Here is a 71,894-nt window from a genome sequence, read left to right as displayed (position 1 = left end):
TGAAGGGGATCTAGTGAACTACTGAGTTTAACTTAGGTCTGCATTTTGAGGTCACTTCCTTTTCTTATGTAAAGATTGTAGCACATCTGATATTTTGGTGTACTGAAGCTAGATTTTAATCCCACAATAATGTTTGTGGATCGATATGATGGTGTTTCTGTTTTCTTCTGTAGATGCTGTGTAAAATACAAATTTATTTAATGATGGGGATAGAAGAAATGAAGGCGATCAGGAAGTTAATGAAGATGGGAATTGTATTTTGTCACTATGTTAATGTATTTGATCACTTTTTATAATCTGGTGTTCGGATGTGTGGAGGGCGTTCAAATTTCTCTTTTTCACAATCATATAATCCTAAAGTCTTTGATGATTGGCAGCTACATTTTGGAATTTCAACCTCATGACTTCATCTTTTTCGATAAGTTCTGGAAAGCTTATATGCAGTATCTATTTTTTTTTTAAGAAGAAATGTGCTTTTTCATTGTGGGGAAGACTCTGCTTGTTTTGGGCAAGAGTTCAATAGTCAACAGTTCAATAGTCTTGAGGGAAGGGATTCTGCCCCTCTGCTCCACTCTGGTGAGACTCCACCTGGAACACTGCGTCCAGCTTTGGAGCCCTCAGTGCAGGAAAGACATGGACCTGTTGGAGCAGATCCAGAGGAGGGCACAAGAGGCCTAGAGCACGTCTTTTATGAGCACAGGCTGAGAGAGTTGGGGCTGTCCAGCCTGGAGAAGAGAAGGCTCCAGGGAGACCTTATTGTGGCCTTCCAGTACGTAAAGGGGGCCTACAGGAGAGATAGGGAGGGACTCTTCATCAGGGAATGTAATGATAGGACAAGGCGTAACGGTTTGAAACTGAAAGAAGGTAGATTTAGATTAGATATTAGGAAGAAATTCTTTACTGTGAGAGAGGTGAGACACTGGACCAGGTTGCCCAGAGAGATGTTAAGTGCCCCATCCCTGGAAACATTCAAGGTCAGGTTGGATGGGGCTCTGATCAGCCTGATCTAGTTGAAGATGTCCCTGCTTATTGCAGGGAGTTAGACTAGATGACCTTTTAAGGTCTCTTCCTACCCAGACCATTTTATGATCGCTCTGTAGATTAGAATCCTCTGAAACAAAACAGCAGGGTGTATGTGTTTCCTTCCTTCTGTCATTTAACATGCTGCATATTCCCCAACTGCCCCTTGGCTCCAGTTTGAGGGAGCTGATAGCATGCTTTAGCTTTTAAGGAATATTGTTGTTGAGTTAGTTGAGATTTTCTGTTTGCATGCGTGCATCTGAGCACAGTTCTTTTTTTCATGTAAGGTCTTTAAAATTGTCATCATTAAAAGAAAACCATTTGGGGACATCCTATTATAACATGCTGTTTCTAAGTTAGTCCAGGAAAGTCTTCCTATTTACTTGCTTGAATATTTGTGTATTTTATTACAAGTGCACACAGAACTCGGTTGACCCCAATCTTTTGATTTCCTACTTTCAGTGTTCTTGTATAGTGTTTTTGTTTTAATCCAATCTAATAGGAGCAAATAATAACAAAGTTTGATTTAGTAGCTTATTATAAGAAATTACTGGACACTTAAATATTTATTTGAATTTTTCTGGCTTCTAACGCTGTTTTTGTTTTGATTTCAGAATGCTCTCTTTAGTTGTATTAACAGAAATGAAAGTAAGTATGAAATGAACAGTTTGTCTCTTGTTTTTTCTTTTATATCATTCTATCCTTTTTTCTCTAAAATGTAAGAAATTCTGTGGGTGTACATATGCACAAATCATGTGGATTCAGTTCCATAGAATAACAAGCCACCTGCATAAATTTTCTTGCTCAAGTAATAAGGGGATTGTGCTGTCCATATAATTTATATCAGTTTTTAATTTGTGTATTTTGATACACAAAGTTTGATAATTGCTTAGAAGCTCATTTTTTCCTTCTGTTTTGTTCATTTGAGTGTTAAGTAACAAAATTAAATGCATAGATGAAATCTTGCACCATGCGGGTGTTTTGTTGCCTGATATAAAATATATAAAATGAAGAGAAATCAATGTCTCAGAATTAATTCTAGTAGAAGTATTTCACAAGAACTGTAGATTTAATAACATTAAAAATGGGTGAATCATGACACCATCTGTCTGGTTTTTTGAATGAGTTTTACGATACTATTCTCATATTTATTTGTTTACTATTAATATTTGTCTAATAATTCAATTATAGGACAAGTTTGGTTACATTAAAAAAGAACAAAGCAGCTGAACGTAAAATTCAGCTGGCTTGCTGATGTCTTGAGTTTAAGGCCGCTTTAGGGACTTTTTTTCTCCAGCCAAACAAACAAATGTAATTTGGCTAGTTACAGATATTACCAGCCATTCCTTAGACAGAGATTAGTTTAACAGAACATAGAAGAATTTCTTCAATGTTTTTTTTTCCACAGTAATACCTTGAGCATCATTGTGTGTGGTACAGACATGCTCATTTCTTCATTTCTCTGTGTAGGAGCTCATTGATTTTTGTTTGTTTGTTTCCCCAGTGGGGTCAGTCTGTTGCAGTTATGCAGGTCATCATACAAACTGTCGGGAATATTGTCAAGCAATTTTTCGGACAGACTCTTCTCCTGGTCCTTCACAAATCAAAGCAGTTGAAAATTACTGTGCATCTATTAGCCCTCAGCTTATACACTGTGTGAACAACTATACACAGTCATATCCAATGAGAAATCCTACAGATAGTAAGTACAAAAAATCCTTCTTTACTGAAAGTTATAAAAAATACTGAAAATGTTTGAGGATTGTATGCATGAAAAAGTGCATTATTGTATAAGTTTATTGTATAAATGGTATTAATGTATTTCTGTATTGTAATTATATAAATTTATATAAGGATAACTTTTGTTTGTAGGTGCATTATTGATTTTTATTTATTTTTTTTAATTATACATATTGGTGGGGGTTTTCCAGAGTTGATTCTGTTTGCATTTAAAAGAAGCAATGTTATTTGAGATTATTTGTGGGGCTAAAAAGCCTCCTTATAGCCCTCAGAGAAAACACACTATTATATCATGCATCTTGATTGTTGTATGCTTGATCACTAAGTATTTTTAAATTTTTTAACAGGCTTATATTGCTGTGATAGAGCAGAAGACTATGCGTGTCAGACTGCTTGTAAAAGAATTCTAATGTCAATGAAAACAGAGCTTGAAATTGTTGATGGACTTATAGAAGGCTGTAAGACAATGCCTCTCCCTCAGGACCCGCTTTGGCAATGTTTTCTTGAGAGTTCAAGATCTGTTCACCCAGGAGTCACTGTGCACCCTCCACCTTCAACAGGCCTTGATGGAGCTAAGCTCCATTGCTGTTCTAAAGCAAATTCTTCCACATGTAGGTCAGTATCTCTCTACCCTCATCTCCAATTGTGAAAATGCTTCAGAAGTTGTCTCTTATCAGGCCTTTGCCTGAATCCTGCTATATACATCAAATAAAGAGTTCTGTAAACTCTTAGAAAAAAGGCAGATTTAGGTCGTCAGATGGGTCACGTTCTGTCCAGTACTTACTTTGTATCTCAAAAAATACTCTTCCATGTGAGGAATCACACTTTTCTCACTTTTAGCACTGGCATACTATAGCAGACACACTAAGTTAATGAAACGTATACTTTGCTTGTGGTCATAATAGCCAAAATTGCAAAACAAGATGAAGAGGCCTTAACCAGATGCTAAAGAGAGCCAGGGGCACAATGAACTGCACAAACTCTCAAGTGCCTGGTTGCTGCATGTAAAAACCTTAGCAGTATTCCTTACTAGATGCTATTCAGATTTTTGTCAATGAAAAATAAGTTAGGTCATTTAACAGTTAAATAATGGAACTAATTATTCCAACATTAAAAAAATATATATATTTTCAGCAGATAGTTGCACACTTGCAAACAACTGTAATTGTAGCATTTTTAGTTTAGGGTGTTTATCTGTCCACTTTAAAAATAGATCATTATTGCGTTTTAAATGCATCATTATGTCAAAATAAGTTGCAAACATTGATTTTTGAGTTGTTACTTCCTTTGATATTAAAGTTTCCAGTTACAAAACAACAGATCCTGAATGCAGCTGGATCTTACAATGTGAGTTTAGTAGTAGAACCCCTGAGTTATGTTATTTCTTAGAACGTTGAAGCACAGGGCAGCGGATGTATTATCTTTTAGTTGCTTGCTTTGACAATGAGTTCTAAAAATGGATCCTTCTCTCACATTTTCAGTATGCAGAAAACTTTAATAGTACAGTGAATTTCCGTACCTTCAGTTGGGATGGGAACGGTTGTAATTTGTAGGATATTGCTGTGAACAAAGTGGCGGGGGTATTGCTGACACCAGGAAACATCTCAAAAGCAAGCAATGGACACTACACCTGTTTCAAACATCAGGGCAAAACAAATGTATTCTGCTTGCCAGTCATTTCTGTAGGAGGAGAAGATGTGGTTTGAAGTTGAATGATTGGATTAGAAGTTCTTCATTATCACATCAACCTAGATTTGTTACAAGTAAAATCAGCTGGAATAGTTCTCACCTCAAAATCATTAGTTCAGGTTTCCAGCTATTGTATTTTTATTGGATATTGAAGTTTTATATTCTGAAGTCTTTCAGTCTTACTAGCTTAAAGATTTGCTAGCATTCTTAAACGAAACTGGAAAACTTGGAAAACAGTGAAGTGGGGTTATTTGCTTTGAGCACAACATTTAGATACTATTGCAGACTTTGTGGGCACTAACACAATCTTCTGCAGTGAGTGTAGGCTGTTGTGATCAGGAAAGAAATTATAGGCTTTGCTGTATCTTAATGACTGCTGTTCTTTCAATTTTGTTTTCTTAGTCTATTTTTTTTTTTTTCCAGAGAGCTCTGCACTAAACTTTATAGCACAAGCTGGGGCAATTCACAGAGCTGGCAAGAATTTGATCGCTTTTGTGAGTATAATGCAGTTGAAGTTTCCATGTTGACCTGTTTAGCAGATGTACGAGAACCTTGTCAACTGGGCTGTAGAAATCTTACTTACTGCACTAATTTTAATAACAGGTAGGAGAGAGACACTGAATATTTTATAAAGGAATTCCCGTGCTTTGATTTTAAAAAATAAAATGTTTTTCAGGCTTATTTTGAGATTGTATGTAGCTGTCTTTCTGCAAATATTTTTTTAGATAACTTAAAAATAAATAGCTTTTCTTTAGAATAAACTTTTGGAAATGTATTTAGCAACAGATGTAACAAAACTTTCAAGAATAAAAGCTAGCCCATGAACTTGTAGAAAGTTGTCATGTATTAGCAGCGTATTCCTCTGTCTTACTGTATAGACAAGTAAGCCATGACTACTGGAATGTTGTGTATTATAAATAAGGTAAAAATTCTTGTTAAAGTTTACATGTTACTTTTTCAAAATTCCTTTTCTTTCGGAGGTAATTCTGTAGGTTTATACTCTATAGGACAAAATGCATGATTTAAAGTGGTGTCTGAACTAGTAATTGCAAGGCTATAAACTAAATAGTTTCAGTTTCAAAAATGTTTAAAATTTTGTTAGCTATTAGAGGTCTCTGGCTTTTCTTTGAAATAGTGTACAGTGGCATGAATGTTATATTAGTAGAATCACATACGTGGTAGATGCAGGCTGGGCAAATATAGATGATAAATCAACTTGCATTAGTGATTCACCAGCAAACATTCGCACAGATATTCAGGATATCTAAAATATTTGCTTTTAAGTCAACTGTCTTCACATAAGAAAAATTGAAGTGATATTTCATCTAAGAGGTAGAGGTGAGAAGGGAGTTTCAGCCCTGAGTCTTAAAGAGCTCATTTTCCTTAAAGACAGAATTCAAATTGATTTTGAACTTGCTTAACTGTTGAAGGGATTAATGTCTTTTATGTCATGAAAAGCAAGCCATATGAAGGCTTTGGGATTCATATGGTAAAAGGTAAAATGCGTGGTGTTTTCTTTTTGTTGTATACATGCCATATCTTAACTTCTTCTTTTAAGACCAACAGAACTTTTTAGGAGCTGCAATACTCAGTCAGACCAGGGAGCCATGAATGACATGAAGCTATGGGAAAAAGGGAGTATTAAGATGCCATTTATAAATATTCCCGTGCTTGATATTAAAAAATGCCAACCAGAAATGTGGAAGGCAATTGCCTGCTCACTGCAGATTAAACCTTGCCACAGCAAATCTAGAGGAAGTATTATCTGCAAGTAAGTACTATGGGGGGGAAAAAACAGTTTAGAGTTTCTACTAAGGATTTTAATGAGAACTAAAAAGCTGCTGTAGGACTGTGTTTGACTTAAGATAGGAAAACGTGGCCACGCAAACACAGAAGAAATATGATTTTGCGTAGTTTCCATTGCTTGAATCTCCATCACTGTAAATGGAAGACGCTTGCCTGTTAAAGAGATGGATATATATGTGTCCATTGTAAAGTTGATTTATTGTTGGGGTGGTTTTTTTTTGCTTTCTGTGGTGTCTGTAAAACCTTTCCTGTTTTTTGGTTTTGGGAGCTACTGGTGATTGTCAGCTCACAGAAAGGTCTGAAAAAAATTAAGTTTGTTTTTAAAAAAAAAAATAAATTTTTGAAAGTAGGTGATTGGGTAAAAAAGAGACCAGGTAATAGTACAGGTAGTAAGATAGTGTTCAACCCATATTAGTCATCAGTAAAGCAAGGAAATGCTTGGTCTTGAAAGATGCATGTGTATGATGCCATAGAAAATAAAGATCACCAAGTCTAAAGTAGAGGAAGAGTAAGTAAGCAATAGTTCCTGTCTCTCTCCCCTGTACGTAAAATGTAGCATATATAGATATACATATATATATAGATAGATAGATACAGAGAGAGAGAGATAAAAACACTTTGTTGTGAGACAGAAGGGGAAAGTTGTGGATTTGAGTAAGGGAAGAATGTGGAAAGAAATCTTTTTCATACAAGACCTTTTTTCCCTAAGTATTGTTCATGTAGTTCTATTTCTTTACTTATCTGAAGATCAGATTGTGTGGAAATACTGAAGAAATGTGGAGATCATAATAAATTCCCTGAAGGCCACTCAGCTGAAAGTATCTGTGAGCTCTTGTCGCCAACAGATGACTTGGAGAACTGTATCCCTTTGGATACGTACCTGAGTAAGTATCAACATATGTATGCAACAAAATTAGAAACCAAGATGCTTTGAATGCTTATTGTTGCTTTTAAGAACTTTCATTATTTCTTTTGAAGAAAATTGTATTGAATTTGAAACATTGTATTAGCCTATTAGGGAAAACTGGATTTTTTCAAATTGCCATAGCTCATTACGTTTATTCGTTCTTGTGTTGGGTGTGTGTGACAAGATTGTTTTGGTAGCAGTGGAGGCTGCAGGGTGTGTATGGGTAGATGTCAGGGACTGCACTGTACCAGACACAGCCAGCTTGGCAATGGGCCCGCTATAGGCCAAAACTGAGCCACTTAACAAAGTTTGTGGTGCCTCTGTGAAAACATGTTTCAGAAAGGGCAAAAAGTCCCGGACAGGTGGAGGAGAAGGGAACAGGGAGAGGGAGAAACAACAGAGGTAACACCATGATCAGAGGAGCAGGAGGAGAGGAAGTGCTCCATGGCAGAGCAGATATCCACAAGGTAGCCTGTGGAAGACCCCATGCCACAGCAGGTGGGTATATCTGGAAGGAAGCTGCAGCCTGTGGAGAGCCCATGCTGGAGCAGAGGAAAGGTGTGACAAGGAGCGAGCAGCAGAGGAAAACTGCTGTGTACTGATCATAGTCACCATCATCCCCCACTTCCCAGTACCCACTGCATCACTTGGGGCAGGGCCAGAGGCACCTGGAGTGAAGGAGAGCCTGGGAAAAGGCTGAAGAAAGAAGTTGCTTTGATGTTTGTCTTTTGTTCCCATTACCTGAATCTGTAATTAGATATTTATTTTAATCAGCAATAGATTTAGTTAATTTTCCCCAAGTCAAGTCATTTTTGACGGCAATTCTTACACGATCTCCCTGTCTTTATCCTGACCCATGAGTTTTTCTGTTCCTGTTCTACTTATTTTCTACCCCCATCCTGTTTGGAGTGTGGGGACTGGTTGGGAGTTTTGGCTTTTGAGTGGTGCCCAGTGAGAGGACAAGGGGTCACGGGCAGAGACTTGAGCACAGGAAGTTTCATGTAAACATGAGGAGGAAGTTCTTTACTTTGAGGGTGTCAGAGCACTGGAAGAGGCTGCCCAGGGAGGTGGTGGAGCCTCCTTGTCTGGAGACACTCAAAACCCTCCTGGACGTGTTCCTGTGCAAGCTGCTCTAGTTGAACGTGCTTTGGCGGGGGGTTGGACTAGATGATCTCCAGAGGTCCCTTCCGACCCCTGCAATTCTGTGATTCTCTGAAATGTCACTTAAACAGTCTTGTGATTTAGAGCACAATTTCTTGATGTACAAAATTACACTTTTCCCTGATGCATAAACTCTATGCTTTAACTGTGCAATTAGAATAACCAAAACCCAAATTAATTACTGGGGCAATAGATCGTGAGTTTAGTAGGTATGTGGAAGAATGAAGGTTTTGTGATTCTGTTTTCTTCTAGCATGTCTTATTCCTCAGTGTGGAATACAATTGTATTAGTAAAATTTTGCCTTGGTTCTAGATTTCCTTTAAATGCATCTTTTTACATTATTTTCCAAATAATGGAAAATCTGCTCTACCCTGTTACTACTTCCTATTCCATATTTATGTCTCTAGGATTTAGACCTTTTTAGCTTTATAGGATTTATCTGTTTTAGATCTTCTTCCAAATTAAATTTGGAAAGAAATAATATTTCTTTCTCAGAATCCTAGGAACTTTGAAAATAGTAAAATTTTGGTTAGTAAAGCTGCAACTGAAAGCCTGCCTCAACAAATAAATTGTTCCCAGAGAGACAATGTATTAAAGCTTTGGGTGGTTCTTTCCATTTAGCTGATGCTTTTCCATGTTGCCTTCCCTTTCCTTAATCTTGTGACAAGAGAACGTTACTTGAGAGTTAAAGGGAAAACAGAAACAAAAGTTTATCAGTGATAGCAAGCTTGATTAATTGTCAAGTGTACTTTAAACCTCCAATTTATTAATCATTGACTGTGGGACTTCTCTTGATTACACTGTCATTGTAAGGTTTTTATTTTCATCATATAGAGAAAATTATTAGGGAAAGAAGATAGAGGAAATATATTTTGCTTTTGAAGAATCATCTGGGTCATTATTTCCACGATTGAGGACTAAACTTATTTCAAAAGTTAACTACGTTGTCATGTCAAGCTTCTACAAGTGTAGTTAAAGAAAAACAAAAAATATTTCACGGAATTGTCAAAAATGCGATCTTACTGAATGTAAGAAATGCCATGCTTTACTGAAGAAAAATAAACCATTTGAATCAATGTATATCCTGTATATTCTGTTTTCAGGCCCGAGTTCTTTAGGTAACATTGTAGAAGATGTTACACATCCATGTAATCCAAATCCATGTGCAGCTAATCAGTTATGTGAAGTAAATAGAAAAGGATGTCAATCTGGAGAACTCTGTCTTCCGTATTTATGTGTGCCAGGTAAGGGGTTTTGGACTTCTGTTTACCTGAATGTTGCTGATACACATATGTAAGTGGGATTTTGTTCAAAGTTTTAAAGTGAATTTTTGGTATCCCAGAAGAACTATTGTCACAATTATCTTCTGTTTTCAAAAGGTGTAGCCTGCCTTGTAGCTCTTTTCATTTCTTGATGTGTTTCTTTTTTCATTGTCCACTGAAACATAATGTCTTATTAGAAGATATATTATTTATTTTTCAGAAGAAATAGATGTCCATACATGATCTCTAAGCAGCCTGCCAGATATTTAAAATTACAAGCATACAATACTGCAGCTACAGTGCAGCTCACTGCTTCTGCAGACACGGTGACGTGTATTGCCGTGTATTTCCATATGTTATTAGCCATATCCACATTATTTTCCTTACTGGTGAAATAAATGCACATTATGTCTTGCCTTGAAGTTAATGAAAATCAGGCTGTCAGTCTTGGTAGGGCATTTTGAGAGCTCTGAGAATCTTAGCAAATGCAGGGTGCACTGGGACATACATTTGCAGTGGCAACAATTCCAATGTTATATTGAAGTTCAAGATGGTATCTTACATGGAATTGTCCCAAATCCTTCTTCGCAGGCCGGGTCAACTTCTTAAAATCTCTCTAGCAGCTCATGGGTAACTAGTTCTGATCCAAGTAAATTAATATCCAAACTTTTTCTTAAGAGCTTCAGTGTTGCTGCTTCACTGGATTCAGAGCGCCTAGGTTTAGGGCTTGGGAAGGAACTGGCACGGCACATAATTTATTTGCCTCTCCTTTCTTCTCTCTACTACTTGAGTTTACAGCACTGAGGCAGCATCTCTGCACTTCATCTTTAATGACGGACAGCGTGATGTGTTCGTTGACGCGAAAAAGGCAGAACTGCAAGGCAGATTAGCTCTATGTTTCCCAAATCTGTATGTAGACTTACAGTTTGGAAGAAAAAGACACTGACAATGGGAAACAACAAAAATATGAATAACGAATCTTGTGCTGCCTTGTCCTTCCATGAGAACGATGGTACCACTTCTCATTAAAGATGATGTCTGGAGATGCAGCAGTATGCAGCTCACTGCATTTCTGCTGCTGCTCCATTGAGTGATACTTTTAATGTAGGTGTATCTCACTAGAAAGGCATTCATGGTCATTTGGGAACTATTTTTTAGAGCACAGGTATTTTGTAACTTCTGCACCATGCATAAATGTGAGCTGACTGGGGAGAGAGCCTCATGTAGAATGAATTTCAGCTATCTAACTTTGAAATGGCAGGCCTGGATGGTGTTGATAGCAAGGGTCAAATCTACAAAAGGAGGTAGGAGACTGAGCAGTGTCCAACTTCTACAGCCCCTTCGTTGTTCTGCCCTAGATACCAGTAGTGCTTGCCACAATTTTTCCCCTTCCTTTAAAGCTAAAGGTATCATTCAGTGACATGAGGGATCACCTATAGTTCTTGAAGCATAGAGGAAAGCTTGCATTTGGTGACCACTTGAATGCACGTGTTAAGAGAGCCTGAGCAATTGGGGGCGACGCTGATTTTTAAACTGAATTGCACGAAGAAGCGCCTTTTCTAGGGGGGTGATGCGAGAACACAGCCATAGTGGTCTCGCATCCGTTCCCTGAGCCTCTTTTGTTCGAGCAGTTTTGTGGCTGATCAGCAGTTTGTCCAGCGATTTTTTAATTGCAAAGAGGTAAACTGGGATTTGCTTTGCTTGTACATCTGCTACACTTGTGCTCTTCTAAAAACGAGAACAAACTTCAGCTCATTCTTTTTGTGAGCCTGAGGATGGTGTTTTGGTTATGCTTCTATGACCCATACAAAATATTTTAGTTTTTCTGAAAAGCTGAGCATTATTGCTACAGAGGTTGTATTGTCTTTGCTTGCTACAAAAGTCATTCAAAATGATCTGAAACCAAGCTCACCCAGAGCTTTTGAAGAGATAGTTTACTTCCTCTAAAGGTTGGAAGCTGACTGTTATGTTTGAATTCAGTCTTTTTCTTGGTTGAAAGTTTTGGGGGATTTGTTGCAGTTCATCACTTCTAGGGTAATTTTAATCTACTATTTCTGTTATTATGGTTTCTTTGCAATTTTTAAAACCATTTTCCTTCCTTTCCATTCTTCTTTTTTTTTTTAATCCAGTTTTCCTACTTTTGCTCTCTTTCTCCTGTCTTCACGTCTACGTTCATATAAGAGGTGTAAGTAGGGGAAGGAAGACAAGATGAAATACATGAGGGGAAATGACTGGGCTTTGCTTCTGAGACCCTTTAATTCCGTTTGTGTATTGGAGAGAGTGAAGCTTATGTGGTATACCGCATACATTTCATACTACTACAGAACTGTGGAAAATGAGATTACTTGAGAACTGTTAGAATTACCAGTCTTTTTTTCTGAAGTGACATTTCTACACGTACTTCAGAACATTGTCTCAAGCAAATATCTTCTATTTCTTCTACTTGCTCCCTCAATGAAATGAGTGAATTTGACTAAAGGGTGAGGGCAAGGCTTATTTAGGAACACCTTAGCTTTTTCACAAGTCAAAGAGTAGTAGTTATTTTTTGTAGTGGCAGTTGCCAAAGTATTTACTAAATATGAGCTAAAATTTCTCCTTGTATATAGGTTGCAAACTGGGAGAAGCCTCAGATTTTATTGTCCGTCAAGGTACACTTATTCAGGTTCCATCCTCAGCTGGTGATGTTGGTTGTTACAAGATTTGTACATGTGGACACAGTGGATTGCTAGAAAACTGCATGGAAATGCATTGTGTTGATCTCCAAAAATCATGCATTGTCGGAGGACAAAGAAAAAGTAAGTATTAGATCAGTAATTATACCTTTCTACAGCACCTGTTCCTTCAGTAATGAATTTTGAGGTACATAAGAAGACCCAGAGAATCCAAATACAGAGTTTATCAGAAAATACAAAAGTTAATGTTTGCATCCCTATATATAATACTTACATATGCTGGAGGGTTCTATTATTTAAATCAATACTGAGCTGTGTCTTTCTCAACCTATGAAAGACCTGTGTGAAGAGTGTTCTTAGTACACCATTTTTCAACCAAAAGGTCACTGACTTGCCTCACGTCCCCTGTATTTTATGATACTTGAAAATAGGTAGCTTCCTTTCTGGTAGAAGAACTTGCTGGTGGGAGCTCTGAGGATTGAAGAGGGAAAAAGTTCTGAGGGGAGCCAGTAGGTTGCAGAGATGAGGCAAAAGCAGCAAAACAAATTGATCCGCTTTAAGTATGCTGTAGTTCTGAGGCTTAAGCACAGTGTAACTGACTATAAATGGCTGCCCATTTCCTGGATTCCAGCTTTGTGGATACTCTCAGTCTCCTTTTAACAGCATCGGATATCCAGTGACCAATAGAGGTGTCTAGGGAAGAGTATGAGAAAAGGCAGAGATTTAATCCTATTTTACATGAATATTCTACCAGAATCTGTTCTGTGCTTCAAACCACAGACCCCTTGAGCGGAGGATGGTTTCTTTACTAGCCCTGACTGGTTTTGGGGTCTTTCGTTTTCATTGTTTTATTGGTTTTTTTTGTCGTCCATGGATTTTAAATATGGGTTAAGAAATAGTCAGAAACTTTTATCTTGAGCTATAACCTCTGGCAAGAAGTTCCACATGTTAAAATATGCGTGCCTAAAAAACCTCCTTTTTTTTTTTCTTTTCATTTGTGCCTTGATAGTTTGTTTCATCTGGTTCCTCTTAGTTCATGAGATCAATCATAGTTCCTCTATTGAAAAAGCTGATGAATGATTGTTGCCTGTTTGCCTCCTCTTTCAACCTATGTTATATTCCCCTCAGCTTTCTCAGTTTTTCTGCAAGCCAGTTCCTATTGTATTGAGTCATTCCTTATATAAAAACAGTTGTATACTTTTTGATAATATTTATTACCCTATTGCGTCCCTTTTTCTAGTTCTTAACGTTTTCTTCTGAAATGGGAACTGGAACTTCATGCACCATTCACAGTCAAGTGCCCAATCGAGTGTATGTAACAGCAAAATTATGTTCCTTTCATAATTATCTTGCACATTATCTTTTTTTGGCTAATAATTCTATTGAGGTCATGCTTCACAGAGCTGTCTATTGTAATGCCATGGTGCAGTTCTTAAGTGGAAGCGGTAAGCTCACAGCTCATTGTGTGAATTGTAGAGAATCACTTTATGTTTAGAACAATAAATTTCCTCTGCTATATCCTTTCCTAGTTTCCTAGTCAGCATGGTGAGATTCCCTTGCAGTTCTTCATTATTTGGTCCTTTGTACCTTAATGTTATTGATAGACTTTGTCATGTAATACTTGCACTTGTTTTTCGGATCACATATAAATATGTTGAAAACATCCACTGCCTGGATCATGGAGACTCCTCCAGTGACATCTCTTTGTTGTTGATTTGTTCTGTTTCACAGTTATTTATCCATGTGAGCTCCTTTTTTTACTATCTCTACTTCTTTTCTTGAAAGCTTCTGTTAAAGAGCTGTTAGATGTCTGTTGAGTATTGAAGTGTATCAACCTGATTTTCTGTTGTCCATGTGCTTATTGACTCCTTCAGATAATCCCAAAAGATTTGTTTTGTGACTTGCACAAAAATTGTGATTCCTTCCCCCAATGTATCATATTTAGGTATGTGTCCACTGATGCAAACTTTTATACTTTTACCACATTTGTGTTGCACAAAATTTTTACCTATCTTTGTTATCCACAGAATCCTTTTAAAAAAAAAAAAAAAGAAGTATGTATTTTGGCCACTTGCATTGGTATCCAAACCTTGAGGAAGTTTAAAGCAAGAAGTTTTAAATAAGTTCACTTATATTAGCCAGTATTTCACACTTGAGTTAATTTGGAGTCTTTCAGTGAATGTTTCTGGTCTTGCAGAGTTGTTAGCATTTGTCTGTCCTAGAGCTGCTTCTGAGACAGGTTCTCTAACACATTGCCTGTGAAGAAGGTACTCGGCTTAGACTTCTAACTTCCTCTGCAGGGCACAGGGATGCAAGAAAATCTTTTACTTTTTTGTTGTTATTAACTTATCTTCTGAGCGGTTCTTTTGTGTATTATCAGGTGTTCACTGTATGATCCTTCCTCCTACCACAAACCTAGCTATACGTGTGAAAGTTGCAAAAAACTAGTTTTATCAAAATAGTTGTTGATGTCTGAATTGGTAGTGAACAAAACCAGTAATCGCTGGATGTATTTCCAATAGACACAGGCACAGAGGCGCGTGCCTCACACAAATTTCTTCCTGTAATGTTCCATGCCTTTACAGCTTGTAATGTTGTGGGCATTTTTTGTCCATCCAAGGTCACCCAAACACACTTAAAACTTACTTTGTATTGACAAATTGGTACTATTTGTTCATGGAAGCAGAACACTGAAAACATCTTAACCTTAATGTTACAGCTATAGAAAGTATCTGGTGAAAGCAGATGCTTTTAAAATACAGACATTAGCAAATATATTATTTAAATGGTGACTGAAAGCTTTTATCAATCATTCTGTCCAAACAAACTTGCACTTTTTCAGGTTATTGGTGAAAATAATCACAAAAATGTCTGAAGTTTTGTTTGTGTTTTATATTTGCACAGTGTACAGCTGTCAGTTGTGCTAACTGTAATGACAATGTGTGTAACTGGTAGGTATTGAGTAAATGATGTCCATTTAAAACAAACAAACCACCACAAAACCAGACAGCTTCTTCTCTTTTGCTATAATTACTCATTAAGTGTGTGTGGTGATTAAGACTCTAGGTATTACATAATAAAAGATAAAAATTACATCATCTAGTGGATTTGGAATTTACTATCAAAAACAAATAATTAAAAATATATGGTCACCATATGAACTTTTTGTAGTTACTATATTTAATTGGTTTATATGTCAGTTGCAAAAAGCTAGGGTTTAGTCATAAAATCTGAACTGTGTTTTTTAAAACCATTCTGTATAAACCAAAGAACCCTGAATGCTTTATCTGATGCTGGCTTTTTCTTGTGTTGTGAATTGATTCCAATTATGAAATTATTAGGAAGCACGTTATATACAAAGGACATGGACCTGCTGGAGTGGGTCCAGCGGAGGGCCACGAAGATGATCCAAGGGCTGAAGCAGCTTTGCTATGAGGACAGGCTGAGAGAGTTGGGCTTGTTCAGCCTGGAGAAGAGAAGGCTCTGGGGAGACCTTATTAGTGGCCTTGCAGTACCTGAAGGGGGCCTACAAGAAAGCTGAGTAGGGGCTGTTTGCAAGGGCATGTAGCGATAGGACAAGGGGCAGTGGTTTTAAACTAGAGCAGGGTAGGTTTAGATGAGACATTAGGATGAAGTTCTTTACAATGAGGGTGGTGAGACCCTGGCCCAGGTTGCCCAGAGAGGTGGCAGAGGCCCCATCCCTGGAGACATTCTAGGCCAGGCTTGATGAGGCTCTGAGCAACCTGATCTCGTTGAAGATGTCCCTTACTGCTTCCTGCAGGGAGGTTGGACTAGATGACCTTTAAAGGTCCCTTCCAACCCAGCACATTCTATGAAATTATTACTGGTGAAGTTTGCTGTGTGTACTCTTTGATAGTGAAAGCCAATAGTCTTGCAGTTTTCAGCTGGATCCTAAGGCAGTTACTCTTTACCCTGAAGAAACACCTAAGAGATCCTGTGTTTGGCATAACCTTCAAATCTTGGAAACTCTTCTTCTTTCCTGCTGACAAATTCCTCCTTCTTGGGTAGTACTGTGCTTTAAATAGAGCTTTTTGTACTACAGAGTCTTTCTCTTCCATCCCCTCTTGTTCTGCCATCATTTGCCTAGGAGTACCTCTTCCAAATTGCTGAAATACTTTGTGCCCCTGTAATATTTTTCAAAAATTCTAATCCTTAATCTCAACCCTTTGAAAGATTAGAGGGAATTGCCTAATTTTGTAAGGCACAGTTACTCTTATGTTTTCCTGCAGAGCTGTGTGGTTTTTCATAGTCTTTAACAACTGACTGGGTTATGGATAGATCGTCTGTCATCAACGTGTATTAAATTTACATAAAACATACAACACAGTGAAGAGCAATCATATGGACAGTTCACAAAACCAAACTGGAATTGCTAAATTAAAAGAAAAATTCCCAAAATTTGCAGTTTGACTCTTAGATTCAGCTGTGAAAAAGTTACTCACTTATGCAAAAATTAAGCAGATTGCTCCATCCTCAAAAAGCAGCTGTGATGGTGTCAGTTGCATTATTAAGGGCTCCTTTCAGAAAGCCAGTGAGTGAACACCGACCTCTGTATTTATGTGTGTCTCATGCTGAATCTAGATCCGGGTTTCTGTTCAGCTTTGCTATAATCTTTCTTATTCCCTGCTTTGGACAAAGCTGCATTGTAACTTGTACTCCTTGTTGAGGCTGAAATTACGACTATAATGGATGTTACAAACCAATGAAGGCTGGAATGAAGCATTGGCACTTTTTACCTCTTGAAAAAAAGTACACACAAAGGAAAGAAAAGAGAACTGCAGAGGAGTTTTGTGTATGAGATTCTGGCTGAAAATTTAGCAGTCTTACGTAAAACTAATTTAGGAGAAGAATGTATCTTTACAAAAGCTTTAAATTTAAAAATAATAGATTGATAGCCAGAATTAATAGAAGTGCTATGTACTATGCCACCGCTACTTCTGTTTTCTGAGTGTATTTCTTTTTGCAGCTTTTAATTGTTCTTAAAAAAAAAAAAGCCTAACTTTTACAGGTTTTAAAAGGATACAAGTGCTTGCGTCCTTGTTTTTAACTAATTAATCAACAACACATGTGAACAGACTTTTTCTTTAAATGAATAAAGCAGAACTTGAAATCTAAGAAAAGAGAAATTTCAATAGGAAAAGAAACTGAATAAGGGAAATTACAGGAACAATTTATATTTAAGATGTAATACCTATGTAATGCAAATATACCATAAGACTATATATTCATATTTATTGATTGTAGGCATTTGCTTTTTTTTTTTTTTTTTTTAAGGCCATGGAACATCCTTTAATATAGATTGTAATGTCTGTTCATGTTTTGCTGGAAACTTGATATGTTCTACACGTCAGTGTCTGACTGAGCATAGTTCAGAAGATGAACGTCGGAAGTTTACAGGTAACTTTCCAAACTATGGAAACGGCAAGCTTGATAATCTTAGAGCGAGGTTTAGCATCAAAATTCTTTCTACAGTATTAATGGAAAACACGTGATAATTCGTTACTATTATGTTCTTTTAACTATTTATTTCCCTCATGTCCAAGCTGCACTTCAGAAAAAGCACATACCTTTAAAAAAAAAAATCAGTACTGAAAAATAAAACTTCTGGTAATATGTAAAAATAGGTGGAGACGGGTTAATGCCACTGGGGATGAGAGATAAGGAGTTTGGGGGAAAAATGGAGAAAGCTGAGTAGAATTAGCAAGGAGGCAGGGCACAAACTTCCCTTCCGACTACTTAAAAGTGTGTATGTGCTACAGCATTGCTGACTTACAGGAGGGAGGAAGTGGGTGAAGATAGGGCACATGTTTGCATTTGCGGGAAGTCAGAGATATCTTAGTTGACCCCTTGTGTGTCTTCTGTCATAGAAAATAAGTGTGCACCAAATTCCTGTTCTGTGTGTTGCTCTTACAGGTTTACCATGTAACTGTGTAGATCAGTTTGTACCAGTATGTGGTCAAAATGGACGCACGTATCCAAGTGCATGTATAGCTCGTTGTGTTGGGCTCCAGGACAATCAATTCGAATTTGGATCGTGTATTTCCAAGGATCCTTGTAACCCTAACCCTTGTAATAAAAACCAGAGGTAAAAGCAAAATATGTTTTTAAGTTTTTCTTTCGCATCATCTACTCGTGAAGCAGATTTACTTTTTCTTTGAATGTGTTGTAGTAACATTCTACTTTTGGGGTACTCCAATAAAAATAACTGCCTGAAGTAGCTATTTTTATTTAACGTAATTAATAATGGACTGTAATAACTGCCAAGTCTTGGTTCTGTTTATGTAGTGCTGTATCTTTTAAATTAATTATTCAGATCTCAGCATTAGCAATAAAAGAAGACTGCTGTATGCTTTCAAAAATGGGAGAATCCTATTTTGTTGAAATGGCAAAAGTGTCGTTTTACTACTGTATTTCACATGTCCTTCTCGTAGTTTAAAAAAAAAAACCCACACCAGAATTCAAGACTTGGATTCGTTCTTGCTTATTCAGACAACAATCTGTGCTTTTTACCTCTAAAGTAGGAAAATATTGGTCAGTCTGGAAGACTCGAGTTTCCCTTAAAAAGGTTGATATCTTGTGAAAACTGTGTCTGTCCAATCTCTGTTTTTTCAATGTCAGAAAAAACAAAATCTTTATAGATGAACACATTAAAACAAAAATATGCTCTGTCCTAGTGTCAGGAGAAAAGAAAACCTGACCTTTTTTACAGAAATCAAAGTCTGTAGCTCATAATATTGGTGTCTGTCTTCAATTTTCTCAGTATTGTGCAATACTACAGTCTCCTTTGAATTTGTACATTTTTCTGTTTTGAAAGCAAGCCACCATAAGAAGTTGTGTAATACTGTGCTTTCATGAAAACTGATGATAGCAATTTTATTTTTTTTTCCTTTTTCTGCACTTTAAATGCACTGATGCAGAATACTGCAGAGAAAACACTGTACTTTTGTAGCTGTAACAGCCATTATGGCATTGAAAACTGCAATTTCAAAGCTGCGTAGCGGATATACACTTTTTACCTTTTAAATTTTTAATTTGGAAAGTAAGAGAGGTTTTTCAGTTTTATACAATAACTTTAAATTGTAGTTTCAGTATGGGACTGTACACAATACATTTTTCTGTCTCAGTTTGATAATGTAGCATAAACTAAACATGCTCATTTTAAAACATCTCTGAAGTGCTTTGAGTCTATTTAAGACCCTATATTCCACTCGTAAAGTGTTTAAATCTCAGAATTTCTGAGTCTTCCCTAATATAGAAGGAAAATATGTAGGACAGCAGCACTCGGAGGGAATAAGGATGCATTATACGTAATCCAGTGGTAGCACTGTTGTCATTTATAGAAGGATGAGATTGTTGAAAAAGCCATTGGACCTTTCATCAGACTCTACTGGATGGCATTTCTCTAGCAGAGGGATGTCTTGCAGGGCATACGGCAAATGTTCTGTGGACAAGACCATGGAAGGTACATATTTAATAGAGAGGGGAAAGAATTTCTGCCCTTTATTGCTCTTTACTTCTTATCTGTAAAGGCTTGAGAGGGATGACATACCAAATAAGGGAATTGTGTTAATACCAGATTTTTCAGTTTGTTTGCAGTCATCCCCAAGATTGTTTGTGATATAATATACTGAGCGTACAAAGCTAGAATCCAATTAGATACTTGTAATTGAAACCATATAATCTTCTAAGTCTTGTTTTCACTGCCTTTGCCAGACTTCTGCAATATAAGCTTTTTCTCTTGCAGTTCACTGTTCATGTGTTCATGTTTTCTCTAGTTTTCCTTAAATACGCATTACAAAATGAAGCTTGGGAGTTGGCAAGAAGTTTATCCAAGCCTTTTTTGAAAATCCATTGAAAAATACTTGGTAAAAGATTTATTTTAGTGGAAACTGTAGCTGTGTCCACAAACATTGACTAAACGTGGTGTGAACCAGTTTCAGGTTTATGATGAGACCCGAAATTGACTATTCAGAATGTTTTATCACATGTATTTCCTGCAGCTCTGCTGAACCATAGTTAGCTCTGGAAAAAAATTTCACTGAAAATGTTTTCCCTGAATATTTTGAGACTTAAAAAAAAATAATAATCCTATGACATGATATGAAATTATTATTACTTTATGCAGGTGCATACCAAGGAAACAAGTTTGCCTGACTAGTTTTGAAAAGTTTGAATGTAGCCAGCATGAATGTGTGCCAAGGCAGTTAAATTGTGACCAGACACGGGATCCTGTTTGTGACACAGACAACGTGGAATACAGTAACTTGTGTACTTTGTACCAAAAAGGAAAAAGTTTAGCATACCGAGGACCATGCCAGGTAGGAAGTGGTTCTAGCAATAAATATCAAACCTTCTCTGTTCTTTAATGTTAAACTTTGTAATATTTTTGTTTTTATAGCTTACAAAATGCTTTCATTGAAACTAATCCTTTAAAAATTTAATTCTCACTAGCATCAAAAATACTCTTACAAAATTATATTCAGAATTTTGTCAAGTGTTTCTCTGCTAACAGTTGTCTCAAAACCAATCAAAAGCTTTACTTACGCTTTCTTGGGAATAATACTCTGATATTTATATTAAGTGATCCTATATTTTTCACTATTAAAGCTTGCACTGAAGTGTGTTTGCAGTAATTAGTACAGTTCCTTGGTTAGTTAAATGCTAGTTTCCACCAGTTTGAACTTGTTTTAAATAAAAATTAATGCCCAGTCATAGAAAGTCTCTGGCATTTTGTGTGATTGTGCCCCAGGTTTACAAAGTTCATTGTTCAGGATCTGTAACCTAAGTTTTGTTGGAAACTAGGCAGTCTGTAATATTTTCTTTAGTTAGTCTGGATGGCATTAGTCTTTGTGTTAGTCCCTGAGAAGGATTAAGATCAGGTTTAGTCCTTCCATCCCACCACTCCCTACAGTGTTGGTAGACAAGCTATTTCTGTCGCTTCACAGAGAAGTCAGGAGCTACTCTTTTCAAAGTTGCTGGCTTTATCGTTGATAGGCTGTTCATCTCCAGATTTTTCCTCAAATGATGAAAATTGATTTGAGACCTCTATTGGTCTCAACTCATGGAAATTCTTAGAAGTACAGAACATTTTTTCAGGGTTTTTCTGTTTTCTAAATGCTGTTGCTCTTCTAACCCACTCTTAGTTTCTGCCTTTTCTGTCTTCATACCTTCTTTTTCTTGCCCTTTTTCAGCAACCTTGTTAAGTTCAGATAATTCCTCTCATTGCACATCAGATATCTCATGAGATATCAGAGAACGTTTGGCTCTTGAACAGTAAGAATCAAAGGAATATTGCATGGCTGTTTTTTTTTCTCCAGCAGTTATATGTCTAGTTGTGTCCGTGTTCATGAAGTCTTTGACACTGGTAGCTTTAGGTTTTCACTCTTTCTTTTATAGGGAAGATGTCTGCAAAATATGAAGTTGTTTGGAGTGCTCACTTTTACTTGTCCTCTCTCTGTTTTGTTGTTAGTTTAGGTGTGTAACATAGAAACTGTAACTGTATTGCTACTTCAGAGGATATGCAGTGATCATACAGCTATGGTGACTTACTTGAATTACTAGTTAGTTTAATAAAATATTTAGACCTTAGCAAGAAGTTGTGGAATGAGTTGTGTTATGTCACAAGACTTTGGACAAAAGTATTAGGCATACCTTGTCTGCAAAGAGTCAGCAATTCCATTTGCTTCTGTCCATGTTCAGAAACTTAGTTTATTGGCATTTGACCTCTTGAGTATGTTGGACTAATATACACGCACAGGCAGGATAGAAAGAAACTATATTACAGTTTTCTTTGATTTTTTTTTTTTACATGTGTTTGAATCAAGTGACACACTAGATATGTTTTTGTGAGAGAAAATGGACACAATAAATCTATTTTTATAGGTGTAAAGGTCTCAACAATAAATATTTTTGACAGGTGTCTAGTAATGGATTTTATTCTTCCAAAATAAGTGTATAAATTTAGCTTTTCAAATAACGTGTTAGAAATACATAGGATCATTTAGGTTGGAAAAGACCTGTAAGATCATAGAGTCCAACCATAAACCTGGCACTGCCTAGTCCATCACTAAACCATGTCCCTAAGCACCACATTGACGTGTCTTTTAAATACCTCCAGGGACGGTGACTCAACATGCGTGCATGCACTAAATTTTAAGAACACAAAACCACACTGAGATGAATGAATAAATAAATTGTTAATAAGTCATTAAGATATTAATCAATTAATACTATAATAGCAAATATATTGTTGATAAATTAATTTTATTAATAAAATAATACTTTATTACACAATAAAATTATAATAATCTTAATAAGTAGATTAATTTAAATGACATGGTCATTTTATTTAAGCATTAGCACAGAACAAAAAATGTTGTTTCCCAAAACATGTCTTACTGTATATTTCTCAGATTCCAACTTACATTTTTCTGTCACCTTCTTTAAGTGTTTATTCTTTGCATTTATTAGCCATTCATAAACTGGCAGGTTATTTACTCTAGATTTCCTACTTTTTTGAATGTTTAACAATATTACCAGCGAATTCCCATTAACTTTGGGTTTCCTAATGTGAAAAGGACTCTGAAGTTTTGTCTGTAGCACAAATAAATTCATCTTTGAAACATTTCTGTGTGTTTCAGCCGTTTTGCAAATCAGTGGAACCTGTTTGTGGACATAACGGAGAAACCTACAGCAGTGTCTGTGCTGCCTATTCCGACCGTGTGGCTGTTGACTATTACGGACACTGTCAGGCTGTAGGTGTTCTCTCAGACTATGGTTTTCATACAGAATGTGCCTTTGTTAAATGTCCCCAGCTTTCTGCTACTGGCTGCAAACCAGTTATTGCACCAGGTATGTTAATTCGCTGTTGAAATTTACTGTAGACAGGAGAGAGTTTCCAGGCTCCGTGTATAAATCAGTGTATATTTGGAACAAAACTTATGCTTTAAAATATTGTCTTCCATAATGTCTTTGAGACATCTAAGAGAAAGGATGAAGTAGAGATCCTTCATCCTTAGGGCTAGAAGGACTCAGCTGAGTAATTCTGAAGTGGAAAGGCCTTGGCTTTAGGAGTCGTGCCCCTTCAATCTTTAGGAACTTGCAGTTGTCCCCATAGGACTGGTTTGGGAGAAACGACTGCGGTCTGTGGTGTGTAGGGTAGAATGTCACTGGGAATTGGACAAGTAATTTTTCGAAAGTGGCAGCACAAATACCACACTGGAATGCCAGACTATCGTCAGAGTTCCCAGAAGAACAAAAATTATATTTAATTAGAAGACAGAAGAAGATACCATATGTATTTACAGTACTGTGAAAGAGGAAAACAGTACGAATAGTTTTGCAGTTTTGCTGTTTTGAACTGTTTTTTTACTATTTTCACAAATACTTCCTTTATGAAACAGGCAATAACTAATCACAGGTAATACACAGAGCAAGGAATGCTCAGTTTTCAAAAAGAAACAGTTTTATGAATTTTTCTCATTCACTGCTTTGAAAAAGGGTCTTTGTGCTTTGGTATTAATTTAATAATGTCAAAGTCACAAATGTGAATTTATATATACTAAGTTGGGGGTGGGAATTAAATACACAGTCATGGGTTGAAAGTTGAAATATTAGCCCTTTGGTTTCTGAGATAGTGAGGAAAAACTGTAGGAGAAATACGACATGCTTCTGTATTAAACACAGATCTGTCAGACAAGCCCTTCTTCTCTCCCATTATATAAAGATTCTAAGCTCCAACATGGTATAACTGCATAAATTAACTTTTGCAGTGTACATAATTGTTTTCTGTCATGTCCTATCTCTTTCAGCTCTTTAAATCATCATTTCTGCAGTTGCGTATGCATGCATCCATACAAAACCTTGTCTTGTAGTATACAAAGTGCCTGTGGTTTTTAGCTTACAAAAATGTATCATCTGGAAACAAATGAAAATTCATCTGGTTGCTTCATGTCGATAGTAGTAAATGTTTGTTGAAAGGTGACTGCTTTTGCATTATAAATTTTTTTAATGTTAAGAAGTCTTAGAAATCGTGCAATTCTGCTATCAGATTGAAAGATTCACTTTGCTTTGGCAGTTCTACTGTTTTCATTCTCAGTCAATGTTCAACTTTTGACCTCTGCTTACCTAAAAGTAAAAAGACCATTTGCTTTTATTCATGAGATATTTTTTTTTATTCACATAGGAGCCTGCTGTCCACTATGTGCTGGAATGCTGAGAATATTATATGACAAAGACAAGCTGGATACTTTTGCAAGGGTAAACAGTTTAATCGTGCCTTATGTTAAGTGGTACATGGTAAAGTCAAGTTACTGTATACTCTCTTCTGAAAAGTTAACACATAAAACCAATTATTTTTCAGCAGATAGTGTGGGATTTGATTTTTTTTTTTCTTTATACTGTTTATACTTTCCTTTATTTCTTAATATCAGGCATAGAAATTGAATTACAATGCAAAGCAAAACAGAATTAGAATAGGCACAAACAAGCACATTCGGGTTTTCAGTTTAAATGACTTGTCATAGTAAAGACAAGTGATACGGGAACTGAATCTATTTCATGGTAGTAATAGAGTGGATATTTGTTATTTATGGCCTTCTTGTTAAGATTTTTCTTCTAGCTCGCTATTTCCTAATGCAAGTAACTTAGTTCTGACATTGCCTTATGTTTAAATTGGATTGTTTTACAGTCTTTGGTTTATCTAGACAGTAGTCACTGATTTTGCTGCTCATCAGCTAAAATGTTGGGTTTTAATTTAACATCTCTGTAAGTTAGACACTAGTGTCCTTCATTGCTGCTCTTTAAAAACCTTTCAAAGTAAGATGGATCTTCTGATGTTGATTGTCTGTCACTGGACACAACATACTAGGCCCAGACTCCCCATGTGATGTATAAAAGGATGGCTCTTTATTGACCTCTGCTTTTATGCTTCAATATATGGAACAGAGCAGAACGCTTGATTTTTGGCACAACATCACAAGATAGAGCAATATGATGATGATGCCGAGTGAAGCAAAACAATTAATGTTTGCATCTGCACATGATTTTAATTTTTTTAAATATCAACAAGAAAGATAATTTCCCCAAAACGGTATAAAACTACATTAACCTATTTATATGTTTAGAAGTGGAGAGAGTTAGCTCTTGTTGTAAAAAGCACAGAAAAAATCAGTTTCAACAGGACCCCTAGAGGGGTCTAGTCCAACTCCCTGCTCAAAGCAAGGTTAGATCAGCTTGGACAGCTGAGTTTTTTAAAACCTCTATGAGCGGAGATTCCACAAGCTGAATGCTGCTGGACTCTCTCCAGTTCGGCAGCACGGCCAGAGGGGAACTGGGGAGTATATAAATAAAGGGGGACATTGACTTCTACTGGTTCTGTTCTTGCTGTTGCAGCCCAGTGTGTGGTTGGCTTTCATCTCAAGGGCGTGCTGCCAATTGATGTTCTACGGATTTCCTCTCAGAGATTTGTGTGTGTGTGTGTGTGTGTGTGCGCGCGCGTGCGTATTAACCAATTTTGCTGAGTAACAGTGTCTCTTGGGTCATGACAGCATCCTGGAATGTCTTCCACTTGTCACCTCTCTGTATCAGGGGCATGGTGACCACTGCAGCTTCTCGGTTAATATGTTACAACACGTGGCTGTGAAGAAGAATTTTTAGTTTTAAGTTAAAAGGCAGCTTTCCAGTTAAAGAAATTTATTGGACTTATTCAAGTAGTTGGTGATAACTTCACTACTCTCCTCTCACCTACTAAGTATGCTAATACCTGGATTAGGGTACGTAGTAGTTGTCTACTTCTTTTTTCCCCTCTCTTTTTTCTTCCCTTTGTCACCACAGTCTTGCTGACTTTCTCTTCTCCTGCTCACCTAACACCATTATACACAGTCTTCAAGTTTTCAGAACTCATATATATAAATATGTATATATATCTTCACATTTAAAATATGTGATGTCTCAAACATTCAAGTCAGCATTCTGTCAGCAAATACTAGAAATTACAGATGTTTGAAGCTCTGTGGTTTGGAAACTTCAATCATGGGTCATCCAATAAGCCCCCAGAGATGGTCACAGCCGCCTGGAGACTGTGCACGGTGTGACGCTGCCCTGAGTATAGAGAGTTAGAAGCTCTGTGCCTTTGTTATTCCAGTGTGGGTCAGAGGATAGCTAGCGTCTCATAATAACGCAGTAGAAGAAGCCCAACTGTGTATTTGAATAGATTTTATACCTTTGTCATCTACATTAAATTAATGTTAATGACGTCGATCTCCTCTGATTCCATCAATAAAACGATAGGATTGGTGTGCAGCTCTTGCTTTTGACGGTGTACGTACACGTAGAGTGTACACAGCCATTGTACTGGAGATGCTTAAGTCTCAGATAAATGGAATCATTACCAGAAATGCTAGCATACACCTTAACCAGCCCGAGAGGGCAAGATGTAGTAATGTATGCCTGTTTTAGTTGAGACAGGTGGTTCATATGAGAAAAAAAATTGCTTCAATTACTGAAGAGTTCTATAAACCTGACTCTTTTTTTTTTCTTTTTTTTTTCTCCCCCAGCCCCTCTGGCCTTTTCTGTAAAGATAGCAGGAAACAAAAGTCAGCATCTACTCAGAGCAAAGAAACATTAGGGATCTGCTAAGATTCTGATCTATTAGATTTCTAATCTAAGACATTAAAATCCAAGTTTGACACTATTGGTAATCTTTAAAGTATGCATGTGCTTCTGTTTTAAGACTGTTTAAACAGGGTTTGCTGATCAGTCACCATGTCAGCCTACATTTTAATGGGGCTATGACAAGGAGATCCCTCAAAGATCTGGTAAATAAGTGTTGTGTGACACCTTTCAAACTTTATTCGTGTAGTCTAGTTGCATTTCCCAGATTTCCATTCCTGTACCAGTTGTCTTAAAAGAAATGAAGCTACAGTAGGATAAGAAGGATGGATCTCTTGCAGCTAAAGCTAGAAAACAGAACACAGCAGAATGACCAGAAATCACAAGTAAACTATTTGTGTTGGTATGTGTACTGTTCAACACATCCAGAAGTGACCTGGAAAAATAAGGTGTGGCAGTCTTTAAAGAGACTGAGCATCTATGGTCAAGTTGTTCTTTGTCGGATACAGAGAGCAGAACAGAGAAAAGTATATTTACCTGGTAGTTACGTAGTCATCTCGTAATGTCACATGTTCTGATATATACAGACACATACCTGTCTTCACAAAGCCATAGCTCTTCATTTCTGGTGTCTCTTGGAACAGGTTCTGTGCCGGTGAAGGAGTGCCAGCTGGTAGGGCTGCTCTGCCTCTTGTTTCCCAGCATGGGAATACAAGCCACTGTAACAGAGAACCGTTTACGTTATTTTGAGGGACGTGATACATTTACACGCTAACCATGAAGGTGGAGAACAACACCTATCAAAACCGTGGTTAATTTAAGAAGTAGAATGCTTTCTCCCCTTCTTCCTTTCCCTTTTTTAAGTTTTGGGGTAGTTCCGTTTTGGTTGGTAGGTTTTTTTTCTAGAGAGTAAAAATGGGTAGTTTAAGTGGCTGAAACAAATTTTCTGGCATGACGTAATGTTAGTAAAACTGAAGAGGAGAGAGGTAATTTTGCATAATATCACATCATCCACTAAGTTCTTTCTTTTCTTCCAGGTAACAAATAAAAAGCCTATAACAGTACTTGACATACTTGAAAAAATACGCCTGCATGTCTCAGTGCCACAGTGTGATGTGTTTGGATACTTAAGCATAGAATCCGAAATTGTAATTCTCATCATTCCTGTGGATCAGAACCCCAAACCATTGCAGGTAGACTATGATGTTATTTCATTTACCCAGCATGGATTTCCTTTCTTTTTATATGTGTACACTTCACTGTTTTCAATATAGCGGTTTTAAAATTGTGCATTTTCCTGTGTACTGAGTACAAGGGGATTTCTCTAGTGACTCAAATCTGAATAGCTAGGATTACGGACAGCAAAATGTGTCTTGAGAATCCTGCTTTTCTGATAAGAGGCTTTTGAGTGTGGGTAATAACAGGAGGGAGGTGAGGGAACGCCAAGGGTAGAGTAGTATGATTTTTGTTTTAAAATTAATAAATGCAGAACCCTCAACTTTCTATGGCTAAAATAACAGAAAATACAAACTGAGGAAAACAAATAAATTAATGAATGACTTCTTAATTTAATATGAACTGTATATTAAATGCAAACCTGCGTATGAAATGGTACTCCTTTGTATGGTGTGATGGTTAAAAGCAGATTGAAGTATATGTGATATTAGGTTGAAGCACATCATACACATTGATAACGTCAATGTGCACAATGTATTAATGTGATAAGCAGTAGCTCATACCAAAGAGGATGTTCTGAGACCATCCTGGCTTTGATATTCCTTTCCACCTTGTGGTAAAAAGTGCTGGGAGATCCCAAAATGCTGTTACGACCTTAAAAAGGAAATAACGTTACAATAAGCTTCTCAGCTTGCTGTGTCGTAGCTGCATGTTCCCAGCATGCTAGCAAGCAAGAACCTAACGCTCACAGTACTAAACTCTAAAGGTAAAACAACAAATGCAGCTCAGAGTTCTTACAGTATTTTCTTAGGAGCAGTTCAGAGCAATAGAAGCAATGATTCGGCTATGTATTACGTTATTATTGTCTTGGAGATGTTGCTTCATTTTCACTTTCTGCCTGTTAACCTGTGCAAGACCAGTGAGGAGATCATCTTCCTATTAAAAGGAACATAATTCTTGCCATTTTGTAGTTGTTTCTAATAGTCTTGCCGGGCCCTGTTGACGGCACTTCATAACGACATCCCTTTGGAGATCAGGTGTTCTGACTGGTTCATTCTGTTACCCGACGTGTTGACGTGTACTAGTGTAACATGAAGTATTTAGTTTTGAAAAGGAAGGGGAGAGAAAACCTGCCCACGATCTCTCTCTTGTCTTTTAAAATACAAACAGAATTCTGGCCAGTTAATTTCCTGTTGTTTATTTTATATTGACAGCTGCTTCCCGTTTCCATTTTATTTCTAGAGTCCATGCTCGGTATTGTTTCTGGGGATGGGCTAAAGTTATGGTATAGTTTGAGGGGAATAGAGTCACTGCCATGAACTTTGGAAGCTGCGATATCTGAGAGGGTAGTTGTTTCTCTGGCAGATGTACTGCGTGTATTTTGCTTGCCCATGCTACCGGAGCAATCCCGTTGTGTCCAGCTCGGCTCCAACTTGTGTCTCCTCCTTTAGCAGAAGTAGCCCAGAACGTTACCAGGACTTAGGAAACAAGGTCTTGAGCCTTGCCAATCTGGTCAGCTCTCACTCCATCTGCAGGAGGTGCTGTCAGACTCCTGGGGAGAGGAGGACTCCCTGAAATCAGAGAGGCCACCTGAAACCAGGGAGGAGCTGCTCATCTCACTGGTGACACCCGTTGCTGAGCTAGAAGTTCCTCAACTTTCAAAGCTTTGGGAACGCCCGTATTAAGTTTGCCAAGTTAAAACTTCACCAGAGGCAGCTTCCACAGTTGTTAAAGAGACTTAGTACTAAATTGATTCCTGGGTTGCAGTATAAAGTAAGGTGGAAAAAAATGAATTTTTCTAACATAAATTCATAATTATCATCCTGTCAGTGGGGGAATGGAAACCTGGGTTTTCTCAGGTTTTCCTGTTACTTCCATTCTTCTCTTCCCTTCCCATTAAAAGAAATCAGTTTTCCCTGATTTAGAAGAAAAAGCCCAATAAGGAGAAAATTCTGATTTTTTTTTTTTTTTTTTTTTTTTTTTTTTTGACTGCTGCAGACTTCAAGGCAGTATCTTGGTCGATCAGGAAGGAAGTCCTCAGTTTCTCAGTTTTAGAGGCACTTACTTTAGTTATAATTTACTGTGAGCTTTTTGGCATTGCCATTCAAAACACATCACCCACATTAACTTGTATGTAGCTTCCTTCCTTCCCTTTTGCTACTTCTCAGGGCTTCCACAGTAGTTTTCATAGTACTATGGCAAGATCTCCAATGACAAGAGATAAGATCTGTGATAAGAGCTCCAATATGTTTTTCAAAGAAATACAAAAGTGGTATAAATCTTACGTGCTGATGGGAATAACTGAGATTTTCTTTCCTGAATTGTGCCATCTAGCAACATTTATGCATTGGCATGGCAAGAAGAGAAGTAATAACTTTTTTTTTTTTCTTTCCTTAGATCGAAGCCTGCAATAAAGAAGCAGAAAAGATAGAGTCGCTGATAAATTCAGACAGTCCAACATTAGCTTCACATGTACCGCTGTCAGCCCTGATTGCATCTCAAGTACAAGTTTCATTTAGCATTTCTTCTCCTTCTGTTAAAGTGGTGCCTGTTCTGCACTCCCTGTTCATAAGCCTTTTATTCACCTTGTCGGGATTAATATATTATATATAACTGCTTAGAAAATATGCATAAGTATGGCGGTGGTTTCTATTGTGAAGGACATTCAGAATTGTTGATCACTGAACCAGAAAACAAAAATTGTAGAAGATCTGATGAACTAATATTTTTCAATGAAGAACTAAAAGTATTTGGAACTAGTATTTTTCAATGAAGAACTAAAAGTATTTGGAATGACGCGAAAAGATGATTCGTTTATTCGTTACTAGTCAGATGACTGTTTTCAGCACAATTAGATTGTTTTCCATTGATCTTGGAAACATAAAAATACTCTGGAAGGTTCTGACATTATGGATCTATGATTTTTTTGCAAGAAGAGATCTTATAGAGTTTTTTTTCAGCAATGAACAAAATAGTGTTTTGAGTTTGTTAAAGAATGTTAATTTTATTTTATTCAGATGCATATCAGTGACAACGAAAAGCATGCACATATTTTTAAACATCATTTTCGGAAGAAAAAAAAATTGCTGCTACTTACTTACCTTACCAAAAATTTAAGAGTTTATTCTCGTGTAAATACGCTTTCATATTTTATTATGAAGAAAACTAATTAGCCCTGGGCCTATTTCAGTAGACGTCTTTGCTTGGACTAGTGAAGATTTGCAGGACATGGGGCTCAGTGCTTGTAAAATGACAATCAAGCTCTATACTAGTACCTGACTTCAGTGAAGAAATATGTTCTTTTTATAGTTTTGTACATTTCAGAATCTCGTATTGGATGCAAAATTATAAAGAATCTCAGTATCTGTATTTAAGTGCCATTTAAAATATTGCAGTATTTGCATGTTATCTGATGAAATTTATACTTTAAATGTTTATACAAACAGTATGTTTTATTACTTATTGTATTTTATGCACCTGACCTTAGCCTACATGAAGTATTTTATATCAGTATTATGATAGCCAACTTTTGAAGTATATAAAGAAAAACTTATTTTTGCCAAAATGCTGAACTTTGAAAGAAAGCACTGAAAACTTTTTAAACATGTATGTTGTTGTAGCATGTTTGTAGCAATTATTTTCTGCTAAATCTTTTAAATGCAAAAGTATTAAAGCTTTTTATTTTAATAAAACGCTTTGTCACGTGTCCTTGTATACAAATGCATGTAATTTCATAGAATTCTGCAATACAGCATAAGCGTCTTTCTCTCTCAAATCAACGTTTAAAATTAACTGCGATGACATATATTGGTGACTCACACAGTTTAAGGTTTCCAAAGAAAGTACATTTCAAGGGGGCTTTTACCAAATCCGTGCCACGTGCACGTAAGTTTATGCTGTGAGTGGCAGACTTGATTTCCAGGGAGGTGGTGGAGTCACCATCCCTGAATGTGTTTAAGACTCATTTAGATGTGGTGTTAAGGGATGTGGTGTAAGGGAGAACTTTGTAGAGTGGAGTTGATGGTTGGACTCGATGATCCCAAGGGTCTTTTCCAACCTAAATGATTCCATGATTAGCTATAGAAGAATGTCGATGTCCTTATGGGACCCTCTTGGGTGAGGCTACAGTCAGCCTCAGTTTTGCTTTGGAAGAGACTTCTCTCACCTACAGCTAGAAATCTGCACAACTGTTCAGGACAGAACTACTGCCTTATTCGTCCCTAAACTTTAGGGCTCAACCTCCTCCAAAGCGAACTGCGTGACTAGACGTGTGCCCTTGCAAGCTGGCAGAGCAAGTTTCTTCGAAGCCTCCATCAGTTGCTTTTCTAAGCCTGGCATCTCTGTTATTTATTGTCTCTTAATGAGTGAAAAGCACTTATTTTAAGCGCAGTTGTACTCTGCATATATAGTTTCTGAGTACTTTTGGTTGATTGAGTACAAATGCAGACAATCTTCGGAAGTGTTCTTGCCAAATAACGCCAGGAAGACTCACGCGCATAATCATCAAAGTCCGGATACAAAAAACTTGTTGAATGTGTTGAAAATCCATCTGTTTCTGAAATTTCTTCTTTAGAAACTTGGACGCAAGAGCATAATGAATGTATTCAGAAAGCTTTTTGAACTGAAATGGCTTAGATGATCTCACCAGAACTGCAAGCAATTCAGATGGTTTATTGAATTCCTTAATTTTTCCAAATCATTAGCAAGTGTCTCTTCAACATGTAGCCTGCTTAGCATTTAGCTGAAACAATCCAATGACTACTAAAATGAAAGGAATTTTAAATGTCGTAAGAAAATACATATCTATATATATTAAAAAAAGTCTTAAGAAAATACATATCTATATATATTAAAAAAAGTCGTTAAGAAAATACATATCTCTATATATATTAAAAAATGTCGTAAGAAAATACATATCTATATATATTTTTTTAAAAATGTAAGAAAATACATATCTATATATATATTTTAAAAAATGTCGTAAGAAAATACATATCTATATATATATTTTAAAAAAGACTTAAGAAAATACATATCTATATATATATTTTAAAAAAGACTTAAGAAAATACATATCTATATATATATTTAAAAATGTCGTAAGAAAATACATATCTATATATATATTAAAAATGTCGTAAGAAAATACATATCTATATATATATTTTAAAATGTCGTAAGAAAATACATATCTATATATATTTAAAAAGTCTTAAGAAAATACATATCTATATATATAAAAAAGTCTTAAGAAAATACATATCTCTATATATATATATATAAAAAAGTCTTAAGAAAATACATATCTATATATATATATATGCGCCACATTGGAAAAATTTGAAGTTTAAAAATATACTTTTGTGGAACAGAATATAGAGTGATATTTGGGGTTTTTTACAGCTGTGAAGACTTTCTTCAATGAAAGATAATAGCAAAAAAAGTTGCCTGAGTTTGTATGATGAATCTAGAAAAAGCAGAATTTAAGCCCAGAGATTTTTGAATTCACATATGAGTGTCCAGTACTTGGTAGAAAAGAGTGAAGATTTTGAGTGGCTACGTTAAATATGTACAGAACCAATGAGATTTCATATAATCCTAAATTCTTGATCATAAGTCCAGCATCCAAAGAGTTCAGGGCTTAGGTTCTTTTTGCTGGATGAACAAAAGTACTTACGGACTTTCTCGGTTTTCTCAAGATCTCAGACTACCTCAAATGAATGGAGAAACTATTTACTTACGGGTTTGAATTCAAGCAAACTAGGAGAAAAGATGGAAGAAACCAAGCCCAGTTTTACTTGAAAGTTATGAAATTGGAACCTAATGGGGACAAATTTGATACGGGTTTCAGATGAGTTTTCCATATAAGTGCTAATGATCTGCCACCATCTGTGTGGAAATCTGGGTTAGTTTAAGCAGGAATGGAAAGAGCAGGAGGGCGCTTCAAAGCAGCACAAGTCTGGTTGTTACTTTTATAACAGGACTCAGCTGAAACATTTACAAAACATTGTTTTCTCGCCTGCTGAAAACCAGAGTTTGGGTCAGTACATGGCTGCGGAGGGATGCTTGGGTTCTGCGGCAGTTCGGCCCTTCCCAACTGGGCGGCAGTGAAGGGGAGATGCCAGCACAGCCTGTTTGTACACCCCTAGGAGCGCATCAGCCCCAGGGGCAAATACCGCTGCAAATAAGAGCAAGGGGTTTCTGGCTTACGCTTTCTGCTGAGTTTGGAGTCCAGCAGGAGCTGGGAATCTCTGAATGAATTTTCAGAGAAGGTGAGAAGTTCTGTGAGAGGGCGTGAAATCGGCGCTTAGAGCCGCAGTGTCACTTCGTGGCCCCGGTCTTCGCTCATGCTCTTAGTTTTATGCTGCTTTACCCAGTGGCATAACTTGGCGCTTTGAGCGTGTGTGTCTTGGTTGAAAGGTCAAGTGTTATTTCTACATCCTTACTGAGTGTTTTGGCACTTGTCCAGGTCTTCCTTTCACACATAGCAAAGCATATTTCGGAACTTTTCAACACAACCACTATTTCTAGGAAGCCCAGGGGGGATTTAGAGGAGTTTCCCACTTTAGACAGCCTTTCTCACAATGTAAACATTAAAGCCTTTAGAATATATTTAAATACTTTACACTAATATAAGTTTTATTTAAATTACAAATGATAAAATAGACTTCTGCAAGCAGAACATAGTAACAGCTTTTATGATCAGTAAGTTCTTCATCTTCTTCTTGGACTCTCCAGTTCCTCCAGAAGGGAGGAAAATAAAATCACACCTTTACGTTAGTCCGTTATTCTCAAACTCCTGGCTACTGTTATTTAGAAATAGATCCATGTATTTTAAGTTCATCTAGTTTTAGCGCGTTATTGCTAAACAATCCTGTGCACTGACAGCCCCCGCTTCTGCATTCTTCAACAAGAGCAAAGTTACAGTCAAAAATGTTAATTTGAGACACTTTGAAGGAGACTCACCCAAAAGGCAAAGGTATAAAATGTTTAAAAAGTAAAAGCTATTGTAAAAGGGTGGGGTTTTTCCTTACAATTCCTTGGACGTAAAGGATATTCTCCATATCCTTGGAGAATAAAAAATAAAGGATAGCCTTTCCTGAGGATGCAAGAACTCATGAAATAATGCAGTAACCTTATGATGAGTTACATAAAGAACGTTTAACTGTGAATTGTTGGTTAAATGATTAGAACTGTGCTCTTCAACATATATGTAAGAGCACAGTTCTGATTACTTTATACATACATAGATACAACATATCTACAGCTATAACATATCTATGAAGCTATAAATGACTTTCCAATTTTTTTTTATTAACAGACACCTGTTAATCAGATCTCAGTCCATTCTTAAAACGGAATGAATCGGTTCTTCCCCAAAAGTATTCTCCGGTTTGCTTTCCTCGAAGCTGGTTTCTGCTTCATTCTGCATTTCTGCCAGGTCCAGTGAGGGGAGTAACCTGAGCCAAAGGGTGTTGGTGGTTCTGTAACTCTGACAGTACTTAGCAATCCAAGAGAATCTCGCTGTAAAGAGCAGGCCTTTTCTTTTGGCAAATTATTTTTGTTGTGTTTGTCAAATTATTTTTGTTGTGTTTGGCAAATTGTCTCGGTTTACTCCTTCGTGCCTGGATCTCAGCATCAGCTGCAATATATCCAGAGGTTTTCAATCTCTTTTTTCAGTTCTGATTCTCCTCCTAAGCTAGTGTTCTTCTAAAGCACTTCTGAATAATCCTAGAGGGTTAAATTATTTAAATAGCAGGTTAGGATATACAGCAGAACCAGAGTTTTTTTTGCAAAGCCTTCTCACCAGTGCTGGTGTGGCAGGTTTCCAATGAAAGCCTACTCTTCAACTTGGTGAGAACACAATTCTACGCTTTTGCTGACAGTGGAATGAGTGGATGGTAACCCATCCACCCAAGTAGTAATAACTTACTACTGTTTTGTGTATAAATTTATTATTTAATCCATTTTTTAATTGCAGCAGCAGGAGTAATACTAGTAAGTATGTATAAAGATTACTCACATGCACATATATATACACACATCTGCGTATAAACATTTATCTCACAGTGGCCTGTATCAGCCTCTTCAGGAAGAGCACATTTGGCCGTTGTGGAGAATTTAGTGATTTATTTTAGGAAAGAATCCACATTCTGTGAGTTAATACTTTTAACTTTGGATTTCAAGTACAAAGAGCAATCAAAGATGCGGGATCAATCTGTTTGATCTGTTCGGTAAGTTATACGCAGCGTTGTCTAGCTATAAGTGTGCAAAAAGGTTTGAAGGATGCCTCTGGATTGTTGTATTCTAAAATGCACCCATCAGCAGCAGTTCATTTTCCTCTGAGTTAGCAACACTCTGGTTCCCCCTGGTCAGGGCCAGAAAAGCAGCTTCCAAGTACCAGTGCGGGCGCTGACATTAGTCATTGACATTATCGACCGCCAACCATCCGCAGAAGTTCAGTTCCTCTGGCAGGAGAGAGTAACTTTAAATATTTGTAGCCATTAATTGCTTGCAGAAACTGAGTTGTTGCCAGCGAGGCTGTGGTTGTATCGTCATTAGCAATGGCTGTGCGCACTGGCAGCTCAGCTGAGCGCTGACTTCATCCAGACCAGGAGTAGGCACCTGACTACACGCTCCTGACTTGGCCAGAATACAAGATCTGGCAAAGTGCACTCCAGCCCAGAAAGCCAACCGCGTGCTGGGCTGCATCAAAAGCAGCATGGCCAGTAGGGCGAGGGAGGGGATTCTGCCCCTCTGCTCCGCTCTGGTGAGACCCCACCTGGAGTACTGTGTCCAGCTCTGGAGTCCTCAGCACAAGAAGGACATGGACCTGTTGGAATGGGTCCAGCGGAGGGCCACAAAGATGGTCTGAGGGCTGGAGCACCTCTGCTATGAGGACAGGCTGAGAGAGTTGGGGTTGTTCAGCCTGGAGAAGAGAAGGCTCCGGGGAGACCTTAGAGCCCCTTCCAGGCCCAAAAGGGGGCCTACAGGAAGGATGGGGAGGGACTCTTGGTCAGGGAGTGTAGTGATAGGACGAGGGGTAACGGTTTCAAACTGAAGGAGGGTAGATTTAGATTGGATATTAGGAAGAAATTCTTTATTGTGAGGGTGGTGAGGCACCAGAACAGGCTGCCCTGGGAAGCTGGAACTGGGTGATCTTTAAGGTCCCTTCTAACCTGAACCATTCTATGATTCTATGATCCAGCAAGCAGCCCATCTGGTTTTTATGCTGGAAAACAAATGCCGTCGTAAACACATTCTCTGTGCACGTGCTAAATCTGTCAGGTTGTGCGTTTTGCTTTTTTTAACAGATTTAAAGTGGCAATGACAACTCTGGATGAGCAGCTCATGGCTTTTTGTGGCGTTTTCTTAAGTGCTGCTCAGACCTGTAATGCTGGACTTAACCGTGTCCCAGAAGCGCAGCTTTAAGGGCTCATTCAAGACCCAGATGAGTCAAAGATGTGAAAGTGCAAATACACATGCACATGAAGGCGAAGTAACTTAGGTTTTGACTTTCCCAAGCAATATGTGGAGGATGTGTGTCTTTTTGATTTCTGACTGCTTCTAGTACGCTCTAAGACAACATGGATCCTTAATTCCAGTGCTGCGCTACACAGGTTTTATCAATACTAGCGCGCCCGCAAGTAACTAAAGTGTTGGATAAAATAATGTATTAAAAAAATTATCAGATGTGGCCTTCTCTGTGCAATGGAAACCAGTAGGTTTAGATTCCCTGTTTTCATAAATCTCATTTGATTGAAACTTGATTTTCTTAAAGGCATGGGATACCACCACAAAACCATAAGTTGGCATTTACAAAGCTTTTATGACTGAATTTTCTAGGGTTTTGTGTTGCTATTGTTTTTACTCCCCCCAAAAAAAGGCTATTTGGAATTGCTGATATTATTTCTTCAGCTTATGGTTAAAACAAGGCACTACGTAAATTACATGCCATGTCCCTTCATCGCTCCTCCTTGTTGCCGTGTGCTTCACTGCAGCATAGCGAAGACTATGGGCACTGGAAAAGTTTAGAGAATTGCTGGCAGAGTTAGTCACGGTCATTTTAACAATATGAAAACAGACGCCTATCTCTTCTTCCATATTCTTGGAGTCTTTCCACAATTCCTATCAGCACATAGCTCCCAGCTTTTTTTTTTTTTTCCCATTAGTTGCACTAACTGTGACTTGAACATTTACTTGTCAGTACAAATGAACAGTAGTGCGTGTATAGAAATGTTTTATTACCACAGCAGCTCTTTTCCTGTGTCCCATCAAATCGACTTGAAAATTGCAGAGTATTTAACTAAAAGTAAAATACCTCTCTTGACTCCAACCTGCAGTGGAAGCTTGTGTGTTAGCATCGCTAGTGTATCTATCTGTGGTTCTGCTGATGAATCCCACATTGCAAGTCACGAATTAAGTTTTCCAAGTCTTTTTTATTTTTTTTAGTTGTGTTTTTTTTTTCTCCAAATGAAACAACTGCTGTTGTTTCACAACTTTCCGTTTGAATTCTGATGCCAGACGCGGACTTCCCCTGCTTATGACACACTGTAAAAAAGAAGGAATTCGGTTAGCTATCTTCCAGTGTTTATCTATCTCAACACAGCTAGCAGTTCCTGATGCATTTAAAAGATGGTATCACAGTAACAGATACCTACTTCTGCGTAGTACAAGGTTTGCCCTCATTATTTTGCAACTAATGACCACCACGGTATTAACAGGGTATAGAGAGTTGTGACTCTAAACACTCCAATCACAATTTCGTGTGATTCTGAACACGTGAACACGTGTTCAGCTCTTCAGTCAAAGCCAGTGAAATTATGGCCTCTAATCATATCATGAAATGTATTAATTACAAAATACTGTCTTTCTAGCTTTAGAAGGTTACAACAGGAGCAACTACAGGCAGAAAGAGTCAGCGGAATGAAACCAAATACAGAATGTTTATTACAAACAGGAAAGAGAGATGGAAACTATTTCCATCCATATGGGATATAATGGGGATGCACCATCACCAGCAAGCTCAAGTGTTGAGTGATATTAGTTGTTTAGCATAAATACGTAAGTTTTAATTAGAATAAATTACTTAGGATTATAATATGGTTTGATTTGTGCTGTTTGCCTGGCTTTACTTAGCATGAGTAGCTAGCTTTGCTGAAGCCTATAGGCCATGATAGACTTATTTTTCTTAGTAATTTTCCTAGCAGCTGGTACAGTGCTGCATTTAGTCTTTTACTATGGGGAAGATGTTGATATCACACTGATGTTTTGATAGCGTGTTTACCAACTCTGGGACTCTTCAGTTCTCCACATTCTGCCAGTGCCTGCAGGGGCACAAGGAGTGTAAACCAGAAGATAAGGAGGCTCCAACCCTCATCTGAAACTGCAAATCAACAGGGTAAGAGCCTGCCTGCCTGGACACAGAAAAAGAATCCAATAAGATGTTAGAAGACCCCCAGACCAAAAGTCACCATTGGACTAAAAGAGGCGTGGACAACGTGTGAAGAGCACGTGGGGGGCGAGTGTATGGATCACAAGGGTATAATTGCCCAGGGATTTCTTTTTTCAGGGTCCCTCTCTTTGGAGGCACCCGGCCCAGGCTCTCCTTCCTGCTGTACCTTCCACTTAAATTATTTTATAAAATCCGATGCCTGAGACTCTGCTGCGGGAAACCTGGGGTCAAGCGCGTGCGCGCGTGCATCCGCCCTGCTGAGCCTGAAGCTGGGTTAACCTGCCTATCCTTTAAATATTCAAACCACAGAGGTCTGCAGCTGAACCAGCCACCCGTGGTTCCTATCTTGCCCGCGGAGAGAAATAAGCATTTTCAGGGTGAGTCAGATGGTGGTGTATTTTAAATATGTGTTGTAGGGTAAGAAAGATTGTGCTCTAGGAATGCCTGCCCGGTCAGAGGGGAGCTGCCCTCACTGCCCTAAGGAACAGTGCACGGGGTAACTCCTCAAGAGCGCGTTTCATTATTCTTAGAGTGATTATTTTTTTTTCTTTTTTTTTAGCCAGGTTTAAGCATACTCAAAAGTATGCAAGGGGTTGATTACAATCCGGTACTAACACATCCGTTGTGTTCACAGAGAGAAGTTTCTCTTGGCAAGCGTTTAAAAACTTCAGAGGCAAACAACATCGGTGTGGGCAAAGGCCAGAGACTCAGAAATTCTCTTTGAGCTTTTCACACCATTGTTATTGCATCAAGGATCTGGGTAGTACAGAAGCGCCACTTGAGGCACAAAATGTCACCATTACTGTGACCCGTCTTGCTCTGATGGTGTAACTCGTGATCCACCGTGGCTCATGTTCATTTTCTGCTATGCAATTAGAAGAAGCACGCTCATGCTTGCGCTCAACAAGTAAATAAAATAAAATAGCAAATACCCACGTCAATAAGCAGGCCGAGTTAACACCACCAGAACTAACTCCGGAAATGAACTAATTATTCAGTATTTGTTCTCAATGCCATAATAAAATTTCCAAAACGGAACAGTTCACCTGAGTTTCCTTTGTATGGCACTGTTGTTGTACATCAGACACGAGCTGATCCAGGTGAAGACGAAGGTGGCATGCGTGTAGCAACTGTGTTGTCCCGACATACTCTGATTTTTTTTAACAGCAGAGTAGATGTTTCATACTAGACCATAGCCAGAACATTTATTCTTAGTAAACGCGTGTGCAGCTGCTGATGATCTTTGATAACCTTTTTACTGCATACCGCAATAGACTTACATTATTATTGACAGATGCCAGTCTTCCAAGGACACATTCATAATCTGGCAAGGGACGCGAAGGGCGACCAAAAAACATTTTGACAAGTACATAAAAAGGAAAACTAGGGAAAACGTGGCCCCTCTGCGAAACGCAGCAGGGAGGGGCTGGTGACACAGGAGATGGACAAGGCCAAGGTACTCAAGGCCGCCTTCACCTCAGACTTTACTAAGACCAGGCTTCAGAAACTCCACGTGCCTGAGACCAGAGGGGAGGTCTGTAGCAGGGAAGACTTACTCCTCCTTGGTGGAGGAGCACCCAGTTAGGGCACATTTAAACGCAGTGGACATACATCAGCCCATGGGCCCAGACAGGTTGCACCCATGAGCATGGAGGGAGCCGGCAAATGGGCAAATGCCAGTGTGATGAAGGGGCTGGGGCATCTCACCCTTGAGGAAAGGCTGGGAGAGTGGGAACTGTTCAGCCTGGAGAAGAGAAGGCTAGAGGAGGAAGCAGGGGGAGGGATCACATCAACGTGTGTGGATGCTTGAAAGGAGGGAACGGAGAAGCGTGAGCCAGGGTCATCTCAGCAGAGCCTGCTGACAGGACAAGAGGCCACAGGCACAAATGAGAAACCCCAAATTCCATCTGAACACAAGGAAACACTCCTATTGTGAGACTGGTCAAGCCTGGAGAAGGTCAAGGTTGCCTGGAGAAGCTGAATAGATCATCCATCCTTGAAGACATTCAACACATGATTGGGCACAGTCCTGGGCTCTAGGTGGCCCTGCTTTGAGCAGGGGTTGGATTAGATGATCTGAAGAGGTCTCTTGCCGCCTCAACCATTGTGTGATTCCGTAATAAAGCTTGGAGAAGCTGAAAAGTAGCACTATACACGTTAACCATTTTGCTGGTCTCCTCATTTATTTTGCATTTTAAAAATGTGGCTAATTTCCAGTATTTGACACTCTGATTCATGCCATATTTTCTCTTTGCAAGTTAATTCCAGATCAACCACCCCATTGCAGCAACACATATCACGTAACAAATATCAGATACCTTTGCAATGTTTCACCTTGCGCATCCAACCCACCTGTAGCCATCCCACGGAGCGCTGTGCTGCATCCACCAGGGAGGTATTTGACACTGGCACCGACTCGGCAAGGAGGTTGAATTTGTCCAGTCCCTACCTGTCAGAATTAAAGTAGCTAAACATCCAGCAGCCCCCCTCTTGACAAGAACAAAAGCTCTGTGTATTACTATTACGATAGCTCTGTGGTTGAAAAGAGTCAAGTGAGTTGAAAATGTACTACACACATATTTCTCAAAGGTATGCATTTTTCCTTGTATGTTATGGCCCTTCCTGCAGTGTCAAATGAAAGGTCTTGCCTCAAATTCACAGGTTGGTGACTCACAGCCATAACCCAGCTATCTCTACTGTGAACATTTAGCACCCAGATCACTCCTCTAGGGTTCAGGATGTTCACTTTGGACTACTTGTGTTAAAACTTTGGATTTATTTTTTGTTTAAGGTTTGTTTTTATTTATGGCTTCAAAATGATAACCCTTTAATACAGAAATCTTCTACTCCCCAAAATTTGTATCATTTTCAGAGGATACTGCTGTTATGTCTTCAGCAACTCAAAAGATTTTTCGTAGATTGTATTACTGTGGTGATTTTTTTACAAGACGGATCTCGTATGCGCTAAGGGCCTTTTTAGAAATGCTTCTGCGGACTGTAACAGGAACTGAAAGCGGTTCCTAAGTCGTACGAGGTGTTTGGCTCAGATTTGTATTTGCTGAAGGCAGCATGCCAAAGTTTCTGAGAGGGAATATAACCTTCCTTGAATTCAATACAGAAAGAGCTAGGGACCAAGTGGGAAACATTTGTTTTGATTGACTCAAGGGGACATCATGCTCTTGTGGTTCTAAAACAAAACTTCAACCCAAAGATTAAAAATACAAACACTGGCCAGGGTTGTGTTCCCCACAGAAATCCCGTAGGTGGCATCACAGCAAAACTTTAACTACATTTCAGCTGCTTTTAATTTAGAAGGAATGCGACTGGTTTGGGATTTTTTTTTTTAATTTTTTTTTTTTTAAAAGCTAGCACTTTTCTACAGCTCCAGCTCTATCTTCTATGCCACTTCATTCTCAAAATCAAATCTGCACAGGCCCGATAAGTCTCTCTCGCTTTGCATAAATTCACTTTCTCCTGCCGATGGCCACCGGGAAGTATTCAGGACTGCTCCGAGAATGTAATTCTCTAGTACATAAACGGGAACGTTGCTTTTGAACAGCTTTTGAGAAGCTCAGCTGACATCAAGGACAGGTACGGATGTATTAAATTTTTGGCATGGAAATGAGACAAATCCATAACAATAATTTTTGTCACTAGCAATCTCCAAAGCTCATTTAACTGGGTATTTCAAGAGGCTCATCAGACATGGATAGGGAGATATATACACACTCTCTCAAGGTTTCAACCCTTGTGAGCAAAGAAGTGAATATTTTTAAGATTCTTGGAAAACCCTGGTTGTTCAGGGAACTCACGCGCACAGACATGAAAATACCGTGAATTACAGTAAATTCAGCATTATTGCCCTAATTCAAAGAAGGAAAACCAGCAAATGAGGAACTCAGGTGATGCCACCAGAGAAAACCAGAAAGGACAAGAGAAGCTAAACCTTCCACGGTGTGCTTGGCAATGTCACAGGCCCTGGACTGTTCGTCCAGCATTGTTTGTTTGCATGCAGAAGGAACGTCATGGATTACTAGTACATTAACATCTGAATCATAACCAGTAGACATCAGTACCATTTTGTCTCTGATATCAGGGGCTTCCACAGGGGGAGGACTGAGAAGATAGGTGAGGAGCCAAGGTGCACACGATCCAGGCCCCAGTTCAGAGAGCTGAACATCCTGCCCCGCTGCTGATGACCATCAGGGCGCAGCGACCCTCGCTCCAACTACAGCGATGTTGAACTGTTTGATGTGCAACCACCTGGGCACAACGTATACAACCTGCTGTTGAAAGAAAAGAAAAAAAGGATGCAAGTGGAGGCAGGGATGTCCTTAGGCTGAGCCTCAATTACGTGCCCGACCCAACCCTCTGCTTCTCCCTTGCAGCCCTCCCACGTGGTTTCTGGGGCTCCCTGCACTGGTTGCAGCGTGAGCGGATCATTCTCTGTCACGTTGTCTTTGAAACCCCCCCAGCTACACACACAGTGAGTCTCGAACTAAAAAAGCACCCAGTATCGCTCCCAGGATTTCTTCAGGCATGTTCTCCAGCAGAGGTCTCTCCTCTCAGAGACCTCCCACCCAGCTTCTGGAGGTCTCAAGCTACATAACCCCAGCGTTACAGACTGCAGCTCAGACCCCTCATGGACATGGGATAGGTGAGCAGAAGCTGACTTGTCATATGAGCACAAATGGTATATTTTTATTTAGCAGTACAGAGGGAAAGGAAGGAAAAGAAAAAAACAAACAAACAAACAAACAAAAAAACCCCTACCCTTACAGGGCTTATCACTCTTAGGGTGATAAGGTGACAGGGTTTGTCACCAACATAGTATTTCCAGCACAGCTCATCCCTCCTATCTCACCTGAGTCTGCTTATAGGGTTTGTGAATTCATCTGTCTAAAACTGCCTGTTTAAATCTTTGCCCTTCTGATTCCTTTAAAAATCCACCTTCTTCCACCTGCAGAGACGGAACAGGGCTGGCCCCACCAGCTAAACATCTTCTAATAATGATGTGTCTGTTAATTAAAAGTTTTATGGCTGCGGATTTCCCCAAGAGAAATCTGCATTTCTCAGCATGATATAAATACTCCATCTACAGCATGAAAATCTGACCAGCAAAACCAAGCAGATCTAACAACATTCAGTCACAAAGCAAAAGTTACGCATATAACAGAGATTGCGGGGACAGTTACCACTTCTCTTCCACCTACTTCAAAACCAATGGATAGAAAGTGTGAAAACCACACCAATACTTTCAGGTACTTCTATGCGCAGTGGATCTCACTGCCCCAGAGGTACATGTAGCTCAGGCAACAGAAACAGCAGGAAGCACACAGAAGCATCTACTCTGAGAAAATGTCTTATTTTTTTACAATACATGTCTCTGACAAGTTCTGTTCCCCCAGGAGCCTTGAACCTTGAGGAGGTTTTTATTGCTGTTGGTGTTGGTCCGGGTCATCCCCTTCTCCCCCAAAACTAAGGCATTCAGAATTGTACATGCAATTTTTTAAATAATTTTTGTTAGAATATTTTAAATTTTTATATAAGTATTCCACATTTTATTTCTTAGAATAATAAAATTTTGGAATAATTTTTATTAGAAAGCCTCTGGTCCAAGCTAACGCACCTGATAAAGAACAGAAAGGGTATCAGAAAAATCTGGTGGCAGATGTCTTTGCCCGCAAGAAGGACCTCTGCTCTGCCAGAGGAGAGGTGGACCTCCGGCAGCCCTGGGTCCCTTCGGCGCAGTGGCACCAGCCAAGCTCAGCCTCACGCCCCAGAGAGGGTCCCCCCATCGCACTGCCCACCCCCACAGCCCCCCGACATCCAGGGACCCCAGCTCCTCTTCGCATTCCTCACATCTGCAGGGACATGCTCAAACCTGCCTCGGGTCAAAACCGCATTCAGCAAAATCCAGGCCCTTCCAAACACGTGCCAGAGAGATAAAGCGAGTGCGAGCCCACCGCCCCCACAGATGTTTTGGAAACCCACCTGCAGAAGCCATCCCTCACGCGGCTTTTAGTGGGGAGCTCACGATCCCCTTCAAGACATCACTCCAGCCAAGGTGAAACGCACCTGCACGTCCTAACCACAGTAAGCACCCTGCCCTCGTTAGCTGGGCTTCCAGCCCATCACCAGGCTACGTCTTTTTGCAGCAGCTGGCAGATGGTTGTTCCAGGGGAGGCTGCCCCACGCAGTGCTACGCTTGCCACCAGCTCATTTCTGTCGTTACTTTCTGTCAGCTGGGCTCAGACATCCTCTGGAGATTCCCAGAGGCGCACACCAGCAGCCGAAATGCACGGAGTGAGGCCTCTGGAGGTCTGGCGGCAGCTGGCACAGCCGCTCAGCCTGGCGGACGCTCTCCAGAGATGGCGGAGGAAGCAGCTCAGTCGGCAGGAGAGGCCCTCACGCCCACCCCCAGTGCCGCTGCCAGGAACCTTCGCCCACCAAAAGGCAAGAAGCCAGGTCCTGAGCCTGGGCAGCCACCTCTGTTCTACCAGGTGCAGCCACCTCACACACCTCCCCTCAGCTAAAGTGCCCGTGCTTATCTCAAAGCCAGCTTTCCGCCCAAACTGCACTTGTTTCTGAACCTCATGGCCCTGACCCTAGCGCAGGTTCGGTAGGATGCCGGGCCGAGCGCACACATGGTCGCACTTTAACCTCAGCTTGTGCCAAGGTTACCCCTGGCCTTTAGCAGCGGCAGCCACACAGGTGAATCTGTGCTGGCTGAGCTTTCTGCACGCCTGTTTATAAATCGTGATGTTGTCATATGAAATCCCAGCCCTCAAGTTCTTCAAATACAATACCGGCTCTTCTCTACGCCAATGCTGCCTGACAGCTTTTCATCCAGTAACAAGTTTGGTTAATAGATTTGCACTTCTTGTATCATTAATACCATTAATAAGATCCATCCCAACTACTACCTTAAAATGAGCTGTTATTCCAAAATAAGCACACCAAGACAAGAGTAGATTCAGCTGCACTGCTCACGCTCTGCTAAGGCATGGTGCTTCATACAAGACAGTTGTTGATCAGCCCACCTTACACTTTTACCTCCGTCAAGGATCACATGCAATCGCTATAGCATTAATCAGACAGAACTTAATCCCGTGCAGGATCACACATACAGCAGACCACCAACGCTTTCAAGGGTAACTACCTGTTTTAGGGTAAGCAATGCCCTCGCAGCCCTAAATCTTTACCCAGATCAAGAGAGGAGACTGTTCTTAGCGCTCCGAAAAGCTTGTAATTGAGTCCTTGGTCTCTAGCATAGTGTGTGATGCCAGTCCCAGGACAGACAATGTTGCGTGTCTGTGCTATGCACGACGACTTCATAACTGAAGTGGTTAAGGGCGCTTGTCCTTCATGACCTAGAAATGATTTCACAACGCATGTTCCAGAACTAGGTCCTTACGTGCCAAAAACTGTATTCTCACAGAGGCTCCAACGGCATCCTTTCTGCACCTCCTTCTCTAAAAGGTGTCACTGCTGGCATACCATGTGCTGACAGTAACAAGCCCAGTCCACAAGAGAAAGTCTTCCACATCTCATACATGTTTTGGGAGCCGGTACCTACGTAAAAAGAGAAACAGTCACAGCTGCGGCTTGCCTGTCAAGATAGACAACTGAAATGAGAAATGAAATAAGTAGGCACTAAAGCAAGGTGTTAGGTCAGACTTTACATGCAGCACCACAAACTTCTGCTTCATTCCTGAATACCCTCAATTTGTCCTTTTCACGTATATTTTGCAGAGGAAGGAGTGAAAATTCTTCTGACCTTTAAAACAAGCCATGCACATTTTCTGAAGGGATTTTTTGGTTTTTTTTCCCTTGCATTAGACTGCAGCTTTTTTCTTTGTGTATCTGTACTTTGCTACTTAGCATCAAGTTATCTTTCCTAGAAAAATGTGTCCACGGTTAAGTTTGACAAACGTGTATTTGAAACTGGCACAGCCAGCTACAGTAGAATTACAGTTTTATAGAGATGGCTGTTTGGAATTGCACACCCAACATTATATTTAACAGCTACTTAAGTAAGCCCCTAAGCTTTCCTGAACAACTTAAAACAATGAAGAGGGAAAAAAAACCAGTCTGATGCAGTGGTGAACTATAGCATTCAACACAAGAATACAGTACTGAAAACCAATTACAAGGGTGTTTTGGCTTTTGTCCCCTACCAAAACATCCGTTTACCAACCAGTAACAACTTAACTCCCAGCACATGTATACAGAAGAAACACGACCAAGTCACATTATAATAATACGCCTTCCTGTTACATATTCAAACAGCATTATCAAACTATTTCACAAGCACAATTTTTCTGCTCAAAAATTCAAGACACCACAACAAAATAGTTCTCAAACAGAGACTTCTCCAGACCAATATATTTCAGATGCAGAATACACACAGGTGCGGGGTTTTTTTATATTCCAATAAAGAACAAGTACTTTCTACAACCATCCTGCAGACCAACCAGTATTTTTCACAACCGGACATCTTTTACAGTGGACCAGAGCGTCATCCACATGCTTTAAGGACGTGCATTCGGAAAGCTTGCTGCAGAGGGCAGCTCCTTTGGTAATTTGTTTTCCCCGACAGCATATACCAGGAGCGTTAGGCTCTGCCCATAGAAAAGTGCCAGAAAGGCATTTACCACGCTGCCCATGCTTAGCCCTGGACAGGATCTTTCCAGACTAACGCTTTCTAACCGAATGACTTCACATGTGAGAAGCCTACAGCAAATGCCACTGACTCAACTTGGCTGTTTTCAGGCCCTTTGGCTTTTCTGAAAACCATGACCATACTGTGTCTCAGTCACTACTTTCACATTTCAAAATTCATCTGTTTTTTGTTCATTTCTACAGTTCTCATTTAATGAAAGGAGGAGCATTTAGTGAGAGCAAATTAGTACCGAGATTTAAGAACATCAGTCTCTGGGAAAATATGCAGCTGTCAGAATCTGAGATAATAGAAGACACTACTATAATGCACTAAAGTCCACCTAAACCATCTGGATCTAAGTTCTTTGTCTTACTTTCTTTTTGTGTCTTTTAACAGCTATTTTGTACCAAAAGAAACTGTCACATCGAGTTCCCTCGATGGGGGGGGATAGGTAATCATTTGCACACACACCTAAAAGAAAGTTAGAAGGCTGGTTTATTTGAAACTGTGAAATCAAAGACCAATAAATAGAACACTTAACATCCCCATTGTACACTAGGTAGGAAAACTCTGGTAAGACTGGATTGCTCCCTTGGTGTTCCAAGCATGGATGAACCCTGAAATGACTTCCCAGTTCCCCACTCCATGCCACGCTGTTATCTCAAGAACAACCTTTCATGGCAAGCTCTCTGCACGCTGCCAAATTCCTCCCTGCCGGACTTTCATCTGCACCAGCAGAACTACCCCAAAAATTACAGGGCTCACAGTATCAAGGTCTAAAGAGTGAAAATGAGTGCCTAGATTTCAGAACTTCTATAGAGCATCCCTCTTCCTCCCTCAGAGCCCTCCAAACTGGTTCATGAACTGTGCTATGCCCAAATATCTTCTGTTTTGTTGTTGTTTTTAATGAGCTATTTTTAGGCTATAAGAACACACCACTTCTTACTCACTGTCACTTTTTCGGGTGAGGCATGCGGCCAATCCCATAAATGGTGCTTAGTAAAGGCTATTAGATGACTAGGTTTTTCCAAGTAGCAGATTCTCTCAGTTTAATTTAACTGTATGTTACATATACATTAAAATTCTTTGAAGTTATCACTATATCAAGACTGTATCCAAAATAGAATTTCAAACAGCTTATAGAACCATAGGTGGACAGTCACCAAATTCTGCTAAAAATGTCATGCCCTTTTAGAAATGGTACAAAAACCAATTCTGTATCTGCTTTAAAAACTATTGCTTACCACTTAAAAAAATGGAAATAAGCTTGGGTATATCATATCACCCTTCCCTTGTAACACTGGCACAAGTGAAATCAAAGAAGAGTCTGCTCTTTTTTTTCATTCTGGGAAAGAAGGGTGGGGAGACAGGGATGAAGATAATGAAGAAAAAATAATGCGTATTGTAACTGGCTGTTAATAAATACTGGAGGCAATGTCTGACAAGCCAGATGAAACCAAACATATGCAGAAAGAAAGGAACACACTAAACAAGGCCTCAATGCGGCCACCAGTACTATAGTTTGTTCTTCAACTCAAGTGAACCTTCCCAACTGCTTTTCCGCAATCTGTAACGGGCAGGTAGCTCATATTGAACAAGACAGTCTATTGGGTTTTATACTATTTTTACGCTCTCTATAGGACAATAAAAAAGAAACACTACATGAGTATCAACAGTTCAGGTACTCTTGATTTCCCCAATTTATCCAGTTTCAGCTTGTACAATTTCTGACTCAAAGCACTTCAAGTCATATATCTATTTTTCTGGGGAGGAGGTACTGCTCAGTTACTACTTCATGCCTCAGCAATTTAAAATAAATGCCAGATTTTTCTTTGGTGATATTTGGATAGGGCTTCTACAGACAAGTGATGTGCACAGAAGTCACATACTCCACTCATCAAAGCAACGTGACACTCTCCAAAGCAGTTTTGCTTTTTGGAAAACAAAAGAAACCAAGCGCTGCTACCAAGCTTTGAACAATAGGTATTTAAACAACCAGGCTTCAACACCAACAAAAAGAGTAAACACTTCTGGTTAGCAAGATCTATTCAACAGATAATAACACAACCATTTCAAGTCAGTTAATTATAACACTTCAATAGGCACCCCCAAGCTCCTCAGTCCCCACCATGTTAATACCAGTTAGATACTTCAGGTCACCAGACTTAACCAGCAGAAGTATTTTAACTGAGAAAAGAAAAAAAGATTGCCATGTATTTTATTGCTACCAGTGCACCGGGAATTTGAATGGGCAATGTATGTAAAGGCTACAATCACCTCTTCAGTAGATAAAACAAAAAATAGGCTAAAAAAATTAGGACTTAAAACCACAAATAATGAAATAAATGTTGTTCACATAGTTTACCTCAGAATTTTAGCCAACATTATACATTTTATTGTTTAGAAAAGATGACGACATTGCAGAAAAATAAAATAAAATTTGTTTTTAACAGGACAAGTGTTTTACATGGTGGTATAAAAAGTGTAATGGGAGTCTGGAGGGGAAGAAAGGGAAACAGAACAAAAAAACCCAAACCCAAATAAAAAAAAAAAACACCAAACCCCACTAGTCCAGAAAAAATAAAAAGCTAAAACAAATTCCAGATGGGCAAGTCTGAAGGTTTTAGCTTTTTCAAATACACAACTACGTGTGCCTTTCACAATAACAGTCACAACTGAACGAGACTTTTTGTACTACTGCACCCTTCAACAGGCCAGTCTACAAGTTAAAACAAATAATACAATAAACTGCTAAATTGATAAGTATGCAATTACAGATTGCTTTTAGCTGTTACAAAAAGCTTGTTTACATATCTAATGGTTCATCTTTTATATTCAAACTGTGCTTAATATTTTTTAGTTCAGACATACTGAAACCTAGCAGCACAGATGCTTTTTGATTATTTATCGCTTTTAGGCATATATTCCTCCTTTTTCCAAAGAATGATGCAACATCAATTTTCCACGCGTATAGCAGTGAGGAAAGTAATTCCATCTCTTTTTTAGAAGGATATGGCCTCTCGTGAAAGTAGTCTGTCAGAAACTGGTTTTGAGCCTCATAGGAGTTGTAATCATACTGTTTAGGATCTACAGCTAGAATGCGAAGATCCTCACTAGAAGGAAGCTTCTTCATCTCAGTCCTACTATTAATCTTTTGTCGTTTGAAAGGCACTACCCCTGAATTCACTTCTTTTTCTGGAGATAGAGCTATGCCAGTACTTAAGCTCAGAGGCTGCTGTTCCTTATTCCTTTGGTGTTCTGCAACAAAGCAGGAATCCGATTGCTTTCTTTTCAGGATCACAGAATCATGCTTTTCACCATTCACAAACAGTAGCTCTTTCCTCTCAGTACACTCAAGCTGCATCTTCACGCTTGAGTTGCTGTCTTTGGGAGCACTTCTACAACGGAGCAAGTGTACAGCAATAGCTGTCAGAGTCATATTTCCAGTGTACACACCACAACAGTGGATGCACTTGAAAGCAGGAGACTTCAAAATTGTATGAACAGTTGGCATTATATGATGCCGCTCTTTCAAATGCATTTCATAGGTTTCTTTACTAACAAACGTACCAAAGCAAAAGGGACAGGTTAACACTTTTTTGTTGCATCTACTGTTCACTTCTGCTGTCTGAGGTTTCACTTTGATGTAAACGGGGACAAGCGTCCTTGAATTTAGTCCAGCAAGTACTGCCAAATGTACTTCTCTTTCACCAATGTCTTCTTTTGGTAACACTGTACTGAAATCAAAGTGTGGAAATACAAGGTCACCCTGAGCATCATTACCTAGTTGAAATCCTCTGTTGCTATAATCTGCATGTAACTGCTTTTTCCCATTGTGTGTAGTTTTGTTGTGCTCCACGAGGCTTTTTAAGTCATGGAAAGTAACTGTGCAAAACAAGCAAGCTAAGCCATGCATCAAGAGATGTTTCATGAGCTCTTCCTCACAGAGAAAACATTTACAAGAGAAACACCGGACTGTCTTTTCTGTCATCCACCTTAGGAAGGGTGCACAAGCTGCAAGTTTGTCAGGTTCCAGGGTTTCCTCCATTTTTACTTCACCATGTTTGTGGGCCACCTCCATGTGCACCTGGTAGACATTTGATGGGAAAAGCTCATTGCAAACAGGGCAAGTCTTCCACTGCTTAGCCTGTCTGATAGCCTGACTTGTTTCAGGGCCAGGTGGGGAGGCTTGTAACGATATATTCTGAGATGTTAAAACCACTGGAGGAGAGGGTGCACCAGCTGGTGGCTGGGACAACTGAGTTACTGTCCCAGACTGCATTAGTTGGATGGGCACTTGTGGTGGCGTAACAGTTGCTACTCCACCACCAGGAGGTACTGGCAAAGTAACTGAAACTGGGGCAAGCGTGTATGTAGGTATCCCATTAACCTGCTTGCCAGTTGGAATCAACTGCCTAAGTATAGAACCTGCAGTCAAAAAAGTTGTGTTTTGAGAAACGGCAGGTTGAACAGGCTGATTTACTGGGATAACTGCTGGGGCAACAGGTTGATTAAGCTGAAGAAACCCAGGCCTGACAGGCTGTCTGACAGGAACAACCCCAGAAGCAACAGGCTGGTTAAGCTGGAGAACCCCTGACGCAACTGTCTGCGCCACAGGAAGGACCCTAGGACCAATGGGTGTATTCACATTCCCAAGAGACTGGTTGACAGAGAGAACTCCTGGTGCAACCGGTCCATTCACAGGGAGGACTGCTGGTGCAACCGGTCCATTCACGGGGCTGACAGGTTGAGTAACAGGTAGCATTCCAGCTGCAACTGGACCATTTATAGTACCAATGGGTTGATTAACAGGAAAGAGCCCAGGCCTGACAGGTTGATTAAGAGGAAGAACTGCAGGGGCCAAAGTTCTATTTACAGTCCCAACAGAATGATTAAGAGGAATAGCTGCAGCTCTCACAGGCTGATTAAGGGGGAGCCTATGGGAAACAATGATAGGCTGGGAAGGTGATGGCTGAATATTAACGCTATTCTGACCTACAGAAAGATTACTAGATACAAGAGTAACATGCGATGGGGTAGCAACCGGAGCAGAAGTTGTATGTGGCAGGCTACCAGAGGCACTTGGAACAGGCAGTGATCTGATTGTGTTTTGAACTGCTTTTGGCTGCACCACACTCTGGTTCTGATTATTCTGTGGAAATGCAAGCTGGATGCAAGCTGGAGCTGTGACAGAACCTGCTGGGGCAGCAGCGGGTCCTGCAGATGGAGTAGCCACTGCCACGCCTTGGGGAGGCTTTGGAGCAATATGCATTTGTTTCACGAGTCCTGGTTTCTTAATATGTTCTGAAATCACTGACCGAAGTTTGTTCTCCAGGTCTCGGTGTGTTTCAGCTGTCAAGACATGATACATTAAAGAATCTTGGCTGTTTGCAGAAGCATTACATTTTTTACAGTAGTGCTCAATGGAATTCTCTTTACTTTCATCAGGTTTCTGGCCAAAATATGTACTTATTAAGTTTTGAAAATGGTTCATCAGCACATGTTTCTTCATATTGTAATACAATGTGTCTGTAAAGTGACATTTTAGACATGTAAAGTTTATGATGTCACTCCTGAATTGTTTCATGCCATCCAAAATGCTGACTGTATAGTTCTGTATTCTTTTATTAGATGAATGAAACATCCGGATATGTTTTCCCACTATTTTGGGATCAGAAGCAAATGCACATTTTGGGCAAGGAACCACCAGCTCTTGGTCCATTTCATCCTCATGGTAACGGTGCAAGTGATTCTTGAACGAAGTAAGCAATTTTGACGAGAACTTGCATAAGCTACAGCAGTACGGCTTTGTTCTGTATCTCTGCAAACAAAACAAAAACATCCACTTAGAAACTGCCAGTTCCTAAATCCCTGTTATCTGTTTGAAAGTAAGTCTGCACTATCACCTGTCAAAAATGCCTTCACTGGATGTATAGCATGTATCTTCTCAGTTTCGTGGAGATCTGTTTTTGAAAAGCAGACTTAAAGATGAAATACTTAAAGGGAGAAGCATTTGTGCCCTTTTTGCTTCTCTATAATTTATTAAGCCCTAAGTGAGTTCAGTTCTACTCCAGGTCACATAAAGCAATCCTGTTCATAAAGATGCGAATCACAGAACAAGCTAAGAAAAATTTGTATGCCACTGTACGTAGGAGGTGAAGCCGCAGCAACTAGCAATAGCAGCCCTTTTAATATGACAATTTAAAAGTTTTATTTAGTTCAGGGCCACCTCCTATCTACTGAAGAAAAAGACAGAAGAGAGAAGGGGTGGGGTTTGGGGTTTTTTTTGTATGTATTTCAATACTCCACCCTTCACTGAAAGTTCTCCAAAAGTACCTCTCCCAGCAAAGCCATGAAAGACTAATGTAAGAACATTCTTTTGGAGCCAGATTGATAATAGAAAGGAATAAAAACCCCTTTTATGATAAAGCAGCAATGACCTCTTTCTATTATCTCAACATACTGGACATCCATCACAGTGATTTTGTTAAGAAATGTCCTCTTGCACACTCATTATAAACTACATAGATTCTTCTCCGAAAAATATTTTAACTGTATAAAAATAAACCTAAATTCTACTAAACAGTGGTTTAGCTTCCTGAATTACATGACACTTGCAGCATTACTTTTTGTATCCATACAAACATTATTTGTTCTTTCCGAAAAACTGGTAGCCCTATCAACCATTTTTTCTTACCAACTTCCTAGAAAGTTAACCCTGGCTACTGCCACACCCTACAGAATTAGTCACAACATCATCCAGGTGACAAATCTGCACTCTCAAACATCTAGTGGAACTTGTCTGTTCCCTCAGATGTGTTTTTCACCTTACTGACTTCTGCCCCTTACAAAACACCATCCAAAGGGAACAAGCTGTTCCACCGCTATGTAGGCATCCAGCCTAGCTAGATCACCCACATACATGTCACAGACACATTATGAAGATCCGTAGCAAAAATTTGCACAGTTATTTTTTGTCATTTCATATCGCCATTAAGATGCCATCTATCAGAAATACCAGAAGAATCTCCTGACGATAACCAAAATCTAACCTCTAAATTCAAAAGACTGGGTCAGATAAAGCCACTGGCTAGCTAAGGCAGCTGATGAGTACACTGTGAAGGTATCAGTGAATTATCCCCTACTTATACTCTCCAGGTGCCTGGTCTCAGCTGCTAGTAAACAGCACCAGAGCAAATCAGAAGACCCTTCAATCCTACTTTCAAAGGTATACTGAGTAGAGAAGGGCCAGTGACACTACTGAACTAATGAAGCATACACAGCATTAATAAAAGCTGCACCGCACTAGCCTTACTTCTGAAGAAGTCAGGTGACAAAGACAGGCAACTGCTCATTTTAATTGGTTGTCTGAGGCTTAGAAAAGCTTTATGCTTTTAAATACAGGGCCCATACACTCTTCACTTCCCCCCATTTCTGGTTTGGGTCTTTCTGTCCCCATAAACTTATAATATAATAGACTGGCAGTATTTCCTTGCTGCCAAGTCTGAACAATTGTTGTTAGGTGCAGTGAGAACGCTCCACTTTGGAATAGTGAATTAATTCAGCACTGGGACCACATCTATAGTAATGATGTTTTTGCCTGTTACATGAACAAGCATTGCAGTACACCGCTAAGAAAATGACCCAGTACCTGCGTACTGGTAAGTCTAGGAGAAATAATGTTCTACACCTTCTTAGATCATTTATCTTTTGATAGAGGTAAAAATTATGAGACTTCAGCAACAGAAAAAACAAGTTCTGTCCTTTAAGATCTAACAAATGAGGACGAATCCTAAGTCCCACTAGGCTCAAAAAACCCCAAAAATAATTTAAAAAATCCCTAAAAATCTGTTCAGCAGAATAGAAGTATATGGAAGTCTGCTACTTTGATGTTTTCTGTATGAAATAGAGCACTTACACATGGACACCTCCAAAAATTATTTTGTTACTATGTTCTCCTTGCATATGCATCTAAGCTGCTATCTATGCTTGCACGTGCTACTGCAGTCTACTAATGGCATCTCAGTTTTATAGAAGATTTGACAAAATTAGAATTCTAAGCCATTTCGGAAAAATGAACTGTCTTGGAGACTGACCAACACAACCCTAAAATGTACAAATGGAATCCAAAAAGGCTGATTAGAGGCATTTAGGAAAAATTGATTAGTCCCACTCCAAAGAACATACCCTAGGACACAGTAACACTTTCCATTCTTTAGTCTCATGTAGAGGTGAGCAGAAAGACACACAAAAAACATAGCCTCCAAAACCCAAAGTTCTTCCAGAATTATTAATGTCTCCCTAAAAATAGTACTGATGGTAGAAACCACCAACTCATCTAAACAGACATCTCCTCCAGCCTACTGAGTTTCCAATTTAGCCCAAACAACTTGTTTTCCCCTTATGGCAACAACTTTGGAATAGAACATCCTGAAGGACCAACTACTTTTCTCCCAGACCTAGGCAGCATAACACCAAGATACACGAACGATATATATAGCAAGGAACCATGGCTGTTTCAAGAAAATTTAGTAGCCAAAAGACAGAGCTTAGCAAATCTGTGCCACAGCAACACACGACAAACTCTACACTTAAGTTCATCAGATCAGATTCCAATCTTATTTTTAGACAGACATAGACCACATACTACTGGTCATGCTGAGTAGCTGAGTCAAGATCTGTATTTCTCCCTTCTGGTAAGGGATCAAGTCTCTCTGCAGACAATAGGGATGAAAGAAGATTCCCTTTCTATGCTATTTTTTTTGTTCTTTTCCATTTTTACTGAAATGGATAATCATTTTTCCTAAAGGACCATGGAAGGAAGACCAAAAAAAAAAAAACCAAAACACTTTCATCTTAAGTTTTAGACAGGAGGTTTCGCTTGCTCTGTCTCCATCCTCCTCTTTCACATCTGGGGAGGATGTGTTAACCTCCCCTGCTCATCTAGCACAGAAGATCTCTCAACACTGAATTTCTTTTAGTCAGAAGGTGGAAGAAAAGTCAAAAAAGACAAAATCAGCAAGGCTGGAGCTCAGATAACATGCTGATTGGAGCCAGGAGAACTGGTAAAAGGAGAAGTTTTCCATGTGCATATAGAAGAAACAAAAAGGAGAGGGGGGGGAAAAAAACCCCAGATACGATCATAACAATTAACAGGATTTATTCCCTTCACCTAAACTAAAGGCAGTCTTGACCAAAGGCAACTGTAAGCCTTATCTGAAGTGGTGCTAAGAGGCTAGATGCAATCTGTCTCTATAGGCATAAGTGAAACAAGTCACATTTGACTCATCCACAAATTCATTTGAACAGATGAACCTCCAGTCTTATGTGTGAACCTAAATTCAGGAAAAGACTACCTGATAGCCTCAGTTTAAAGATGGTAAAGGCAGTTAAAAAAACCTCCTGGCAAACCACTACCACACTATTCTAAACCATTACACACTGCTGACATGCCTTCTCCACAGAAGCCATCAGGAACCCTAAGTCTCTTCAGCAAGATTGAGAAAAGGCTACTTTTTCTTCTGGATATACTCCTATGCTCTACATAGTATCTTAGAAAGTTGCTAGAATAGAAAGTTACAGAAGTCCTTTGGTTTGTTCATCTCAACCCTGCCTTTCTTGTAGATTCTAGCTTCCTGACAAGATTACAGCTATATAGAACTAAAAGCTGTTTCACTACACTAACTATGTCTTCCACTGCAACCCTATCCCAAGCTGCTAATGATAATTTCAGTTTAACCCACTCGTGTCTGCGCAATCACATTTTCACCCTTCCAATGAAACAAAAAGCACATTAAGACTACATATCAGATTAGTGTGACATCTTAAATACTTATGTTCAAGGTTGTATCCTTAGAGACGGCAAATGTCCTTATAACCTGATAGTCAGGTACATTGCAGGGAAGAACACAGAGGAAGTGAAAGATTATTCCCTGACTAACAGTACTTAGAAAATAAATGTTAAAGTTTTTTTTCTTTTAACCATAAAAAGGTGTATTTTAACTTTTCCAGGACTTCTGAAAGTGATAAAATTCAGTGACTCCACATGCACGTCTACCCAGAATTTCTAACACAAATATACATACCTTCCTTTTGCCCACAGACTCCCAAGGAGAGACATCACTCCATGAGGTGTTACAAAAGTGTTTTTCACCTGGGTCAAAACTTTTAAGATTCTAAAAGAAAAAAGAAAACAAGAAATAATCTGCTTTTGCAGTCTGTTCTGAATACAAAAACAGTCTCAATACAGAGAAAGAAAAAAGCAAAAACCACACAGACAGAGGACAAATGGGAAAATCCACACAGTATTCAGATAGAGGTCTCAAAACTCAGTTCAAAGAAATTACTTCTTTGACCCTCCTTTGACTGATTTTATCTCAAACACTTGTTCATGTGACTGCCTTGTAATATAGTTAAGAATTATTAACACTTAAAAGTTACTGAAAATAAGAGTGAAAATATTTACACTTTAACTTCATTGCTTCTAGACAAGTTCACAGTGAACACTGGAAGATACTTTCTCCTTTTACCTTCCTCCTCCTAAATCTGTAATATTTCACTATTTACTTCCATTTATTAAGTTACCACTACAGTTTACTTTGCAACAGTATTAAACCTTCATAGCATTGCTACACTTTTAACTTGGAAAAACTAAGATATTCTCAGAAGTTTATTTCAAAGAGCAGCGGTATTTTCCCACAAGCTGTAAAAGCAACAATATTATCATGTCTGGAACAGCCGTGTCAGGATAAAAAACTTTCCTTATAGCATTTTTCTAATCAATCACATCAGAGCAGCTTATGTTCCTCAAGCCAAAGCCAGCTACTAATCTAAAAATCGTAAGTTCCTCTCCGATTTTCTGAGGCCTACACATATCTAAACACAAACTTAATGAAAAAAATAATTAGATTCCTCTTTGCTAGGCATTTCTGAAGACCCTAGGCTAGCTTCAGAGTGTCTTAAATGAAACACAGGCTACAAATCCAGGCCTAACCCACAGAAAACTAGCATCACTTCTCCCCTCGCATTCTCCTTCCCTTTCACAAACCTCTCTTCACTCAAAATTCTGCAAGATGCTTAGAGAGGGCGAGATGTTTTCACCTCTCCATCAAACCCCATTGGAACACCAGAAGCAAGTAATAAAGACAATTTAATATTAGATCATCAAGAGAAGTGAAATTCACAATCTAAAGTTTGTGGTCAAAAAACCAATGCCATATTTATGTGAAATTTACAAGCAACACAGGATATACTCAGCAACAGAAAGAAACAAAGCCTCTAGTAGTCAAACAAATACACAAGCCTACTTAATGCATGCTCTGTCTGCATTAGGCTCCCGTCCACACCGTGAAAATGTGAGCATCCCTATGTGTGTAACAGATTGCATTGAACCAGAAGGTCATGCCAGTGATAATTTGAATTAAGTTATTCAAGAATTTAGAAAAACGTAGCTAAGTTTGCAATAAGCTTTCTAGCTTTTTCAACCTTCAAATTTCCCCAAGGAGAATCCCAAAGAGCTCAGAGCCAAAACAAACCAACCCCTTCCATTCTAAACAACATCTAGGCACTGAATGATTCGTCTATGTGCCCTTCAGTCAAACCTTCTTAAAAAAAACACCTTAGAAAGAACCCTTGCATGGAAAAAAGAGAAATCCCACAGCCTTAGAGAACACAATGCTTTTCTTAAAAAAAAAAAAAGAATATTTTTTGCTAGAGAAAACAAAGAGATTCAAGATTTACTAACAATTCTTTGGCCAAACACACTAGAGGAAATGACACAGCGTTAAAAAAGTTTTCTTGACAGTTATGGCCTACCTCAAACATGTTCTGCTTTCGGTTTGAGTACTCTCCACTAAGAGAGGCTCCTAGACTTGAACACCAAATTCCCACATGCCAAATGTGTGATAGTAAGTCTAGATTAATTTGCTGAAACAGCTGTTTCCTACAGAGAAATATTCACCTATCAATCCTGATGCATGGTGGGTATTTCTAAGTAAAACATTTTAAAACTAAGAATTGTTCTCCCCTCTGTTTCACCATCACTGTTTTCCAGAACAAAAAGATAAAATGCACAGAGTTTAAATGAAGACTTAAAGATCACAGTACATTAAAGAAGCCAAAATAGTTTACTAAAGGAAAGCCTGACATTACAGCATACTTAAAAGTACTACTTTGAGAATCAAACCAGTAGTCTTGCACAAAAGGCTCATGTTTTCTACCTAGCAGAGATCAATTAAGAACTTTTAGCCTAAAAACTAATCCATTTGTTCTCCAAGCTACAGAGAGATACTAGCTGTATGTGAAATTGCTTTGCTTTCCTCACAAACTACTCTCCATTATGACGCCTTATTAGAACAATTCAAGGCCAATTTTAAGACCAGACAGCAGGTCAAGTTTGTATCATATCATTTCATACCTTTTCCTAAATTGTCCAGCCTCCTCACAAGAACAATGTACAGAAATCAATCTTAGTATTTGAGGGGAAAAAAACCCAAACTTAAGCTACTTCTCACCTATTAGGACACCACACACCCTATTCTACCAAAAAGAAATACCATCATCATATGAGCCAAGTACAAATTAAGTTCTAAAAACCATTCTTCTTGCTGCTAAGGCAAGAAGAAACCAGTCCCAGATTACCTGGAAAAAACAAACTGAAATTATGAACTTGGTTGAGGGAGAATTATTTGCAAAAATAATAAAATGGTATCTTTTTGGCCCATACTTCACAGAGCTTTTTCCAGAATGGAAGTGTTCACTGGGTTCACCACCACCACCATTTATTAAAAATGGAACAAAACCAATCAAACAGACACTGACCCCCACCCCCCAATAAAACAACCAAACACACAAAACACCTTATTCCTCATTCACCATTAAACCCCAAACTGCAATCAAAAAGTTAGACTGCAATCAACTTCATAGCAAAAAACCTAGCATCATCAAAACATTTCTACTTCAAAGGGTGAAGATAGAACAGCTTCTGACTTAAAAGGTTTAATTGCAAAACAATATATAACACAATAAAGACAGTATGAAAATGGAAATTACTAGACAAACACACTTTTCCCTAAGCTCTTACAACATTTATTTAGATATATCAAACATTGTTCAACTGCAATAACCAAGAATGGTCCATAATTAGTTATGCATGTACATCTTAAGCATTTTTTTCCAAACTGTTTACTTAAGACTTTCAGAAAAGACATCACAAAAGACACAATAGCACCCCTACTGAGAGTTAACTTACTTTAGTACCATCATACAGAATTAATCCAAACTCTTAACTACGGTCAATGTGAAGTCACGAACATACTAAACAGCAAAAAAGCCTGCGCAGCAGTTGCTTGAAATACACTACTGTTTAGTCACCGAGTTGTATTACTGTGTTTGCACTTTTTCTGGTATTAGGCTTGCCAATCTGGTGGTGTGAATTCCTCCTCCTTGTTGCACAATACTTTCTCCTGAAAGTGGCAACAATGGTACCAGGTTCATCTTGATCACCCCAGTACACTTGCACATACTTTTTAAGATGCAGAACTGAATTACAACTCAGTAAGCCAAGTTTGATATTTTTCCCAGTTTTGGTATATTTCCTGGTTCAAAGGTCTGCAACAAGGCTACTAGGTCTAAACTGCTTGTCTGTTTTCAGGAATACTGACAATTTGTATATCCTTCAGAGGCTTGCCCTTGATATGTTGGGATGCCTTTGAGCAGACTCAAGTCTTCATCTGCTTGTGATTTTAAAAGAATCACAAAAAAGTTGCAGTGTGGTACACAAATAGCATTTCATTAGTCTGTGCTGTTTTTCCTACAGCTGTACTGTTTCCTTTCATTGAAACATTACTAGCAGAGAATATGCAGCACTACCTAGAACACATCTTGTCGAGAAACAGTTTCTTTCAATGTTATATACTAAAATGCTAAATTCCACTCTTGGCATATGAGTAATCCTTCAAGTAAAGACTCCACCATAAAGATGTGTAGCAGAGGAGTATCATATATATACTAAAAAGTGAAATATTTTTCAAGGGTTTAGATTTCAGACTGATTAACATTATTTCAAATGCTTTACCTTCAACAATTCCCTGCAGCTGTCAAGCCCAAGATCCACAAGAATGCCCTTCACCTTTTTTCGAGCCTTCCTGATACTATCAAGATTTTGAACAGGAATTTGAAACATTTTGCACTTTTCCTGAAAAAAAAAATACAAAAAAGTGATGAATATTTGAACACAGGCACTTGCATTTAACGATATTAAAACAGAAACTAAAGTCTGAAAAAATGTATTCTTAAATATGAAAGCCCAAAAGCCTTAAACCAAAGAACTAGTCTCATTAGTATTTCCCAATGGATCACTTGGAAACAGAATCTGATTTGAGGGGGGCAAGGGCTGGGAGGGGAACCTTTACATTTCTTCTCTCCTATCTAAACAAAATTCCAAGATTTTCTTTCAGATATCTTTGTGTTTATATAGCAGCTACACTGTGTTTAGTGGGGTTTTTTGTAAGACAACATGAACACCAGAACTTTACTAAGTTATATTCAGAAAATTACTATCATCTCATTTAGGAAGGAGGAACTCAACACCTTTCACTTTGAATGTTCACATCAAGATGAAATGCCTCTTTGATAATCTGGTTTGTTGTCATGTATGTACATACTTAAAAAACGATCGCTAGTTAAATCTAAATTTCCTGAAGAAGTTTCTGCTGCTGTAAGCTGATACGGACCTTGGCATAAAACAAGCTACTACAATATTAATGCAGTAGAAAGAAAATGTGATTGATGTATGGCAGTGATAGACAAGTATGCCAAAGTGGGACAAATTTTTTTTAATACCCATATGCTTTTAGGTCTCCTCCTCTGACGAAGTATATGTAGCTCTAATCACCTTCTCCTACTCCAGAATTTGGATTTATACCCTACCCTGCTCCCTCCAGCAAGCTGTGATAGCTAGAGTCCAACATACCAAGGAGGACGATGACTACAGCAAGATTATAGAAAGACAGTTTATCTGCTGTGGGTCATCTGTTTGAAGGGTTGTTGTGCAGCATGGCTGCCCATCTGTCTAGAACATATCACCAGGAAGGAACTATCACTTCCCCAACAGCTAGGCTTTTATCACTCCTCATGCAGCTGGGCTATGGATGCATCGGTTGCTTATCTTCAGCTCCCAGTACATCATAAGGTATCCCCATTGGCTTAGCTTTTGAAGTATGGGCCTTTATTACCTCCTCTCTACATTACAGCAAAAAGCAATTTAGACTGAGATTAAGAAATTTAAATGGGCACAGAACGCAACAGAAATACCCTGCACTGAAAAAAGTCACTGGGAGCTTCACAGCTATCCCTTTGTTCTTAAATAGCTGGCAGATGACCCAATAGAGTTTAAAATATCTCAGTCCTTATCGCTAAACAACTCTTCCCTCCACAACAAGTTCTAATGAGAAGAAAAAAAACGAAAACACCCAAACAGTACTTCAGCCTTGATGGTCCGGAATGTCTCTAAAAGCTATACTTCTCAAAAAAAAAAAAAAGCCAGATCACTGTCAACGTGAAATCTTTGCCTTAAAAGGCAAGACTTTCCTATAAACAGTTGCAAAAATCCCTCCCACATAAGACAGAAGCTACAAGCTAAGACCAACCAAAAGAAAAAAAAAAAAAGAAAAAAACCTTTTTCTACTCTGTGTGTCGTCACTCAAGAAGAAAAAAAAAAGACACCTTAATTTATGTACAAAAACATACAACCGAGGCTTTTCAAAATTAAAATTCAAACAACTCACATGCTATGCTCCTCTTCTTCTCCCCCCAAAGGAAAGGTGTGTAGATAGAAATGGAGAAGGAGCCCCATTTGACAGATACTAGTCTTGTTTTCTAGTATTTTTTACCAGTAAGAAGTCTGGAAGACATTCTGATACCATTGGAGTGGGTGTGGAACAGGAACCTATAGAGAATGGAATAAATCAGAGTAACTAGTCCGGCATTCTATCAAAATTAAAGGACTAAAACTGAGACTTTACATCTTAATCTACTTTTTACACTGAAGTGAAACAGGAATTTGCATAGTCTCTGGTTAAAGTCTTATGATCAGTCCCTCTATGACAGCAGGTTATATGCACCAACCTCATGGTCCACTTCAGGTCACAACAGAGTTGACAGGATGTCACCAGCTCAGATGAGCCAGAAAAGAGATATGGTTCACAGAATAGTTCCAGTTGGGAGTGACCTTAGAGATCATCTAGTCCCAACTTCCCAGCCATGCGCAGGGACACCTGCCACTGGGCCAGGTTACTCAAAGCCCCATCAAACCTGGCCTTGAACGCTTCCAGTGATGGGGCATCCATAACTTCCCTGGGCAACCCCTTTGAGGGTCTCACCACGCTCACAGTAAAGAATTTCTTCCTAATATTTAATCTAAATCTACCCTCTTTCAGTTTAAAACCATTACCCCTTGTCCTATCACTACACTCCCTCATAAAAAGTCCCTCCCCATCTTTCCTGTACTGGAAGGCTGCTATAAGGTCTCCCCAGAGCCTTCTCTTCTCCAGGCTGAACAAGACCAACTCTCTCAGCCTGTCTTCACAGCAAAGCCGCTCCAGCCCTTCATGGCCCTCCTCTGGACTCACTCCAGCAGGTCCATGTCCTCTTATGTTGGGGGCTCCAGAGCTGGACGCAGTACTCAGGTGGGTTAGATCATCACCAGAGTGGATTAGAGGGTCAGAATCACCTCCCTCAACCTGCTGACCACACTTCTTTTGATGCAGCCCAGGATGCAGTTGGCTTTCTGGGCTGTGAGCTTGCATTGCTGGCTCATGGTGAGCTTCTCATCCACCAAGACCCCCAAGTCCTTCTCCTCACAGTTGCTCTCAATCCATTCTCTGCCCAGCCTGTATTTGTGCTTGGGATTGCCCCAACACACAGGTGGGATCTTGCACTTCCATCATTAGGCTTCAGAGGAAACTGTCCCTCCATCTCCCTATTTAACTGATACACTGATGCTACTCAAGAAGGTGAAGCAGACAATTCTTGAAGCATGTCTATCTCACAAAAAAAAGAAACATTTGTCTACAAAGATGGTATAGTATGTAACATCCATCTATCTCAAGAGTTTTCTTAAGCAGTAATCCTTCTGAAATGGAAGTCACTAATCCAGGAGAAAGAAAGGAAAAAAAAAAAACACCACACAAAACAAACACACAAAAAACCACATACAGAAAAAGAAACTTGAATACAAATTACTTATTTTCCAGTTTTCAGGTAGCTGGTCTTCAATCCAAAAAGATGTATATTTCTGCATCATATGCAAGGTTATTCAGCCGGTCTTTAAAAAAAGCTGCTCGGGAGTAAGCCTCCAAGTTACTCATCTAACATTCTCTGTACCCACTAGACCAGTAATGCCCCATCATAAAGGTCACAAAATTTCAGCCTTCTAAGTTTATTAACTCAAGCTCTCAGTTTAATTCCCTGATTACTATACAATTTATTATCCATGCTCTTTTACTACTAATTTATTTGTCTTGTATTTTGGATGTTCTTCAAGCCTTAGCTTGCACTTTCCATGCACAATTGCAGTCAATCTTCTGTTGGTACACATCCCATTCTAAACCAGCAAATTCAACATGAAAACACTACAGCCAAGAGTCTTGATCCTTTTACCATACTGGCTACCTAAAAGACAAGTTTATCTTAAACTACTTTTAATTGTAGTTTCCAAAAAGCTGATAATCCATTGAGTTTCCACAGACAGTACCTTTTCATAAACAGAACCAAGGCAAGTTATTAGCAAAACAAAACCATCACTGTAGAAGCTGATGTCCCAAACTCAGTTCTAAAAAGGTCTTTCAACCCTTGCTCAGGCATTTTTTCCACCAATCTATTCCTGCATTTACTGTTCATTTAGATAACACCTCCATAAAAATATAGCAAACTGGAGTTTATCCAACACTAAAGGTTCTGTCTATTTCTACATTATAACATCCAACTACGTTCAGCTTTTCAACAAAGATCACAAACACAACTCTTCACTTCCAGTACTATTTTAACACTAGTCTAAACAACAAGGTAAGAGTCTGGACAGCATCCTACTAGTCAAATATCACTAGCTTGCCGAGTAACTGTGCTTGACTAATCTCTCTGCATTAAAAAAGTGAAAATACTAACATTTCACCTTTTCAAAGTGAAAAGTCATCACAAGTTGTAAAGTTCCCATTTGCCTTCCTTTTAGTCTACTTCTTAGAACAACAGTCATTAATCTTGGAAGAGACCTCAAGAGGACATCCAGTCTAGACTCCCATTCAAAGTAGGCTCAACAATGAGCTGCAACCAGGGCACTCTGCATCTTGGCCAGCCAGGTCTCAAAAACCTCCATAGACAGAGGTTTGACAGCCTCTCTGGGCAACCTCTTCCAGTAATTGACTGTGCTCACGGTGAAAAGTTTCGTTTGTGTTCCTAAGGAAACCAGGCATATGCAGTCAGATTAAATATGAAGCTGGTATGCAGCTGGAGCAAAGACGACACACAAATGCGCCTTCCACATGCATGCAAATACATCCAGAAAAATCTGACAGTAAACTGTCTAGACATTTCATGAAAACAGGCAGCTAAAGAGAAACCCTATTAGAAGGCCCACTGGGAAAAGGCTGCAATGTAACAATTTTTAGACACTAGATAACCCACATGGAAACCACATCTCTAGACATGTTTCTAGCAGGACGGCCTTCACTAGCCTCTCGCTCATAGAGCCACTTATAGTAGGGAAATAGGAGTGTCTTATGGAATTTTGTCCTTTCATATTATCTGCTTTGGAAATCCAATCATTATTAGTTTTTATACGTTTTTATCTAGTAAATGGTCATTAGTAACTCTAGAAGAGATTTTTATAAAGACTTTCAGGTTTGGGATATTTGGGTGGGAGCATTTTTAAAGGTTTGTTTACCAACTTACATTTCAGCAGTTATCAGAGTTGACAAGGACCAACACAGAATTCTTTACTTCCATTTTAGCAAACTCATTAGTGGCTGAGAAACCAATAAGAACTGCTTCACTCCTGAAAATTAAATGAGAGCATGTGACCTACTGATTCTCAAAACCTTAAGAACAAGAACACTGGATGGCAGACAGCAGCTAGGAGGACAGGCATGCTGAGAAACAGCCTAGAAGAATGTGAGTTCAGCTTGGCCGTACTAAATTTTACTCTCAGCAATTTGTTTTGTTTCTGATAAGCTTACAAGCCCTCCAAGAAGTCATACCTGGGTATCTGCTCAACCGCATATTACACAGATGGTTCCATTCCCTGGACTCTTATCTGTGCCTTCTGAGAGAGACCTAACTGGATTTAACAGTACATTGGCACCATCAAAGCTTATCCAGCCTTTAGAGGGAGAGAGAAGAAATGCATATAAGCTTCCTATCAACATCTCTAGGTGTTTTAACAGCTTTGAAAGATTTGACTCCTGGAAAGAAAAACAGTAAATTGATTAGAATGGATAATATTCTTGTTTATTATTTCATTTGTGGTAAATTAAAATTAAACTGACTGCAGAAAAAAACAGATTAATAAAACTTACTAAGAGTACTTCCGGTCAACAAAATAATGCTACTTTATCCTCTTAAACTCCGATTTCTATGTAAGTGCAACCTGACAGAAATATCAGGTAAAAAAAAATAAATTAAACTTTTTTTCTGCAACTAAAACAGAAACCTTTAGGGGGTCTCAAATTATACATCTCATAGTCATGATAATTTTATTATTTTCTTGGCTATATACCACATACCTGTTAAAAGAGCCATCTAATCTAACAAAAGATGGCCATCATTCAATAGTTGCCAAGACAGTAAAAAGCATTAAGGCATGTGATTACATAGATAAAGATACAGCACATCAGCCTGCATCTTCCCTAAGAAGTCAGATCAAAATTCATTTAGGTCACTAACTTTAGCTACTGTGGTTTAAATGTGATGCTTCATTAATACACAATCAAGCCTGTTACACAAGGCTAGTTAGAAGAGAAAGGACTATACCATTCAAACTCATGGAGCCTTCATAGAGCACTGCAACTCACACAAAGCTTGACTCCCTCGGGGATCAGCATTAGCCAGAAACTGAACTCAGCAGGACCCAAGCTCATTCTAGATGCCTTGAGCATCTATGTGATGCCTACTCAAATCCCACAGGACTCATCAGCCCCATGCATATGTGATCAAAAGTCACACACCAAGTTCAGCTACTCGAGGAAGAGGTACAACTGCATTTGTACTGCACTAGTCAGCCTGCTATGACTGAAAAACATTTCATGCAGATGCACAGAACAGTCCACAGCACAGATAACCCACAACGTGAATAACTGAGCAAGGGGACAGAACTGAAAACAATAAGACTGTGCTACAAGTTTCAGGAGAAGGACTGAAGTGTTTAAACACAAGGCAGCTCTACCAGTGGTCAACAAACATAAGGTATTATAAAAACGTGTTTGTGTAAAAATGCGTTTGCCAAAACCACGACATGTGCTCTTCATTGTGTCTGAAGATTTGCTATATTTTGGGGTGTTTTGTTGTTTTGGGTTTTTTTTACAAAACTTTCATTAAATTAACTACATAGCATATTTATTACATACAGTTTGTCAAAATATTGCTGTAAAGAAACACCCTTTTTTTGTTCCAAATTAAACTGAAAGTTTATTAACAGGTGCACCAAGAAGCCTAGAATATAAATTGGACTGGGGATCCCAAGAGTGAGTCTTTATTTCATTATAAGTCTTTAAAACTTCTAGGGGTTCAAACACGTATTTTTGATGATAGAAAATTGTTAAGGAAAACAACTGATCCCCCCCAATAGCTACCTGTGAGATCTTAAGTGTTTATCAGTTGAGAGATGTTCATAATTTTGACAGTACAGAACTATGAACTGTTGCAACAAGACTCAAATAACTATCTTTCATTCCATTTACAAATCAGGACAAGAAGTTTGCGCTTCTTGCTCTCAAGCACAAGGTAAGCATAATCAAATGTTTTTAATGATTTGCATTGTATGGGTTATGTTTGCTAACATTATTCATAAACTTTTTCATTTTTTCAAAAAATCTATGCATTGCTGAAGTTCTGCAGGAATATGTAATGTAATTCTGCATTCGATTAACATTTTAGTTCTAATTTTGCATGCATACTACTCCTGTGCACATTACAGTTCTCCATAAACCGTTTCAAATACCCAATTGTCTAGAACTTAAGACTTTTCATTCACAGACTTAGAAACAACCTGTTAAGTTGGTTCCTTAGGTACTCTCTATCGCTTAAGTATTGACAGAAATTAGGGGGAAAAAAAAAAAAGTGGTCCTAAACAGCTGTTTAGCAAACAGTAGTCATAAAGCAGCGAGTCTTCCTTGTGTTAAAACGTCTCACTAGGCTAATTTCTACTTCCGACCACGGGCAAACCCGGAAGTCCCTCCTCCGCTCGAGAGGGCTGCGGGCAGGTTGAAAGGGGCACCGCTCCCCGCCAGCCGACGGGGACAGCCTTCAAGGGAGCGAAGCGGGCAGCGCTGCGGTTTAGCCAACTCAGCTACGGCGGGAGCACCCCGCAAGGCACCAGCGCTCGCCACCCCGCCAGCAAGCAGGGACCCCTCAGCCCTGCCCCATCCGCGCCCCCTTAGCCGCCTAGGTCTCCAGAGCACTCCAAGGGGCACCCCCACTGCCCGGCAGCCCCGACGGGCCGGACGGTGAGCGCGAGGGGGTTGACAGCCCCGAGGCGGACACCCCGGGGTCCAAGAGGAGCCGCCCGCAGCGGTCCAGCTACCGCGGGGACTTCAGCATAAACCCTTCCGCGCCTCCAGGCGCTTCCCGGGCAGGGAGACTCAGAAACCCCACTGCTGAGGAAGGGCAACACCCCCTGCCAGCGACCCGGCCCCACGCCGCCCGCCCCCCAGCGAAGCCCACAAGCCCTCAGCGATACAAGGGTTTCGGCTCCCACCTCCCCGCCAAAGCGAGCCGAGAGAAGAGCATAGCCGGCGAGGCGCTCTGAAGCCGGCGCTTACTGACAGCCGCCGGCTCGCCCCCTCGGCTACAGCGCCGCCGCCCGCAGAGCCCGCCCTGCCCGCGCCCCTCAAGGCGGGCCGCCTGCGGGCGCCGCCGCCTCACCCCGCTGCACCTACCCGGCCGGGCTGCAGGGGGAGCCCGCCGCCGCTCTGCCGCCTCGCCGCCGCCTGCCGGGTCGCGGGCCCGCGCCGCAGCCTCCGCCTCCCGCTCCTCACAGCGCTGACCCCGCCGCCGCCGCCTCGGCCGCCGCGCCCCTCCCGCGCCGCGCCGTGCCGTGCCCGCCTCCCCGCCCCGCGGCTCCTCCTCCTCCGCTGCCGCCCGCTGCTGCCGCCGCGCTCAGTCCGCGCACTGCGAGGGCGGCGGCGGCATCGCTGGGGCCCGCGACCGACCTCGTCTCAGACCCCGCGCGCAGCGCCCGCCGCCCAGCGCCCGCCCTCCGGCCTCCGCCCGCTCCTCATCCAGAGCCAGAAAGAGAAAATGGCGCTCGATTTATCCCAGGAAGTGACGTTGCAGCTCATTTGCATGCTAGGCAGACGGCCAATGGGAAGAGACTTGGGGCAATGCTCCTATTGGCTCCCCAGATGAGCTGGGCGGGGCTGAGGGCGGGGCCTCATGTGGGGGGCGTCCCCCGGCCTCGGGGCTCACCTGCCCCTTCTGCCCGCGCCCGCCAAGGGGCACCACTGGGGGCTCTCGCGAGAGTTGGAGGTGTGACATCATCCTGGAGTGGGAGGAGCCTGATGACATCGTGCCCGTCACGTGAGCTCACCACGTGACCCCCCAGCAGCTCTCTCTCTCTCTCCTCATTTGCATGGAATGTTGGGTGAAGCCTCATTTGCATCTGCTGGGGGCTGGAGGCCCCGCCCACCTCCCCCAGCCAATGGGGCGCGGCGAGGCCTGGCAGCCAGGCTTCCCATTGGAGGAGGCCCCGGTGCGTGCCTCCACGCGTGGCTCACACCTCCCCACGCCGGGGTCCTCCGCCAGGCCTGGCCCCCATGGTGGGGCTGAGGCACCAGGAGGCTGGGGCGCCCCAGCCCTCGAGGCTCCACGGGAGCTGCGGTGCAGGCCCTGGGCAGGGGAGTCCCACTGCACACCCCTGCGGGAGACACTGACCGGGAGCGTGGTGGCATCATGCCCATGGCGCTGGGTCTGAGGAAAGGTGCACCTCTGTAGGCCAGGCCCTTGAGATGTGTCCACCAGATGTCTCCACATTGAGTAGCAAACACAGCTCGTGCTGCTGCCATGATGGCAGATCGTTTCTAAGGAACACACGATGGTAACAGAATTGATCCTCTGTGCTGGCAGGTAACAGCCATACCACAAGGACCAAGACAACCGGCCACATCAGCAGCGTGGGTGGCTCTCCACTGCTGAGACGCCTGGTATGGCTCCATGGCCGGAGCCAGTGGGAGGCAGGTCATGGCAGGAGGTGCACTGTGGTGGAGGCGTGTGGGGCCATGCTGGATCCCATCCTTGGCCCACTGGGACCTACTCCCTGCCGTCCCTGCCATCTTCCTGGGACAGCTTTTAGTCTTCCCCACGAGGTTGTCCTGGGTTTGCTCAGGCCATCTCCAAAGAGTTCGCAAAGTCCCTACTTCAACGAGAGTGTCTTTAAGTGTTCACCACATGAATGGACTGCTTATCTCATGGAAGCCAAGTGGAATCTCGCCATTGGCCTTGGTAG

At 39.8% G+C, this 71,894-nt stretch overlaps 2 protein-coding genes across 17 annotated transcripts in view; one reads left to right on the top strand and one right to left on the bottom strand.

The window, feature by feature from the left end:
• The window catches only part of RECK (reversion inducing cysteine rich protein with kazal motifs), a 74,208-nt gene extending 42,500 nt beyond the window's left edge, over window positions 1–31,708 (top strand). For 4 of the 7 annotated variants that reach the window (XM_054191928.1, XM_054191929.1, XM_054191930.1 and 1 more), the window contains 15 exons: window positions 1,635–1,668; window positions 2,525–2,722; window positions 3,108–3,375; window positions 4,873–5,052; window positions 6,008–6,220; window positions 7,003–7,139; window positions 9,427–9,567; window positions 12,192–12,380; window positions 17,553–17,675; window positions 18,192–18,363; window positions 20,404–20,596; window positions 22,919–23,129; window positions 24,463–24,536; window positions 27,926–28,081; window positions 30,462–31,706. In XM_054191928.1, the coding sequence (XP_054047903.1) occupies window positions 1,635–1,668; window positions 2,525–2,722; window positions 3,108–3,375; window positions 4,873–5,052; window positions 6,008–6,220; window positions 7,003–7,139; window positions 9,427–9,567; window positions 12,192–12,380; window positions 17,553–17,675; window positions 18,192–18,363; window positions 20,404–20,596; window positions 22,919–23,129; window positions 24,463–24,536; window positions 27,926–28,081; window positions 30,462–30,677 (2,505 nt within the window). In that variant the 3' untranslated portion in view covers window positions 30,678–31,706. Of the gene's footprint in view, window positions 1–1,634; window positions 1,669–2,524; window positions 2,723–3,107; window positions 3,376–4,872; window positions 5,053–6,007; window positions 6,221–7,002; window positions 7,140–9,426; window positions 9,568–12,191; window positions 12,381–17,552; window positions 17,676–18,191; window positions 18,364–20,403; window positions 20,597–22,918; window positions 23,130–24,462; window positions 24,537–27,925; window positions 28,082–30,461 lie in introns of all 7 variants that reach the window. The other 3 variants (XM_054191933.1, XM_054191934.1, XM_054191932.1) reach the window with 2 other exon arrangements.
• Window positions 31,709–49,866: 18,158 nt separating this feature from the next.
• Window positions 49,867–70,482, bottom strand: ADNP2 (ADNP homeobox 2). Of its 10 annotated transcripts, none has more exons than XM_054189861.1 (6): window positions 70,330–70,474; window positions 67,130–67,232; window positions 63,970–64,130; window positions 62,259–62,378; window positions 58,270–58,359; window positions 50,545–54,005 (listed from the first exon to the last, which is right to left on the bottom strand). In XM_054189861.1, exons 4-6 carry the CDS (start codon window positions 62,364–62,366, stop codon window positions 50,991–50,993), a joined length of 3,213 nt encoding a protein of 1,070 aa, XP_054045836.1. In that variant the 5' UTR covers window positions 62,367–62,378; window positions 63,970–64,130; window positions 67,130–67,232; window positions 70,330–70,474; the 3' UTR covers window positions 50,545–50,990. The 10 variants fall into 10 exon arrangements, with proteins under 10 accessions (XP_054045844.1, XP_054045836.1, XP_054045834.1 ...); XM_054189859.1 differs by lacking the exon at window positions 70,330–70,474 and adding an exon at window positions 67,435–70,233; XM_054189860.1 differs by lacking the exon at window positions 67,130–67,232 and having other exon boundaries at window positions 70,330–70,482.
• Window positions 70,483–71,894: the final 1,412 nt, after the last annotated feature.

This window comes from Rissa tridactyla, chromosome 2, assembly GCF_028500815.1.
Source record: "Rissa tridactyla isolate bRisTri1 chromosome 2, bRisTri1.patW.cur.20221130, whole genome shotgun sequence".
Lineage (NCBI taxonomy): Eukaryota > Metazoa > Chordata > Aves > Charadriiformes > Laridae > Rissa > Rissa tridactyla.
Note: the sequence above shows the minus strand (reverse complement) of the source record. Positions and strands in the feature narration are given on the sequence as shown.

Excerpts from the sequence above, each read along its gene's own strand:
- ADNP2 (XM_054189860.1), bottom strand. The coding sequence starts at position 62,366 with ATGTTTCAAATTCCTGTTCAAAATCTTGATAGTATCAGGAAGGCTCGA. Across the intron at positions 58,360-62,258 it reads GCTGCAGGGAATTGTTGAAG|AATCTTAAAAGTTTTGACCC; the intron begins GTAAAGCATTTG and ends TTTTTCTTTTAG. Across the intron at positions 54,006-58,269 it reads AGTCTGTGGGCAAAAGGAAG|AGATACAGAACAAAGCCGTA; the intron begins GTATGTATATTT and ends TTTTGTTTGCAG.